General features: G+C 32.2%; 1 protein-coding gene across 1 annotated transcript; it reads right to left on the bottom strand.

Annotated features, from left to right (window-relative positions):
• Positions 1-901: 901 nt before the first annotated feature.
• Positions 902-45482, bottom strand: LOC134708365 (galanin receptor type 1-like). Its single transcript, XM_063568839.1, has 3 exons — positions 44915-45482; positions 4219-4336; positions 902-2161 (listed from the first exon to the last, which is right to left on the bottom strand). The coding sequence occupies exons 1-3, from the start codon at positions 45246-45248 to the stop codon at positions 1408-1410; spliced, it is 1206 nt and encodes a 401-aa protein (XP_063424909.1). The 5' UTR covers positions 45249-45482; the 3' UTR covers positions 902-1407.
• Between the last annotated feature and the right edge of the window lie 26607 nt (positions 45483-72089).

The following is a 72089-nucleotide window of genomic DNA, read 5'->3' on the forward strand; positions in this document are numbered from 1 at the left end:
GTGGGTTTTTTCTGACCGTGTTTTTTTTATTATTTAAATTGCCTGATTCTTACAAAGACTGGCACTTAATATAGGATTTCGCTATATTTTTTTTTAAAACTAACTTGATCTTATACTTGAAATGAAATAGAAAAAAATGGGATCATCGTTCATTTACGCTCACAATCTGCCTTCGAAAGAAGCATACATTTTTGTGCATGTCCTTTTATTCTGTTGAACCAATAGGCGAAATAGCGGTAATATCGAAATAAAAAAAGAACTAATTAAATTACAGAAATCGCTTAAATTTTTCAATTATTTAGTTTATATACAGGTTATTCGAAAACAGCAATAAAATATATAGGTCACCTATGAGTTAAAAAAGATATTTCAATTTTAATGCCAAAAATGGCATTTTTGCACCAAAGGGAGATAATTTGGAGCGTTTTTAATGACATCTACATTTTAAAAGTTACCTGGGGCCAACACGAATTGATTTTTTTGAATGAGTTTGTAACATATGATAAAGTAACAATTACTTATTAATAAGGTAATAAATAAAATTTGTAATGAAAAATAAATGTTTCATTTTTTTCTAAAAAAATTCTTTATATACCCGCGAGTCTCCTAAAAGTTACTGAATTGTAAAGCTTACATTAAATCTGTCTAACCGGAATCTCGTAACGGTTCAAGATAAAAAGTCAAAAACATGCATGTAAAAACTAAATGTATAATTTGATTGCTTTGAAAAGAGCACATGGGAATATTTATTTTCCTGTTAAAATTGCATTTTTACGACGTGAAACGTCATAGTTTTGTCTTGTATCTATAATTCTCAGAACCGCGACATCTTTCTTATCATTTTTATTGCATACGACTGTATCAGAAAACTTCAAACATGATATAACTACAATACAGAAAATTATATAAGCTAAAAATAAATTACAAAAATGGCATTTAATCAACACATTCATTATCACTATTTTCTTTATTGTCTTAACGTCTTCGTATTCATTTATCGTCATTATAATCATTAACATATAAATAAATATTAGTATGTCTAAAATAATCTTGTGTAACTAATTTAGTTAATTAGATATCTTATGTGAACGCTGAAAAGAAATAACGCTGTTACATTGAATGTAATTGTAACTTATTATATAGTAGCTATTTTAGGACAGCATTGGTTTAGTCCGTAATAGTTTTCAAGGTATATCTGAGAACATGTCTGAAAATATTTTCGAAAAACAAGGCCTCAAGAAATGTGGTTTAATGACATTTCCATTTTATTTGCACTCTTCATATTAGGTTATATAGAATATAATTATGCACTTTTAAGAATATTCAAGCGACAATCAAACACACCTTTTGCATTATTCTTTTGTTTATTACATCATCTTTAACTCTTTCACTGATATACATATATATTTACAACAAACTTTCCACAAGCGGTAATGTTACTGTCTCTTCTGGTGTGTCAACGGGTTTAGGAGCTGGTTTCCGTTCACGTTTCCAGGTTTTAGCTGATCGCGGTGTTTGTGTTGCTCTATTTCGAACTGATCTGAGCTCTAATCCTCGATGTCGTCTATCGTGTGTACTTACTACAGCGTCGGCGTCATCAACCAACAATGATGACGTTATATTTATTGATCTACATTTGAATGTAGCTTTGAAAAATTTTCTAAATGTTTTACTCATGAAAGAATATATAAAAGGGTTGACGACAGAATTAGCATAAGAAAAACATGGCGCAACGTTTTGTAAATGATAAATAAAAGCGGAGTTTGAATTGTCAGAACTAACTGATATAATTGCCGCCATATGTAACGGAAGCCAGGAAATGGCGAAGGCCAATGCTACTATAGCAACAAGTCTAACTAATCTACCTCTTCGTTTCATTGATACAATTGTAACAGGTGCAAGGCGTGACTTAGTCATTGTTTCCTTCATACGTCTAGCAATTTGTAAATAACAAAATCCCAGAATGCACTGCGGTATCACATAAAACAAAACCAACATTGCGATGGCATAAATTTTGCTGTCTGTTTCAGATAGCTCTTCTAAGCAAAAAGCCATGAATTGTGAAGCTTTAAATTCTCTGTTGATGAATATTACAGGCATAAATGAAGAAAGCGATAGAAACCATATACAGAGAATCACAAGAATACAACGTTTTTTTGTCCTGCAAAATACAAAAATATAAGATATTATTATTCATGTTAAAATCTAATGTCAAAACACATAATAAATCAACTCCCACCATACACCATTCATCATTAAACAAAGTGCGTGTGGTTTTTCACCAACTAAACACTTTTCCCATTATGTGGAAATTGAATCAACTAAAATATTGCCCAGGTATTACACAATTATACACAAAACGTATTTGTATATAGATTGATTGACTGGTTGTTGGTTGCTTAACGTCCATTGGCAATATACAATACATGTTATAAGATGTGGTATGATTGCAAATGAGACAACTATGTACGGGTTTTAGTTATGCATTGTCTGTCATATGCGTTCCTAGTGCAATGTTTATTAACGATATCTTTTGCTGACAAACGTTTGGGTTATGATTTTAATCGTGTTACTATATCAGACTACTGCGTTCTCTGCAAGTAACTACTTAATGTTGATCTTGTTCCTCCATATTTTCACAGATAAACGACTAGTATCTATGACAAACGTGATGATTTTAATTTCCAATTGTCAGCCTTCCGTTTCTCTGCAGTAAAATTGGATTTTTGGCTAATGACAAGCAATCAAGCACTCACACAATTACATGAGTAATTGTACTAAATCAGGCAGATTTGAAGATAGTACTAAATCAGGCAGATTTTGCGTGATTTTATGTTTTGCGTTCTTTTCAGGTATAGAATAATTGTAGTACTTATAAAATAATGACAAAAGGTAATTAAATGATGGATAAAATAAAAGTTTAAAAGCTTCAAACTTGCCAAAAATATATAAAGAGAAAAAAGACAGACAAATTGATGATATGTCTTTTTACAATTGCATAAATGTTTCGTAATCAATTCAAAAGCATTCTATTACTAGCATCCTCATAAATATGAACTCTCCAATTCTCTTCAATTCATATACTGCAGTGAATTATGTAATATATAATAAAATTTATATAAAAGAATATTCCAAAACCACGACCTTACTTAACTGATATAGGATATTAAACCAGAGTCTACTATTTTTAGCTTCATCATTCCAGTATAAGGGATGCAATATGACAGACTTGATCAAATACCAATGTCTGATAGAATTGGCTTGACGTAGCATGAAAATGTCTATTGATATTCATAATGGTCGGTATTTTCAATATTCAAATTCAAAGTATTTCGGTATTCTACCTTGAATGTGGGGTAATTGAGGTCAAACTTTTGTTAGATTTGTTTTAAATGCAGTAAATGTACTGAAACAAGACAGATCATAGTAGCTAACAGGGTAAGACGAGTACAAGATGAAAGACTTTATGTTAAAGAAGGATGGACAAAACCATTTACAACTACAGATAAACGAAAAATGTCGACAAAACACTTCAAGGAAAACGAATCTAAATGTTGAAACAATTTCCCGACAAAGTCTTTGTATGAACGCATGCGCTCATTGGGAAAAAGAGGGGGGTGACAGTACAGTAGATATTCTAGTTCATAAAATTTCACCTTAAGAGCGATAAACTTTGAAACATATATTTAATTTATTTATATTGTTTCTGTATTTAACAATGACTGTGTCAATCAAATTAAAACTTTTTTTTTAGATTTCTGTGTCCTTTGTAGGTTGTAGTTTGTTTACAATACTGTTTACAATGAAGTCGGTTTCATAAACAACTTACGACTAAGTTTTTATCGTTAGTATACATTGTAAGATCACATGTATTAAATAGTCAGATACTAAATGGTAACAAATACAACTCATGTTATATGTGCCTGTCACTAGTCAGTAGCATGTAGTTCAATGGTTATCTTTGGATCATGTTTGCATATATAAAAAAAAAATGTTCGTAAATTATGTTGTTACAAATTAGGCTGCTACATTTTAATTGTATTGTTTCATATTTTTCAAGTCGGGATTTTTGACAGCCGACTAAAAAAGGTATGTGTTTTTTTCTTTGTTTACAACTGCATATGATTGCTAGCATTCCCTTCATTCGAACTTTGGTAGGTAGAAGGTGTCTTTCGTATTCATACCACATCTCCTTCCTTTTATATTTAAAGTACGTACCTAATTGATAACGCTATTATAGGGTGAACAATAGCTAGGTACCTGTCTATTCCAACCGCTGCTAAAGTCAGGACATGTAGGGATAAACATACAGTCATCATATACTGTACAAATTTACCTGTAATAAAAAAAATTACATGAAGATACGAAGAGATAAACATACCGTCATCATATACTTGAAAGAATTTACCTGTAATTAAAAAAGTTACACCATGACATGTAAGAATAAAATAAACATACCGTCATCATATACTGTAAAAATTTACCTGTAATTAAAAAGTGACGTCAGAACATGTAGGAATAAACATACCGTCATCATAGTGTAATTAAAAAGTTACGCCAGAACATGTAGGAATAAACATACCGTCATCATATACTGTACAAATTTACCTGTAATCAAAAAGTTACGTCAGAACATGTAGGAATAAACATACCGTCATCATAGATACTGTACAAATTTACCTGTAATCAAAAAGTTACGTCAGAACATGTAGGAATAAACATACCGTCATCATAGATACTGTACAAATTTACTTACTTACTTATACCGTCTCCTGTACATGAAATAATAAAAAAGACTATATCTTACTCTGTTTTTTTTTGGTGCCTTTGATAACGAACTTTGCTCTGACTTTATTAAAGACCGTACGTTGATTTGTAGTTGGTTCTATCCCTGCACATGGCAATCATACTAAATCTTCATTTCAAATTGTTTGTTTACTTATATAGAAACCAAAAACGTTAGAGGCTGATACTTCAAAACGTGTAGTGAACCTTTCTGAACTATTACAAAGATCAAGATCATTAGGTGTTAGCGTAGTTCTTTTAAATGTTCAATAACCTCATATATTATTGGTACCTACCGATTATTTTTCGCAGAAAACAAATTTAAAAACTATTACAAAGTGTCAAAAAGTTCTGAAAATGTTTAGATTTTCTATTGTTTTCTACGGAAGCCGATAAGGGCCATTCAAAAAAAATATCTTATGTCGTAATTACGACATAACATGTCATTATAACGACATCGCTTTGTCGTAATTTCGACATAACATGTCGTAAAAACGACATCACTATGTCGTAATTTCGACAGAACATGTCGTAATAACGACATAGCTATGTCGTAATAACGACATCGCTATATATGTAAAAGAATATTTATTATGATTGCCAAGAGACTAAACTACACAGAAATTAACAACTATAGGTCATCATAATACCCTCAATAATGAGAAAAGCCCCCGCATAGTCAGCTTTAAAAGAGGGACGAAAGACATCAGAGGGAGAGTTCCTGAAATGCTTTGTGGCAGACAGTGTTATTAACTAATTATTAGCTCCCTTGGTTAAACTCCAAATTTCATATTTAATATATTTCATTGTTAAATAATTTATAGGAAGCTTAATGAGTATATATTTGTTAAATTGCATAGCTTTTACTATTTGAATTAATTGGTTGAATATATTCATTAATATTGTAAAGTTTAATATGTGCATCGTCGCAAAATCTGTGGTTACCTTCTGTGAGAATCTCAGTATAACCTTAAATGCTATGGGATAACTGTTTCACTTTTAACTGAAAAGCCAGTCAAGGACGTTAAACACTTCCATATATATTGAAATATGAAAAAAGTTGCCCTCATTTATTTTCTTTATTTAAAATTTTCCCTCTTCTTAATTTAACTGTCCTGTCACCTCCACGCTATAACTTATCCACATAGGCGTGTTATCACATTAAATATTTCAAAGACTGTACGACGGGTGCCACCTCTTGTGTAGGATCTGTCTACCCTCCGAAGCACATGAGGTGACCCATAGGTTTGGTTTAGGGTTGCTGCATAATCTTTATTTGTCTATGTTGTGTCATGTTTACTGTTGTTTGTCTGTTTGTCTTTTTCATTTTTAACCATGGTATTGTCAGTTTGTTTACGATTTATGAGTTTGACTGTCCCTCTGGTATCGTTCGTCCCTCTTTTATATATTTTATTATTTTAGATTATGATTTTGATTATTATATTGAATCCTCTGAAGTCCAACTAAGTCAAGCCAAGTTTTCCACCTCACCCCTTTTAGGTTAGCGCATCTGCTACATGCCTTCATAATAAGGTTTCATTGAAGCATTGAATGCTCCAGTTCTACTTACTTTTGGCATATCATGATAAAAGTTGTAATTTGTTGATTAAACTATATATATTGTTTACTGTTTTTGGTTTTCATTTACTTAGATATATTATAACGGTTCTACATCTTGCATAACGACAACCTTATAGTGTATCAACAGGAACCAACAATAGCAATGCAGTTATAATTTCCCTCAAGACTCAGTAGTACATTAAGATTCAAGTGTGTACGAATGAAGGTACAGTGATCCGTGTGTCAGATCACTATGAGTCCAATGTTTAACATAGTCTTTATTGGGAAAAGCTTAAAATTCATCTCATTCAGAACCTGCAAGGGAATGGAGGACTTCATAATTTACACAAATCTGTACATGTTAAACATAATAAGAGGCTATAAGGAGCTTGAATTGCTCCCCTATTCAACTGGGTCTCCCTTTATTTGATAATATATATAAAGTTCTAGTATGTGCAAGTCTGAGGTCAAAGTGTATAACTATAATTGAGTTTGATTGCACATAGTGTTCATTACTCTAAAAAATAAAAAGATGATTGTTTTACGCTACAAACTTTGCCTTCACTGACGAAAAAGTTAGATTGTCATTATTTATATCACAAAGCAATCAGGAGTCTGTAATTCAGTGGTTATCATTTGTTTCTGTGTTACATACTCGGTCTTTGTTTGCACATTATTAAAACCGTTATTTTTACTCGTTTGAATTAATTTGTTAAACAGCTGTCATTTCGGGGACTCTACCTCTGGTACATTTCGTCCCTCTTTTTAAGCTGACTATGCGGTGGCTTTTCACATTAGTCGTTGAAAAAGCGTTGAACGTGCGCACATTTTTAGAATGAAACAAAATGAACTTCGGTCAACGATTTTACACCCCAATAAAGTTACAAATAGGGGCATTCAATTCTTAAGTAAATTAATTTGGTCCTGGTATCTGTGATGAGTTTGTTTAAAACCAAAAACAGAAAACTATATATAATTTAATCACTAAAATACAACTTTTATCGTAATATGCCAACGTAATGAAGAAATGGAGCATTCAACTCTTTAATTCCACCTTAGTATGAAGGCATGCAGCATATGCGCTAACCTAATCGGGTTAGAGGGGGAACTTTTGAATTGTCTTAGTTGTACTGTATGTTAGTCCTCATTCCTCTCTATTTTATTTATTGTATTAATCATCAGTCATCAGTCTGTAGTCTTCAGTCACTTAAACAATCAGCAAAGCATGTCCACCTCAATTCATAAGAAAAAGATATATAAGTTTTTTTCACAAAAGGTAACCAACGAAGGTAACCAAAGATTTTGTGACGATGCAAATATTAAACTTACAATATAAATAAATATCTTTAACCAATGAGTTCAAATTGTAAAAGCTATGTAATTTATCAAATGTGTATGTATTAAGCTTCATATAAATTATTTAACAATGAAATACATTAAATATGACATTTTGAGTTTTACCAAGGGAGCTAATAATCAATTAATAACACTGTCTGCCACACAGCATTTCGGGAACTCTCCCTCTGGTATCTTTCGTCCATTTTTAAAGCTGACTATGCGGGGGCTTTTTTCATTATTAAGGGTATTATGATGACCTATAGTTGGTAATTTTCTGTGTAGATTAGTCTCTTGGCAATCATAATACATGTTCTTATACATATATAGCGATGTCGTTATTACGACATAGCTATGTCGTTATTACGACATCTTTTGTCGAAATTACGACATAGTGATGTCGTTTTCACGACATGCTATGTCAAAATTACGACATGTTATGTCGTAATTACGACATAATTTTTTTTTTAATGGCCCTTATCGGCTTCCGTAGTTTTCAAAGTTGAAATTTTTAACTTTGTCCCTGGAACCTACTCCTGATGTAGAAAATCTCGTTTTGAATGTGTGTTCTTTATAGTACTGTAGTTGACTTTTCACTATACCACACGTGGAGCAGGTTATCTAGCACTTAAGAACACCCCCGATTTTTGGTGGAATTCTTGTTGCTTTTATATGCTTGTATGCAAAATTTATATTTTTCGGAGGCGTTATTTTGCTGAACTTGTACACATTTTTGTTTAGGGGCCAGCTGAAATACACCTCCGAATGTTGGATTTTCCCGCCGTGTTGAAGACCTTCTCGTGACCTTGGCCGACTTTATATTGGATTTTTTCGCCGTGTTGAAGACCTTCTCGTGACCTTGGGCGGCTTTATGATGCTCTTTGTTAGGGTTGTTGTCTCTTTGACAAATTCCCCGTTTCCATTCTCAACTTTAGAAATACCATTCTCTTGATTTTTTCAGAGTGATATCTGTTTATATTAAAACTATTGAATCAAGTACATAATGTACCCAACCCATCCTTGATTTTAAGAAAACTGATACCTACGAAAATAAATGAATCCACAGTAGTATTAGTATAAAAGAAGAAAGAGCACTAAATTAAAATGTAAAAATCACTTTATTTCTAAAACAGTATCCTTGTTTTGTTATTTAATCATGCAATTGTTTAAACTTAAAGGATGTAATTTCGTGTTTACTTCAAAAATATTGATCGCTGATGTTCATTTAATGTTGATAAATGAAATATGAAATCCAAAATATTAAATAATTTACAGGTTCTATGTCATGCGATTATTAGTTGTACCGAGAACAGTACAAGTAGAACTTATTGAAAAGAAGCCTTAAGTCTTTTAATCTCCTGTTTCTAAGTCAAATGTCGGAAATACAGATCCATTACCGCATTTGTAATTATTTCAAAACGATTAAATACAAAATTGCTCAATATTGCGTGGGTGAAAACTTGACATCAAATTCTTCAGGGAGACTGGAAATTGCATTCAGGTCAACTTTCAATAGGTTTTAAACTGTTACGTGTACACACCTAAGTTTCATGTAGTTTGTAATAGTCACAGAGTACATTTCTAGCAGTTATTCTAAAACCAGTCTTATAATGTTGTTTTCTTTTCTATGGTCGGGTTGTTGTCTCTTTGACACATTCCCCATTTCATTCTCAATTTTATACAATTTGAACTTGAAGTGCCTAGCCTACTGAGCTACTCGTCGTTGGCCTGCTAAAACATCAACTTTTAAGTTTTATTTATAATAATTTGAAAGCTATAACATGGTGAATTCTTATATAAACCATTTAAATTTAGATCAGTTTTAAATGTCATACTAACTTGGTACATTTACACGAAACTACAAAATATTAAACTGATGCAATTACATGGAAGAAAATTGGATATCTAGGTTGGCTAGAATTTGAAAATAATGCAATATTCTTTGGCTTATCTTTATTACAAATGCACAGTGTAAAATCAAGCTTTTTAAGATGTCTGAGTGAGATAAACCAATAATAAAATGCATAGACATACATTTACCAATTCGAACAGGAGGAGATGTATAGAGTACATGTACGTCAAAGGCAGATATTATTACAAACAATGGAGATGTAGAGCATTCACATTATATCGGTGACGTATATAAATATAAATAGAAGGAGATGAATTGACATGTAAAACTATGAAACTATGGTGTATTAGTATGTACGTCAATGACATATAACAATATAAACAAGAGGAGATGAAGAGGACAGTTATCTTTACTTCAATGACAAATTACAAAAAGAAGAAATGTAGAGAATACATGTAAGTCGATGACAGAATAAAATACAAACAGAATGAGATGTAGTGCAAACATATATGTCATACTGAGTGACAGATATAGAAATGTAGAGCATGCATGTTGTTTAATGACAGATATAGATATGTAGAGCAGGCATGTCTGTCAATGACAGTTATAGATATGAAGAGCAGGCATGTCCGTCAATGACAATTATAGATATGTAGATCAGGCATGTCCGTCAATGACAATTATAGATATGTAGAACAGGCATGTCAGTCAATGACAATTATAGATATGTAGAGCAGACATGTCCGTCAATGACAATTATAGATATGTAGATCAGGCATGATGTCTGTCAATTACAGTTATAGATATGTAGAGCAGGCATGTCCGTCAATGACAGTTATAGATATGTAGAGCAGACATGTCCGTCAATGACAGTTATAGGTATAATGTAGAGTAGGCATGTCCGTTAAATACAGAAACAGATATGTAGAGCAGGCATGTTCGTTAAATACAGATATAGATATGTAGAGCAGGCATGTCTGTCAATGACGGATATAGATATGTACAGGAGGCATGTCCGTCAATGACAGTTATAGATATGTAGAGCAGTCATGTCCGTTAAATACAGATATAGATATGTAGAGCAGGCATGTCCGTCAATGACAATTATAGATATGTATAGCAGGCATGTCCGTTAAATACAGATATAGATATGTAGAGCAGGCATGTCTGTCAATGACAGTTATAGATATGTAGAGCAGGCATGTCCGTCAATGACGGATATAGATATGTAGAGCAGGCATGTCTGTCAATGACAGATATAGATATGTAGAGCAGGCATGTCTGTCAATGACAGTTATAGATATGTAGTGCAGGCATGTCCGTCAATGACAGTAATAGATATGTATAGCAGGCATGTCCGTTAAATACAGATATAGATATGTAGAGTAGGCATGTCTGTCAATGACAGTTATAAATATGTAGAGCAGGCATGTCCGTTAAATACAGATATAGATATGTAGAGCAGGCATGTCTGTCAATGACGGATATAGATATGTAGAGCAGGCATGTCCGTTAATGACAGTTATATATATGTAGAGCAGGCATGTCCGTTTAATACAGATATAGATATGTAGAGCAGGCCTGTCTGTCAATGACGGATATAGATATGTAGAGCAGGCATGTCTGTCAATGACAGTTATAGATATGTAGAGCAGGCATGTCCGTCAATGACGGTTATAGATATGTAGAGCAGTCATGTCCGTCAATGACAGTTATAGATATGTAGAGCAGGCATGTCTGTCAATGACAGTTATAAATATGTAGAGCAGGCATGTCCGTTAAATACAGATAAAGATATGTAGAGCAGGCATGTTCGTCAATGGCAGTTATAGATATGTAGAGCAGTCATGTCCGTTAAATACAGATATAGATATGTAGATAAGGCATGTCCGTCAATGACAGTTATAAATATGTAGAGCAGGCATATCCGTCAATGACAATTATAGATATCTAGAGCAGGCATGTCTGTCAATGACAGTTATAGATATGTAGAGCAGACATGTCCGTCAAAACGGATATAGATATGAAGAGCAGGCATGTCTGTCAATGACAGATATAGATATGTAGAGCAGGCATGTCTGTCAATGACAATTATAGATATGTAGAGCAGGCATGTCCGTCAATGACAGTTATAGATATGTAGAGCAGGCATGTCCGTCAATGACAGTTATAGATATGTAGAGCAGGCATGTCCGTCAATGACAATTATAGATATGTAGAGCAGGCATGTCTGTCAATGACAGTTATAGATATGTAGAGCAGACATGTCCGTCAATGACAGTTATAGATATGTGTGCAGTCATGTCCGTTAAATACAGATATAGATATGTAGATCAGGCATGTCCGTCAATGACAGATATAGATATGTAGAGCAGGCATGTCCGTTAAATACAGATATACATATGTAGAGCAGGCATTTCCGTTCAATACAGATATAGATATGTAGAGCAGGCATGTCCGTTAAATACAGTTATAGATATGTAGAGCAGTTATGTCCGTTAAATACAAATATAGATATGTAGAGCAGGCATGTCCGTCAATGACAGTTATAGATATGTAGAGCAGGCATGTCCGTCAATGACAGATATAGATATGTAAAGCAGGCATGTCCGTTAAATACAGATATAGATATGTAAAGCAGGCATGTCCGTCAATGACAGTTATAGATATGTAGAGCAGGCATGTCCGTCAATGACAATTATAGATATGTAGAGCAGGCATGTCTGTCAATTACAGTTATAGATATGTAGAGCAGACATGTCCGCCAATGACAGTTATAGATATGTAGAGCAGTCATGTCCGTTAAATACAGATATAGATATGTAGATCAGGCATGTCCGTCAATGACAGATATAGATATGTAGATCAGGCATGTCCGTCAATGACAGTTATAGATATGTAGATCAGGCATGTCCGTCAATGACAGTTATAGATATGTAGAGCAGGCATGTCTGTCAATGACAGTTATAGATTTGTAGAGCAGGCATGTCCGTCAATGACAGATATAGATATGTAGAGCAGGCATGTCCGTTAAATACAGATATAGATATGTAGAGCAGGCATGTCTGTCAATGACGGATATAGATATGTAGAGCAGGCATGTCCGTCAATGACAGTTATAGATATGTAGAGCAGTCATGTCCGTTAAATACAGTTATAGATATGTAGAGCAGGCATGTCCGTCAATGACAATTATAGATATGTAGAGCAGGCATGTCCGTCAATGACAGTTATAGATATGTAGAGCAGGCATGTCCGTCAATGACAATTATAGATATGTAGAGCAGACATGTCCGTCAATGACAATTATAGATATGTAGAGGAGGCATGTCCGTCAATGACAATTATAGATATGTAGAGCAGGCATGTTGTTTAATGACAGATATAGATATGTAGAGCAGGCATGTCTGTCAATGACAGTTATAGATATGTAGAGCAGGCATGTCCGTCAATGACAATTATAGATATGTAGATCAGGCATGTCCGTCAATGACAATTATAGATATGTAGAGCAGGCATGTCCGTCAATGACAATTATAGATATGTAGAGCAGACATGTCCGTCAATGACAATTATAGATATGTAGATCAGGCATGTCTGTCAATTACAGTTATAGATATGTAGAGCAGGCTTGTCCGTCAATGACAGTTATAGATATGTAGAGCAGTCATGTCCGTTAAATACAGATATAGATATGTAGATCAGGCATGTCCGTCAATGACAGATATAGATATGTAGATCAGGCATGTTCGTCAATGACAGTTATAGATATGTAGATCAGGCATGTCCGTCAATGACAGTTATAGATATGTAGAGCAGGCATGTCTGTCAATGACAGTTATAGATTTGTAGAGCAGGCATGTCCGTCAATGACAGATATAGATATGTAGAGCAGGCATGTCCGTTAAATACAGATATAGATATGTAGAGCAGGCATGTCTGTCAATGACGGATATAGATATGTAGAGCAGGCATGTCCGTCAATGACAGTTATAGATATGTAGAGCAGTCGTGTCCGTTAAATACAGTTATAGATATGTAGAGCAGGCATGTCCGTCAATGACAATTATAGATATGTAGAGCAGGCATGTCCGTCAATGACAGTTATAGATATGTAGAGCAGGCATGTCCGTCAATGACAATTATAGATATGTAGAGCAGACATGTCCGTCAATGACAATTATAGATATGTAGAGGAGGCATGTCCGTCAATGACAATTATAGATATGTAGAACAGGCATGTCCGTCAATGACAATTATAGATATGTAGAGCAGACATGTCCGTCAATGACAATTATAGATATGTAGAGCAGGCATGTCCGTCAATGACAATTATAGATATGTAGAGCAGACATGTCCGTCAATGACAATTATAGATATGTAGAGGAGGCATGTCCGTCAATGACAATTATAGATATGTAGAGCAGGCATGTTGTTTAATGACAGATATAGATATGTAGAGCAGGCATGTCTGTCAATGACAGTTATAGATATGTAGAGCAGGCATGTCCGTCAATGACAATTATAGATATGTAGATCAGGCATGTCCGTCAATAACAATTATAGATATGTAGAGCAGGCATGTCCGTCAATGACAATTATAGATATGTAGAGCAGACATGTCCGTCAATGACAATTATAGATATGTAGATCAGGCATGTCTGTCAATTACAGTTATAGATATGTAGAGCAGGCATGTCCGTCAATGACAGTTATAGATATGTAGAGCAGTCATGTCCGTTAAATACAGATATAGATATGTAGATCAGGCATGTCCGTCAATGACAGATATAGATATGTAGAGCAGGCATGTCCGTCAATGACAATTATAGATATGTAGATCAGGCATGTCCGTCAATGACAATTATAGATATGTAGAGCAGGCATGTCCGTCAATGACAATTATAGATATGTAGAGCAGACATGTCCGTCAATGACAATTATAGATATGTAGATCAGGCATGTCTGTCAATTAGAGTTATAGATATGTAGAGCAGGCTTGTCCGTCAATGACAGTTATAGATATGTAGAGCAGTCATGTCCGTTAAATACAGATATAGATATGTAGATCAGGCATGTCCGTCAATGACAGATATAGATATGTAGATCAGGCATGTTCGTCAATGACAGTTATAGATATGTAGATCAGGCATGTCCGTCAATGACAGTTATAGATATGTAGAGCAGGCATGTCTGTCAATGACAGTTATAGATTTGTAGAGCAGGCATGTCCGTCAATGACAGATATAGATATGTAGAGCAGGCATGTCCGTTAAATACAGATATAGATATGTAGAGCAGGCATGTCTGTCAATGACGGATATAGATATGTAGAGCAGGCATGTCCGTCAATGACAGTTATAGATATGTAGAGCAGTCATGTCCGTTAAATACAGTTATAGATATGTAGAGCAGGCATGTCCGTCAATGACAATTATAGATATGTAGAGCAGGCATGTCCGTCAATGACAGTTATAGATATGTAGAGCAGGCATGTCCGTCAATGACAATTATAGATATGTAGAGCAGACATGTCCGTCAATGACAATTATAGATATGTAGAGGAGGCATGTCCGTCAATGACAATTATAGATATGTAGAACAGGCATGTCCGTCAATGACAATTATAGATATGTAGAGCAGACATGTCCGTCAATGACAATTAAAGATATGTAGAGCAGGCATGTCCGTCAATGACAATTATAGATATGTAGAGCAGACATGTCCGTCAATGACAATTATAGATATGTAGAGGAGGCATGTCCGTCAATGACAATTATAGATATGTAGAGCAGGCATGTTGTTTAATGACAGATATAGATATGTAGAGCAGGCATGTCTGTCAATGACAGTTATAGATATGTAGAGCAGGCATGTCCGTCAATGACAATTATAGATATGTAGATCAGGCATGTCCGTCAATAACAATTATAGATATGTAGAGCAGGCATGTCCGTCAATGACAACTATAGATATGTAGAGCAGACATGTCCGTCAATGACAATTATAGATATGTAGATCAGGCATGTCTGTCAATTACAGTTATAGATATGTAAAGCAGGCATGTCCGTCAATGACAGTTATAGATATGTAGAGCAGTCATGTCCGTTAAATAAAGATATAGATATGTAGATCAGGCATGTCCGTCAATGACAGTTATAGATATGTAGATCAGGCATGTCCGTCAATGACAGTTATAGATATGTAGAGCAGGCATGTCTGTCAATGACAGTTATAGATTTGTAGAGCAGGCATGTCCGTCAATGACAGATATAGATATGTAGAGCAGGCATGTCCGTTAAATACAGATATAGATATGTAGAGCAGGCATGTCTGTCAATGACGGATATAGATATGTAGAGCAGGCATGTCCGTCAATGACAGTTATAGATATGTAGAGCAGTCATGTCCGTTAAATACAGTTATAGATATGTAGAGCAGGCATGTCCGTCAATGACAATTATAGATATGTAGAGCAGGCATGTCCGTCAATGACAGTTATAGATATGTAGAGCAGGCATGTCCGTCAATGACAATTATAGATATGTAGAGCAGACATGTCCGTCAATGACAATTATAGATATGTAGAGGAGGCATGTCCGTCACTGACAATTATAGATATGTAGAGCAGGCATGTTGTTTAATGACAGATATAGATATGTAGAGCAGGCATGTCTGTCAATGACAGTTATAGATATGTAGAGCAGGCATGTCCGTCAATGACAATTATAGATATGTAGATCAGGCATGTCCGTCAATGACAATTATAGATATGTAGAGCAGACATGTCCGTCAATGACAATTATAGATATGTAGATCAGGCATGTCTGTCAATTACAGTAATAGATATGTAGAGCAGGCATGTCCGTCAATGACAGTTATAGATATGTAGAGCAGTCATGTCCGTTAAATACAGTTATAGATATGTAGAGCAGGCATGTCCGTCAATGACAATTATAGATATGTAGAGCAGGCATGTCCGTCAATGACAGTTATAGATATGTAGAGCAGGCATGTCCGTCAATGACAATTATAGATATGTAGAGCAGACATGTCCGTCAATGACAATTATAGATATGTAGAGGAGGCATGTCCGTCAATGACAATTATAGATATGTAGAGCAGGCATGTTGTTTAATGACAGATATAGATATGTAGAGCAGGCATGTCTGTCAATGACAGTTATAGATATGTAGAGCAGGCATGTCCGTCAATGACAATTATAGATATGTAGATCAGGCATGTCCGTCAATGACAATTATAGATATGTAGAGCAGGCATGTCCGTCAATGACAATTATAGATATGTAGAGCAGACATGTCCGTCAATGACAATTATAGATATGTAGATCAGGCATGTCTGTCAATTACAGTTATAGATATGTAGAGCAGGCATGTCCGTCAATGACAGTTATAGATATGTAGAGCAGATATGTCCGTCAATGACAGTTATAGGTATAATGTAGAGTAGGCATGTCCGTTAAATACAGATACAGATATGTAAAGCATGCATGTTCGTTAAATACAGATATAGATATGTAGAGCAGGCATGTCTGTCAATGACGGATATAGATATGTAGAGCAGGCATGTCCGTCAATGACAGTTATAGATATGTAGAGCAGATATGTCCGTTAAATACAGATATATATATGTAGAGCAGGCATGTCCGTCAATGACAATTATAGATATGTATAGCAGGCATGTCCGTTAAATACAGATATAGATATGTAGAGCAGGCATGTCTGTCAATGACAGTTATAGATATGTAGAGCAGGCATGTCCGTCAATGACGGATATAGATATGTAGAGCAGGCATGTCTGTCAATGACAGATATAGATATGTAGAGCAGGCATGTCTGTCAATGACAGTTATAGATATGTAGAGCAGGCATGTCCGTCAATGACAGTAATAGATATGTAAAGCAGGCATGTCCGTTAAATACAGATATAGATATGTAGAGTAAGCATGTCTGTCAATGACAGTTATAAATATGTAGAGCAGGCATGTCCGTTAAATACAGATATAGATATGTAGAGCAGGCATGTCTGTCAATGACGGATATAGATATGTAGAGCAGGCATGTCCGTTAATGACAGTTATAGATATGTAGAGCAGACATGTCCGTCAATGACAGTTATAGATATGTAGAGCAGTCATGTCCGTCAATGACAGTTATAGATATGTAGAGCAGGCATGTCTGTCAATGACAGTTATAAATATGTAGAGCAGGCATGTCCGTTAAATACAGATATAGATATGTAGAGCAGGCATGTTCGTCAATGGCAGTCATAGATATGTAGAGCAGTCATGTCCGTTAATACAGATATAGATATGTAGATCAGGCATGTCCGTCAATGACAGTTATAAATATGTAGAGCAGGCATGTCCGTCAATGACAAATATAGATATGTAGAGCAGGCATGTCTGTCAATGACAGTTATAGATATGTAGAGCAGACATGTCCGTCAAAACGGATATAGATATGAAGAGCAGGCATGTCTGTCAATGACAGATATAGATATGTAGAGCAGGCATGTCTGTCAATGACAGTTATAGATATGTAGAGCAGGCATGTCCGTCAATGACAGATATAGATATGTAGAGCAGGCATGTCCGTCAATGACAGTTATAGATATGTAGAGCAGGCATGTCCATCAATGACAATTATAGATATGTAGAGCAGGCATGTCTGTCAATGACAGTTATAGATATGTAGAGCAGACATGTCCGTCAATGACAGTTATAGATATGTGTGCAGTCATGTCCGTTAAATACAGATATAGATATGTAGATCAGGCATGTCCGTCAATGACAGATATAGATATGTAGAGCAGACATGTCCGTTAAATACAGATATACATATGTAGAGCAGGCATTTCCGTTCAATACAGATATAGATATGTAGAGCAGGCATGTCCGTTAAATACAGTTATAGATATGTAGAGCAGTCATGTCCGTTAAATACAGATATAGATATGTAGAGCAGGCATGTCCGTCAATGACAGTTATAGATATGTAGAGCAGGCATGTCCGTCAATGACAGATATAGATATGTAGAGCAGGCATGTCCGTTAAATACAGATATAGATATGTAGAGTAGGCATGTCCGTCAATGACAGTTATAGATATGTAGAGCAGGCATGTCCGTCAATGACAATTATAGATATGTAGAGCAGGCATGTCTGTCAATTACAGTTATAAATATGTAGAGCAGACATGTCCGTCAATGACAGTTATAGATATGTAGAGCAGTCATGTCCGTTAAATACAGATATATATATGTAGATCAGGCATGTCCGTCAATGACAGATATAGATATGTAGAGCAGGCATGTCCGTCAATGACAATTACAGATATGTAGAGCAGGCATGTCCGTCAATGACAATTATAGATATGTAGAGCAGGTATGTCCGTCAATGACAGATATAGATATGAAGAGCAGGCATGTCCGTCAATGACAATTATAGATATGTAGATCAGGCATGTCCGTCAATGACAGTTATAGATATGTAGATCAGGCATGTCCGTCAATGACAGTTATAGATATGTAGAGCAGGCATGTCTATCAATGACAGTTATAGATTTGTAGAGCAGGCATGTCTGTTAAATACAGTTATAGATATGTAGAGCAGGCATGTCCGTCAATGACAATTATAGATATGTAGAGCAGGCATGTCCGTCAATGACAGTTATAGATATGTAGAGCAGGCATGTCCGTCAATGACAATTCTAGATATGTAGAGCAGACATGTCCGTCAATGACAATTATAGATATGTAGAGGAGGCATGTCCGTCAATGACAATTATAGATATGTAGATCAGGCATGTCCGTCAATGACAGTTATAGATATGTAGAGCAGGCATGTTCGTCAATGACAGTTATAGATATGTAGACCAGACATGTCCGTGATTGACAGTTATAGGTATAATGTAGAGTAGGCATGTCCGTTAAATACAGATACAGATATGTAGAGCAGGCATGTTCGTCAATGATAGTTATAGATATGTAGATAATGCGTGTCCGTCAATGACATATACCATACGAACAGGAGACGAAGATCATGCGTGTCCGTCTATGGCAGATATCCTTACGAACAGGAGACGTAGAGCATGCGTGTCCGTCAATGACATACTAGTATACCATACGAACTGGAGACGTAGAGCATGCGTGTCCGTGTATGACATATACTATATGAATATAATTATTTTCTGTGACTGTATATTAATTTGTAGGACCCTTTACTATAGATAATTTTGCTGATCTGTAACAATAACATCTTCATGCCTTATATATCATGTACTATAGTACGCCCCTAGATTAAAACTGACGTGGAAAGGTAACACATGCCCACCGAAAGCTCTTTTTTTGAGAGCCCAGGTGGTCGTGTGGTCTAGCGGGATGGCTGCAGTGCAGGCGATTTGGTATCACAGTAGCATGGGTTCGAATCCCGGCGAGGGAAGAACCAAAAATTTGCGAAAGCAAATTTACAGATCCAACATTGTTGGGTTGATGTTTAGACGAGTTGTATATACATTATGTACACAGCCATGTATCACCATCGTTGATGGCGATCCGATGGATACATCTGTTGTAGAGTTGTCACTGACTCAGACGTACTTATGACATATACTATATATATATACGAACAGGAGACAAAGAGCATGCGTGTCCGTTTATGACAGATACCCTACGAACAGGAGACGTAGAGCATGCGTGTCCGTCAATGACATATACCATACGAACTGGAGACGTAGATTATGCGTGTCCGTCAATGACATATAGCATGCCTATCCGTATATGACAGATTCCAATATGAACAAAAGGAAATGTAGAGCATGCATGTACGTGAATTGCATATGCCACTATGAACAGAAGATGCAAAGAATACATGTATGTCATTGACATAGAATATATACCAATACAAAAGAAGATGAAGAGATATATGTACGTGAATGACATGTATACCAATACGAACAGAAGGAGATGTTGTCAATGAGCATTCATGTAAGCCAATGACAAATACAATTTATTCGTTCATAGTGTGTTAATTTACGTTTTTTGATTGAGTTAAGCCTTCCAATTATATTTTATCGTGTTGTTTTCTATGATGTGATGTTATGCTATTGTTTCAGAAAAAAGGGAGAAGGTTTGGTACCATTAAAACGTTTAATCCCGCTGCAAATGTTTGCACCTGTCCTAAGTCAAACACACCAAACGAATTAAAAACAACTATCAAATTTATGACATGTAGAATAGACGTAAAGATACGTACGTGCTTTTATGACGTGAGCTATCAGGAAATGAGATGAAGAGAAACATGTACGTCAATAACATATAGCAATACGAATCGTAGATGTAGAGGTGTACATGTATATACATCAATACTAAAAAAAAAAACATAACACATTCTCACTGTGGTTCGCGGTTGATATTTTACGATATCAATTCACAGAAAACCCGATGATATATATACCTGACTGTCGTCAACATTTCTACAACTGATTTTCTATTGTAATTCTTTTTTCAGAGCAACTATTTGTCTAAAACTACTTGGTTATTTCAATACTTATGAGAAGAGTAATTATCGTCATAAATATATAATATATGACACAAGGAAAAATAGCTATGACTGCAACATTTAAAAATGTTCTCGCCGTGTTTCCGTCAATACCACTGTCCCTTGGGCAGTCGATAAATCACAATAATTCCCTTTTCATAAAGAACTTTTATGCAATCAATTTGTCCATCATGACTTTTATTCTCTTCCTGACGTAATTTCAAAAAGTTTAATCACTGAAGCTTTGGTTTCTTGCATCTGAAACTTTTACAATCTATGCACAATAAATTGATATCAATAAAATAAAAGAGCAAAACACTTAAGAATAACTATTTGTGTCATTGACTTATGTGGGTGAAATGCGTACGTATACTTAAATCCATTATTTTGCACCTTAAATTACATTTTTTTTAATTATTCTCTCTCTATATAAAATTCAAGTCATACGATCTTTCGAAATATATCAAAAGATAAATATGTTTTTTTTTATGCTAGACAGCTCATTTTACTATCAAACACTTTTTCATAGACTTTCTGTTTAAAGATAATCAAATATATACTGTTGACTATAACACCGTACGTAATTTAGAGACAGATTTTAAAGATGATGTGACCTTTATACAAGTATCTTGTCTTAGGGAGGGATAAATCCTACTTTGTAAAGAATCACTCTGATTCAAACAAAAAATTCTCTGAAACTGATATTATCAAGATGCTTGATTTCTTGATTGACAACATATTTGTTACGTTCGGAGGACGTGTTTTTCAACAGACTGTCGGCATTCCAATGGGAACAAACTGTGCCCCTCTACTTGCCGACTTGTTTCTTTATTATTATGAGGCTGACTTCATGCAGGAACTTTTTAGGAAGAAAGATAAGAAGTTAGCAATATCCTTTAACTCTACGTTTCGCTATATAGATGATGTTCTTTCACTAAACAATTCAAAATTTGGTGACTAGGTTGAACGCATCTATTCCATCGAACTGGAGAAAAAGGATACTACATATACAGTTAAGTCGACTTCATATCTTGACTTACATCTAGAAATTGACAATGAGGGTCGGTTGAAAACAAAACTTTACGGCAAAAGAGATGATTTCAGCTTTCCTATTGTAAACTTTCCATTTCTAAGTAGCAACATTCCAGCAGCACCTGGGGTATATATCTTCCAATTGATACGATATTCCCGTGCTTGCATTTCCTGTCAAGATTTTCTTAATAGAGGGTTACTGCTCACAAGGAAGCTATTAAACCAAGAGTTCCAAATGGTGAAGTTGAAATCATCCCTTCGTAAATTTTACGAACGCCATCACGAGTTGGTTGACCGTTATGGAATAACCGTTTCACAAATGATATCGGATATGTTCCTTACGTCGTAACTACAATCCCCTTCGCTTTCATGAATGTGACTACCGGATTTGTAATCACATAAGCAACACGACGGGTGCCACATGTGGAGCAGGATATGCTTACCCTTCCGGAGCACCTGAGATCACTCCCAGTTTTTGGTGGGGTTCGTGTTGTTTATTCTTTAGTTTTCTATGTTTTGTCATGTGTACTATTGTTTTTCTGTTTGTCTTTTTCATTTTTAGCCATGGCGTTGTCAGTTTGTTTTAGATTTATGAGTTTGACTATCCCTTTGGTATCTTTCGTCCCTCTTTTAGGTAGATACCTCTTATTGAAAAAGTGGATTTTGCACAGGGAAAGCGAGAAGGAAACCCGTGTTGAGCGACAAATGAACAAACATGGAAAGAAGACAGTTTTAACCGATTCTGAAAATAAAAAAATACAAATTTTCAAACATCAAATTGTAACTTTTAATGATATGACTAAGTGTGATCCGATTCCAAAATATATACATGAGATATAAATATATAAAAATAATCTTGCTCCATCTTCTCGCTTATTATACACAACCAAATACGCAACAAAAGAAAACCTTGATACAGTCGTAGGTTAATTGATTGATTGATTGTTGGTTGCTTAACGCAGCATAAGTCCAAAAAGTTTTAAATATAATAGATGTAGGAAGATGTGGTATGAGTGCCAATTAGACAACTATTCATCAAAGTAACAATTTATAAAAGTAAACCATTAACTGTCAAGGTACGGCCTTCAACACGCAGCCCTGGCTTACACAGAACCGCTAGCTATAAAGGGCTCCAAAAATTACAAGTGTAAAACCATTCAAACTGGAAACCCAACGGTCTTATCTATATAAGACAATTTAAAAACGAATACTGCTTACTGCTTCTCTTAATTTTTATTCACGAGTATTCAATTAAATTGAACAATTTCTATATTTTGTTTTTATATATTATATGGTATATGACTTGACAAAAGGGATCAATCATTTCCAAGATTAGATAAAAAAAAAAAATTACGACTACATTGTATCATTTTGTGACATATAAAAGAACAACCTTCAGCCTGTCGTTTTGTAGCGTTTTGTGGCATGTTGACACGGCAACAACATTTCAGTCATTTTTAAAAAAAAATTCAATTATTTTCAAATATATTTAAAATGTCAAAGAATATATATATTTCCTCAATTCTGTCAGTACTTGATTTCCTAACTTTCTCAAAATCACATGTTTTACTCTTACAAAGACGAAGAAATCAATTCCCCGGTGGTATTTCCAGCCCATAAGCGAGTACTTTAGCACCGTCATGATATTACGGATACTCTTTTTTTTTTTTAATATACAGAAAAAAATGAAATTCTCTAATTTTTGTGCTATTTTCACATTTCCTGACCGGTGTGAGAAAAATATTTCTCCTCACTAGTGAAAAATCTGTTCTCGGCAAATGATTTGTCGAAATTTGATTATGACGTCAAAATGTTTTGTTTTCTTCTCAATTTTCCTGTTGTGACGTCATGAAAAAGGCGACCTTGCCTGATGACGTCGCATATAAAGAGCACAATTTTCTGAAAATCTTTGAAAAAGAACGATAAAAAGCATTAGAGAAACAGATTCCGACACTATAACTATAATACCTGGTTAAACATTACATCGTTTATTATTAGACCATGAAACTATTCCAGAACTGACCAAAAGCACCACTGACCAATTAATTGATGAACACCGAAAAATAATATAATCTAGGCAAGCCTCGCTCTTTAAATAATAAAATTTAACTGTCTCGAGTGGAGAAATATCGTAATACACTTGTTGCAGTGTAAGAATCTATATTTCCCTTGTCCATTGCTCTTATTTCAAGTCTGTATTTGACCTTTCAATTGATTTTTGGTTTCATTTTCAACAATTGATTTGGACTTAAGTGTGGTATTGAACATCACTTGCGAGACATAATTGTCCAAAGGAGTGATCGTGTGCTGTAACATTGGAGCCGTTAATGTTATTTCATACGAATACACATTAAGGTAGCAAAACAATTAGTATTCCATTACAAGGTTAGTTATGACTTTTTATATAATACTATTTTTTCAAAGATTTTAAATCAAATGGTCCTGCTTTTTTGATACCAGACATATAAAATATTAAAGACAAAATTGAAGGACAATCTATCTCTTGAAACTACTTCAATTGATAGAAATTTAGTATCTGATATAACTGAACGCGCAAACTAAAAGATAATGGAATTTCTTCGAATTTATTTGCATTTATGGATGAGTTTGTTTTTTCAGGTTATTTTTGTTTGATACTTTTGAAGAAAAAAAACACGTATTTAGCTACTAGAAATACGAATATAGCAACGCCAAAAATGAAATATGAAATCCAACCCGGGGGTCACAATTCCTTGTTATTACCATATTTGTACTTTTATCTACAACTGTTATCTTATATGAAGATTTTAATTTAAAACAAAACAACAGTAAACTAGCTCAAAGGGGAAAACTTAGAGTATAATTCAAGATTGAGGAAGTCTTTCTAATTCATCTTATAACTGTAACACTGATTATAAAGCTATTTATAAAAGTTAATGAACTGGTCGTCAAAACGGTCTGCTGTTGCAGTTCAGTCAAAATGGGATAAACTCATCAGATCGATACAAAGCAAAGAAACAAAGACCGGATGTAGCAGACAAAAGTACATCCGCACAACAAAACAAAAGTACAGAATCAGAACCTGAATCGCAGTTACTGACAGCTATTTCAAATACAAATAAAAATATTAAAACATTTATAAAGCTGAGATGTATGCAGAGGAATGGTTGAGATTTCATAAGGCCATAAACCTTGTCAGCATCAACATTAGCCTTTATGTTATAAATATTTTTAATTGAGTTATTTTTTTCAGTATGAGATGGTTATGGCAGATTTCCCAGTTATTTAATATACTATACTTGCAACAATTTAGAGCTTGATGTTTTGTATTGACATTTGTCAATAGTTATATACTGTATATATTTTCCTGTAAAATTATTCCACATAATCTATATTTCTAGCCTGTCAGCACTGGGATGCGTATTCGACCCCGCACGTGACAGGTATGTGCAGCTCCAAATCTTAATTGATTACTAGGACACACCCGTTATATCGCGGGTCCGTGACTGAATTAAAGTATATAACTATGCGTAAGCCTTATTTTAGTATTGATATTGTCATCTGATAAAGTCATGGCGATTATAAGATGCACAGTTTTCTCTGCTTTCAAAATCTTTCTGTTTGAACCCGTCGACCTTGAACTTATCAATTATTGGTTATATTAATTATTTGGAAAAACAAAAGGGCATGGAATGGCCTTTATTAGTTATAAATAAAGTTGAATTCTTGGATTCGATGTTTTACGTCATGCTGGCTAATAAATTGAAATCTGTAACCATACGCCTTATTTTAAGTCCAGATTTTTTATATTAGTATCGCCATCTTAGGAAGTTATACTGATTGAAATACTGCAATATGAAACAATGTGACAATGCTTTAATTTAGTAGTGTCAACCCTGCGACTATGACCCGTGTTTATGGCAAAATCTTGGTGGTGCTCCGGTCAGATGCGGAACGTACAGATAAAGTAATAGCTAGGTACCAGGGGCCTGTTTATCGAAGCTCTCTTAGGATTAGGACGTGTCCTAAGACCAACTTAGGACACATCTAAGTCCTAAATGGGTTTATCGAACATGTCGCAACTTAGGAAAATCCTAGGAATTGTCCTAACTTTAGGATACCAATTTAGGTGTCTTAAGATGGTCTTAGGATGGTCCTTACTTTAGGATACATTCGCATTTCGTCTTTTGTTCATTTTCACGCGTATTAATTTTAAAGCAGTAGTAAATATAGTTGAATTTCTCCGTAATGATATGAATAATGTTCGAGATTTACATTTGCACTGTTAAAGAATAAAAATGTGACACTTCGAATTCAACTCACTCACTCAAAAACATGTTATGATTTTTACGTATTATATATCTTGTTTACAGTTAGTTTGTTATTTTTTTATTTTTGTGTCATGTTTTGTTTCATAGTTTAAATGTACAATTATTTTAGAAAAAAATATTTATTATTACCTTTAATTTAAAACTACATATTAGTTATTAGTTTCTAATTAACCTTATTTGAAATACAATTATTGATAAAATATGATATCATAATTTTTTTTTCATATTCGGTTTGTATTTTTCTTTTCCGCTAATACTTAGGACATCAGTTAGAACGTCCTAGCTAAGATATTCCTAAGATAGCTTCGATGTGCATGTTGAGACGTGTCGTAAGTCGGTCCTAACTTTATCCTAACTTCTGTCCTAAGAAATTCTTAGGACCGATCTTAGGGCAGTTTCGATAAACAGGCCCCAGGTGAATATACTATTGGTATCGGTATCGGATTCACCTCAGAACTTGTTAATTATTGGCATTATTAATTAAATAGAAAACAAAAGTTTATTTTTTTAATTTTTAATCAACACCATTGTCCTATATTATTTATCGTTTTTACGTGATGACGGCTAACAAATTGGACGTCGTTATTTTAATATTATAGATCATAATAGTAAGTTTTCTCTCCGGTCACTTGTGCTTTCTCCACAAATTAAATCTGACCGCCATGAAGTAGTCAATAGAACTAAAAGGAGTGTTTAACTCAAAAAGTTAACCTTTCAACCAATTCACTAAAACTAACATGCACTACATGTATTTATTGTTATTGATAAAGGTTTAGTTCTGTTTCTTGAATGGCACTAGTATGGTTCTTGTGTCTAATAAAAGGGTATCAAAATCAAGTTTTACATCTTATGTTTACTGTTGATTTTCTTAAAGAATATATTTTTCTTATCTACTTTCTGAAAATGTTCAAAGTAAGCATGCGATCAACAAAATTGTAAACTGGTTGCCTGTTCGGTATTCCGTTTTATGTATTTTCATGCATATGGCAATGTTAAACAAAAAAGTACACAGACAAAAGTACTGTAAACTTTAATAACGATTAAAACAAATTAAAATCATGGCTCTCGTGTGAATTAAGTTTGATAAAAAGGCTCCATCTTCCGGACAAATTTTTGCACGATAATATAACTTATTCCGTTTAAAGTGTTATTTAATGTAAGAAACCCAGACATGTATTTGTAAATAAATAATGATATAACGAATTATAAACCTGTTTTGTTTCTTGTATCTTCGATAACGTTAAGAAACCTTTCTTAATGTTTTATGGATTACTGTAGTGTATACATGTACCAATTTGTATACCTCCTTGCAGTAATATTTAAGTGCATCATGTCTTGTAATCATGTTATAGTTACGTGTTACTAAAATATTCTCCGTTTTGAGTTATAAACAATAATTATGTCATGGAATATAAATGTTATTTAGAATAAAATCTTTAATAGATATAGGAAGATGTGGTGTGAGTGCCAATGAGACAACTCTCCATCCAAATAACAATTTAAAAATTAAACCATTATAGGTTAAAGTACGGCCTTCAACACGGAGCCTTGGCTCACACCGAACAACAAGCTATAAAGGGCCCAAAAATTACTAGTGTAAAACCATTCAAACGGGAAAACCAACGGTCTAATCTATATAAACAAAACGAGAAACGAGAAACACGTATATATTACATAAACAAACGACAACTATTGTACATCAGATTCCTGACTTAGGACAGGTGCAAACATTTGCAGCGGGATTAAACGTTTTAATGGGCCCAAACCTTCTCCCTTTTTCTGAAACAATAGCATAACATCACAACATATAAAAACATACGATAAAATATTAATTAGCAGACTTAACTCAATCAAAAAACGTATGATTACACAAAGAACGAATAAATTTGATCTGCGATATCTGAATACAAATGCACAGTTAATTAAATATTAGAGACAAACAGTCATGACCAAAAGGCTATCAAACAAATTCAAACACACTGAGAAATATTTAACCAATCAATGTTCACTTTAGAAAAAAACCGGTTTTTTATAATCTTGAAGTTTATACAAATGTTGTAAGAATAAGTGAAAAATAGAAGATATTACAAATAATCAAAGCTGGTATACAGCCAAGATCCATATAAATAAAAAATGACAAAAAAGCATTATAAACAGTATCAACAGGTCGAATTAACAAGAAAATACGATTTGAGAGTACTCGCAGTTACTGACAGCTAGTTAAAAGCCAAAACCAATTAATAGTAAAAAATCATGCATCAGAGACTAAAATCGACTAAAACACATCACAGGGATTTAGTATTTTAACGTCATTAATAGTCAAAGAAGACATGACTTGTGCAATGCCAAAAATAAGTGTATCGACAGGTAGTAGTATAGTGAAGAGCGACTTCTATAGAAATAAAAGTTAACGTGGCTGTGTCCCCTAGACATCTCGCCTCAAAAGATAATGAAATTTAGTTATGTTTTAATTTGCTAATGACAAAATCAATATTAGTGCCAATGTGAACTATATTCAGAGATCTAATTACAATATTGGTACGATAACCCTTACTTATAAGTTTGTTTAAAGGTTCGATGAGTTTACAAGGATCACATAGTGATTTCCTCGTTTTAAGTACAATATTACCATAAAATTTAGGATGAGAAATACCATTTTTAATAAGCTTTCTACAGGTATAGCCAAATTTACTAATCAAATCTTTGTATCTATGAAAGAATTTAGTAAAAGTTTTAAGTAATTTATGGTATCGAAATCCCTGACACAACAATTTACCAGTGATGCATTGATTACGTTCGTTAAAATCTATGACATCAGAACACACACGGGCAAACCGAACGAGTTGCGATATATAAACACCGTATGATGGAGCCAAAGGCACATCGCCGTCTAAAAAAGGAAAATTAACAATAGGAAATGAAAAATCGTCTCTTTTGTCGTAAATTTTAGTGTAAAGTTTCCCGTTTGAAATTGAAATGTCTAAATCTAGAAAAGGACAACTGCTGATGTTTATGTTAGATTTAGTTAAAGTAAGTTCGTTTGGGTAAATTTCTGAAGTATATTTAGAGAACTCTGGATTATTCAACGAAAAAATATCATCCAGATAACGGTATCTATTAAAGATCTGCATTGCGTTGTAACAGCAACTTGTCATCTAATTTTTACAGACTGTGTATGTGCTTATGAAAACCAATGCATCTTTATTTAATAGAACAAATAGACTGAGTAACTGAAGTTTAGCAACATAGTTTTAAATAAAACAATGTTTCAATTTTGATAGAGGAATACAATACTCTAGCTGGCTCTACAGTTGGATCCAAGTTTTCAAATTACCGACAAAATAAAGCAGCTGGCGATATTTCTGGCTTTAAACTTTTGAAGCCAGAGCAAGCCTGGTATCTGTTATATATAAAAAAAATATTTAGCTGCTATATGTATAAAAGTGTATGTTCTATGTGACAAAAAATGACAATGGGTGGTACTAATATATTTGAATTATGGGTTTCGTGCTATTCAGAATGCAGTATAACGTCATCATTTCCTTCGAAAAAGCATGCATAGTACGAAAAGATACACTGCCCTTTCCTCGATCTTGATATCTATATCACTAACGGAAAGCTGAATACTAAAATTTATGATAAAAGAGATGATTTTTCATTTCCTATCGTTAATTATCCATTTTTAGATGGTGACGCTACCATGCCACCATCTTACGGTGTTTATATATCTCAACTTGTAAGATTCGCTCGTGTATGTAACAATGTTTTAGATTTTAACGAGAGAAATTTATGTATTGCTGAAAAATTATTACACTAGGGTTTTCGATATCACAAACTAGTCAAAACATTTACTAAATTTTATCATCGGTATAAGGACATCATTCGTAAATATAGCTCAACATGCAGACTTCTTAAACGTTCAGGTATTTCACACCCAATTTTTATGGAAATATTCTTTATAGAGCAAAAAGGTGTCAGTATTCACCTCAGAAACTAACAAAACCTTTGAATAGACTTATTTTAAAGAAGGGATATAGTTACGATACTGTAGTCAGGTCCTTAACGATTGCATATTTTGGCGTTAATATTGATTCACTTATAGGGTCTTTGCATCGGAACTAAACACATTTATTAAAAAAACAGTTGTTGGCATGACACGGGTTATGTTCTTTTTATATATGTTATGATGGTATGATACTAAACCCCTAACGGGAAGGATTGTGCCTGATGTTCATATGATGAAATCATAATCTTTCAGTCAGTTTTATTGAAGTCTGGAGCTGGCATGTCATTTAACTGCTAGAAGTCTGTTGTTATTTATGTATTATTGTCATTTTGTTTATTTTCTTTGGTTAAATCATCTGACATCAGACTCGGACTTCTCTTGAACTGTCACAAGTCAGGAACCTCTGGCCTTTGTTAGTCTTGTATTATTTTAATTTTGGTTTCTTATGTACAATTTGGAAATAAGTAAGGGGCCAGCTGAAGGACGCCTCCGGGTGCGGGAATTTCTCGCTACATTGAAGACCTGTTGCTGACCTTCTGCTGTTGTTTTTTCCTTTGGTCTGGTTGTTGTCTCTTTGACACATTCCCCATTTCCATTCTCAATTTTATGTATGATCTGATGATACAGATGGGTGCTATAAGTATACAAGTATTTGTTACATTTGACATAAAATTTCCTTGTAACAGGTATATTTTTAAAATAGTATAAGAATGCCAGTATCTCTTTTATAAACAGTTGCCATTAAGTATTCTGGTGTATTCTTGAAGTAGTACAAGATACAATCTTTAAATATAAATAAATAACCCTTTCCCCCTCCCGACTGTACTCATGCGTCTATGATTACAGCGAAATTATCACTAATAGTATACTGTATGGCTGTTTCAATAACAATTTTTTAGCATGCAAAATCATCATTATGACTACTACGTCACTGTTCTATGTATTTAGTTTTGAGATATATATTGTCACATTATATACCTCTCATTATGGGAGAAACAAATAGAAAATGCCTTAAATTTTCACGGGTCAACCGCTTTAATAAATTAAGTTTTCAAATTTACACCCGTCATGAGTCAGTAAATATTACTTTTGTTATGAGAGTGCTTTATAAGAAGATGTGGTATGTTTGCCAATGAGACATTTTCCGCAATAGACCAAATGACACATAAATGTCAGCTATAAAAGACACCAAAATGACATAAAAAATATGTAAAACAATTCAAGGAAACAACTATTAAATCAAAATATCAAAATTTCTAAATAACTTTTTATAAATGACAGTTTTTGTCGAGTAATTTGCTGCAATGATGTAAATGGTGTTATATTTAGAAGCGTCGTTTATGTTTTGAAATACAAAATTAAAGATATGTATTGCTAACTTTATTTACTCAGTATACATAACTTAGATATTTATGGTACATGCATAAAATCGTTACTGATTATTAATGTTGTATTTATTATAATGTATCATTATTTTACAACCATTGATTTATATGGCTTAAATTGTAATTTTGAGATTGCCTAGAAGAATGAATTTTCAGTTTCGATAAAACATATTTATTTACACACCTACAAACCAAGTGTTAAGATATAAGTCGCCTTTAGATCGAACAAATACATCATTCTCATTTGTGTAGCGTTTTAAGTATTGGGACAACGTACGTACGCTCTTGAAGGTATCATACGCAAAACTGCACAAATCGTATAAATTAACTCATCATAGATACCAGGACTTAATTTAGTTTATACGACAGACTCGCGTTTCGTCTATAAAAGACTCATCAGTGACGCTCGAATCCAAAAAAGTTAAAAAGAATAAATAAAGTACGAAGTTGAAGAGCATTGAGGACAAAATTCCTAAAAATTTTGCCAAATACAGCTAAGGTAATCTAAAAAGACCAACAATTACATCGGTTTTCATCTATGTTTGTAAGATGGATGGTCCTTAAATAAGAGCGTTTGTTTTAATGGATATATTAAATGATGTATAATATGTATAATGCAGTATCAGCTCTATTGTGCTATTCCGTTGCGGTTAGATTATATTGGTGGAAGAAGCTGGCGTGCTGAAGAAAACCGTCGATCATCGATAGGAAAACTGCAAAGCCTAGTAATTAAAGATTGGAGTCGCTCCCACCTGCCTTAAAAAAATGAATACGAGGTTAATTCAATGCTTTTCTGAACTGATCATGTCTGTAGATATTGTTTACTTTTACACTACCGTTATTTTTTCTATAAGGCAAAAGGAACAAGTGGTTTTATTGAATTGCCTCATTTGACCAAAATTTGTTTTATTTTTAAGATTTGCAAAGTCTAATAAATTATTATTGTGTTTATTAGCAGCTTTATTTGAAATAACTATGTCTCAGAACATATTGAACAATATTCATATTACTAAATAAACTCATCAGGGATACCAGGACTAATTTTTCTACAAAATACTCATCAGTGACGCTGAATCCAACAAAGTTAAAAAAAACCAAATAAAGTACGAAGTTGAAGAGCATTGAGATAAAAAAAATCCTTAAAGTGTTTCCAACTACAGCCAAGGTAATCTATACCTGAGGTACAAAAGCCTTAGTATTTAAAAAAAATGTAAATTTTGTAAACAGTTCATTTATAAATATAACAATATCAATGATAATTCATGTTTAAGCGATACTACTGAAAGAACAAAAACTATTTTGAAAGAATTTCCATATCTACTGACGATTTATTTTCCAATTATCATTAAGATACTGCCTTGAAACAAACGCGACGCGTTGTGGAAACATAGAAATTCCGGGCGATCTGCCATCACTTCATCCGTCCGTGTGTCCGTCTGTTCGTGTTTCCGTCTGTCCGTGTGTCTGTCTGTTTGTGTGTCCATTTGTTTGTGTGTCCGTATGTTCGTGCGCTCGTCTTTCCGTTCGTCCATATGATACTCACCAAATTCTAAGCAAATTTTGAATTTTGATTCATAGGTTTATATCAGGAATGTCCCGGACAAGTAAAGAAATCGCTGCCGACCAACTTTTTTCGAAAGAGTTATACAATTGAATATATTAATTATATGAACCATCGCCTTGTACGTGATTAAACATGTACAAAGATGGCATATTTTGTTTTATGAAAAGCGTATTAGTGATTTATATTAGTAATGTCCACAACAAGTTCCAAATTTTGCCAATTAACAGTTTTAGAAAAAGTTATAACCCTTAGACATATTATTTATATGGACAAGGACAGATATTTATAAATTGTATGCATACTTATATTTCATGTACGTATAAAATATGTGCAGCATTGGACACATTGGAACTTAAGCTGTTCTTTTGTTTCAACAGCACAAAATATCTGCTTACTCTTCCGGAGCACCTGAGATCACCCCTAGTTTTTGGTGGGGTTCGTGTTGTTTATTCTTTAGTTTTCTATGTTGTGTCATGTGTACTATTGTTTTTCTGTTTGTCTTTTTTATTTTTAGCCATGGCGTTGTGAGTTTGTTTTAGATTTACGAGTTTGACTGTCCCTTTGGTATCTTTCGTCGCTCTTCTATTCAAGAGATACGACATAGAGTAAAAAAATTAAGATTCCTATTTATAAAGGAATTGAACCCTGAGGAGACCCAAGATTTATCACTAATTTTGTTTCTTCTGATACACCTTTACACAGTAATCAACTATCACAGTCAAGACACAAAGCTCTGCAGAACATTTTACAAATTAAATAATACAAATAATTTTGTCTTTTTATGTTTCTTTTTTGTTCTTGTTTGTTCACGTATCTATCTTTTTATTTGCTGTGTTATTTCATATGATTTATTACTATATCATTATAATTTGACAATGATTAAACTATACACCATATGTGCCCATAATTTGCTTACACGGATATGACAACCGTTTTACTTTCTGTTCCGGTTATCATTATGCAAGCTGATAAAATTCACGTGCACGACAAAGCAGAGGATCGTGAAATGTCTTCTTCAAGATTGGAATTGTTTGCAGGTTTTTAAATTGTACGCGTCGTCTTTAACATAGGCATCAGCTGTTTCTTTGTAAATAATATAATTGAGCTGTGAAACAGAATTGGAAAGATTTAACCGATTCTCTTCTTTCAAATAGGCAGTTGTGACTGTGTTGAAGCGATTAAATGGAATTGTTCTTAAATTGCAAGAAATCTAAATTATGGAATCATAGAGTTTCTTCAAATGCTAGCAGAAAAATATTAGTGCAATGAAACGAATTTATGACTAAATGTATCGATGTGTTTGTGCTTCGTAAGATTGATTGACTATGTTCACAAAATAACATGTCACCATCTTCTCTAATCCTCCGTGTTTCTCCGAGGGTATTAACAGCCCAGTAGTCTAAAGTAGCCCAGCACTTATGTGTTGACAAGAGTTATCATTGATATGTTCATAATATTAAATTTACTGTTAACAAACCTTTACATTTTTGAAATACTAAGGTTGTTCTACTTCAGGAATAGATTACCTTCGCTGTATTTGGCAAAACTTTTAGGAATTTTTGGTCTTCAATGCTCAACAACTTCGTACTTTATTTGGGTTTTTAAACATTTTTGATCCGAGCGTCACTGATGAGTCTTTTGTAGACAAAACGCGCGTCTGACGTAAATGTAAAATTTTATTCCTGGTATCTATGAGGAGTTTATCTAAGAAAATGAAATCGTATTCTTTAGTATATATTTTTGTTATCAATATTGAGGTGATTGACACATCGAATGAAATATCTGCTACGTTCACAAACAAATGTTAGGTCAAAAGACATAACACCTACTTATCAACAGGGAACTTTTAGGTTAAAGTACATAAAAACCAGATTTGAGTTATTTTACCCTGATGTAAGTCACTGTGGACCAATCAACTTGTGATCTGTTCACCTGAGTATCTGTTTCCTGTATCTAATTAACTTGTCTCCTGTTGTCAGGATGCCCTGTATTGTAAGTATAATAATTACTTAGGTTTGTACGGAATTTGCTTTTAAGATGCCGTGGTTATTTGCATCTGAACAAATATGATAAAAAATCTATAGCTATAACCACTTTTTGTCAATGATGAAAATGACACAAAGTAATTGTGGGGGCGTCTTTAGCGGTTTTCATTCGTAACCTTCGTCAGTAACACAATCACTTAAAAGACAGGGGTTTATTGATACGTGAATACGTGAAGAACCATGTGACTAGTCCGACTAAAATAGAAAACTGAGTCTGGCTCAATATCAATTGTTGCTAAAAGGTAGATTTTGCACGAGTTAATAGGAACACAAGTTGTTATAATTGAACATATCAACGGTAATTTTTGGAAATGTATATTATAAATCATGGAAGCACTGAGGAACTGATTACTGTTGCATTGTCATTTTGGTTTTTTGTTGCACTTCAGTGTTTCTGTTGTCTCGTTGTTTTCCTCATATAGTTGATGTGTTTACCTCAGTTTTGGTTTGTAACCCGGATTTGTTTTTTCTGAATAGATTTATGACATTCGAACAGCGATAAACCACTGGTGCCTTTATTTACTAAAAATTCACCAGAAGTGTATCGTACTGAAAAAAAACCAACAAAAACAAAAACCTAAAAAATCCCAACCTTTACATTTGGTGCGTCTGAAGCGTAGTGCTTGACTAACCCTCATCAAGAAAGTTCAAACACAGTTCAACATGTGTTGTCAAAAATGGAAAAATACCCAATGTACGAAAAACCAAAAGAAGTAGTCCTTTTTGGAAATGACAATTTGAAGTCTTCTCCAATTTGAGTATTTGATTTATCACTCATATATAAAGCTACAAACACGATACCACGTTGATTATATGATTTCATTAATTCAAGATAAATGAAGTTTGTTTCTTTACATTATAATTTCTATTTCCTAATGGATTTGTCAAGACATAAAACGCACGCATATTTTTCTGAACTTTTAAGAAACATGAAGTTCATTCAACCTGTCAAAGCAGAGTTTACATACCTGAAGGTGTATCTATTACTATGACGAACATAAGATCAATATGAAAATCAAATGTTCTAAGACAATATTAAAAAAAATTCAAGAAAATCGTTAACGTCTCATTACCTTCAAGGCTAATGAATCGAAAATCAAATATTTCAAAGTATGTTCATTGTAATTAACATCGTCACAAACTTAAAGGTCACTAGTATCATCGTTGGACTTATTTATGTTATTACGCAATTAATCAGCGATGCGTCAAAACTGAAACTTTTATGTAAAACATAAAATTGTGAGAGAGACAATGGATCGATCATTTATTGTTTTAGTAGGCATGTTTATTTGCTTTGCAGTTATCTCGAGTTTAAAGGCTGTTTATATTTAGAATATGAAATAAATATTAAATATACATTTTCAATTATCCTTATATAATGCTTCTTGATCAGATTTCTCTTGCATGTACTGCATAAGTTGCACATTTCGACAGTTAATTTACCTTCAGTGATGTTCGATGCGAATGTATTTGAAAATACAAAATTTTATACAAGTTATTAAAACGAAACAAATTGTATTTGATAATTTGGTTTAAAAAAACGTTTAAATCGTAACTTCAATGTAATAATAAAAAAAGTAAAAATAATAATAAGTAACGATTGAGTCATCAATAATTAGTTTTAGCCTTCAAGTTAAATTGTTTATGAACGTAACTTCAAACGAAAACAAATTAATAATACATCAAATTAACACAACTCTACACAAAGACAGACAGAATAAATTCGAAGAAAGTCTATCATCAAGAAAGGATAACTATTCAAACTGCATTACTAACTGTCTTAAAAGACAATATGAGTTTTTTTTTCTTTTTTACCTCAGTAATAGTTAACCATAGCTGTATTTGGCAAAACTGATAAGAATGTTGGTCCTAAATGCGGTTCACCTTCGTACTTTATTCAGCATTTTTAACATTTTTATTTTCGAGCGACACTGGTGATTCTCTTGTAGTCGAAACGCCCTTCTGGCGTAAATACAAAATTTTAAACACTAGAAGATTTAAAAGTGTCATTTACCGTTTGGAACCGCGATCATGTGCGCTCAATAGCTTCAACAAAGAATAACCAAATGAGGTTGAAGTATAACCGATAGTTTATCTGTGATGTTTATTTTTATAACAGATTTTGATAAAATTGAACCAAAACTGACTGCTAATAGTAAAAGACTATCTGAATATTGCGCATTAAAAATCATTGAAAAAAATACAAAAAACTACAGTCTAAAAATGGAAGACAGCCTGCTGGACATATTCATATTTATTATTTCGCTCCTACATAAGTTTTGTAATAATACATTGAGGATTCCGTTTATGACATATATAGTTAGGTAAAATTAATGCACTTACAAATGTTTCCTCTTTATTATTTAAAGTGAATACGAGTATGGATATTTGCATTGGATGCAAGGAAAAAATATAATAAAATGAACAATTGTATTCTAGCTTAAAGGTTATGTCAAATAACAATGCTCCTCTGTTTGAAATGATAACATAAGAACAAACATTTCAATTTGGTTTGTCATTATTCGATATGCTTGACTTGATTCAATTGAGCATTTGCCATCTTATCACCAATATCATAATTGGATGTGACGAGATTATATTCATGCTTATTAATTCTACATAATTATATTTGTCAGCCATTTGATTTAGGTATTAAAACGCTCGTTATAGTACAAAATGTAATCGGCGTGGACTATATCGGAAATCAATTTATTGTTTCATTCAAATCTTGTTAAAGTGTTTGAAGAGAATGATGTTCGTTAATGAAATATATATTTTAAATACATCATAACTTTCAGAATGATTTTCACCACTGTATCTGAAGGAATAAACTTAACTTATGGATATCATGATTAAACAGGTATACTTCAGACGCGCGTTTTGTCTACACAAGATTATTCAGTGACGCGCGAATTAAAAAAGTAAAAATGACTGAGTATACTACAATGTTGAAGATCACGTGATCAAAATTACTTACAATTGTATAATGATTATCTATAATTATGAACATATCAATGATAATTTGCATTTATTGTAAATATTTATAAAATAAGCATTAATCCCCAAGTAATAAGATTTTGTAATGAAATTAGACGAGTGATAATACATGTGTACATGTGATAATCACAGCAAGTGTTAACATATTGTCCGAATCATTATCTCTAAGAAATTTAAGAAATTAAATCCGTTTACTTTCTTCATTTAATTATTTTACGTAAGCGGGAACATTTAGGTAATTTTGTTGTCTTATGTGTTATGTTTCATCTTTTGTTTATCTAAGTTTCGAAAACTTCAGCAGTTTTTTCTTACTGCTTGAAGATATTCCGAAGACTAAGTAGTGTTTTCATTTCACTTGTAAATGTTTCGAAAACTCATACGTCCTAATAATATTTTAAATATTAAGTTACATCCTATTTATTTGTATCGAAGTCCTGTAATATTATGTTGTCATTTTAATGTTATATTTAACATTGCCATTAAAGTGCGAGGTTTGGCATGACACAAAACCAGGTTCAACCAACCATTTGTTTTTTATTTTAAAAATGTCCTGTACCAAGTCAGGAAAATATCCATAATAATTTGTTATATGATAGTTCGAGTCTGTGTGTGTAACATTGTAACGTTGTGTTTCCGTTGTGTCATTTGTTTCTCTTATATTTGAGTGTGAATTCACATTTCTATAAGACGTGTCACGGTACTTTTTTTTTTTATCCCAAATTCATGTATTTGGTTTGATGTAATGTTTGTTATTCTAATCGAATTTGGTCTATTGCTTAGTCTATTTCTGTGTACGTGTGTTACATTTGAATGTTGTGTCGATGATCTTCTCTTATATTTAATGCGTTTCCCTCAGTTTTAGTTTGTTGCCCCGATTTTGTTTTTTGTTCATAGATTTACAATCAATAATGTATATAGTATACCTATGGCCATTTCAAAACATTTGCAAGTAGTATAAAACCACTAATTAAAGATGTTGTCAAAACATAAACATTAAAAATATAAACATTACAAATAAAGGCAACAGTAGTATACCGCTGTTCAAAACTCATAAATCCATGGACAAAATCAAAATCGGGATAACACTGAAATGTAACACTCATAGACAAAATCCCACGAAAATAACAAATATAACATTCATAACTTCAAAACCAAATACATGAATTTGGGATAGACGAGTACCGTAACATTTGCAAGTAGTATAAAACCACTAATTAAAGATGTTGTCAAAACACGTCTTATCGCTATGTGAATTTACACTCAAAAGAGAAAATAAACGACGCAACGTTATAATGTAAACACACATAAACGAACTATAATATAACATTGGCTATATTCCTGACTTGGTACAGGGCATTTTAAAAGGAAAAAAACGTACCTTGTCGGAAAACCGGACTAGATTTTTTGGAGTTACAATTCCGTTAGCTTTATCTGTAATCTGATTTGTATCTTTATAATCAATTTATGAGATTGTTAAACTACTGCTGCCGATATTTAATAATAGTAAATATAATAGTTTTATGAGTTTTCTTATACCTATTCATCAAGTAATTTGAGTACTTCGAGCAATTATAACGACCAATTTATCTAAAATTAGAAAAGTCAACGTCTGAATTTATAACTGAAGGTACAACCTATTAGTATTGCAAATTCTTTTCTATTTTTAATAATTCGTGATGAGATTGTCATTTTCTCCAATGAGTTATGTCCTAACTTCATTGATAATGTGGCAAATTACTATTTTCTATAATAGATTTAGATGAAGAACATGTTTGCTGTAAGTATGAGAGAACATATAAGAGTTTTTTGAAAATACAATGATAACACATGTTTGTAGAAGAAGAAAAAAATTGAAAGCAATACGTTTAATAATTTCTTACGTCTGAAGCGCTTTTCCGGATTTACCTTCATCATGAACGCTCAAAGTCAATCATTTGAAACCCGAAAATGTATAAGTACCAAAACTGTTGAAGAGCTATATGTCAAAAATACTTAAAATGAATAGCCAAATCCATCTAAAGCAACTTTGCCTGAGGGAGTTAAAACCTCAGTTTCTTAATAATTTCAAAATTTATAAACAGACAATTTTAGTAAAGTTTGTCAGTACCAAAATACTAACTACTGAGCTGATAATACCCTCGGGGACTGATAGTCCACCAGCAGAGGTATCGACCCAGTTGTGAAAAAATTGAAAACAACACGTTTAATAATTTCTTGCGTCCGAAGCGATTTTCTGAATTTATCTTCATCAGGAACACTCAAAGCCAAACATTTAAAAGTTTAAATTACCTAAACCGTTGAAGAGCTACATGTCAAAAACACCTAAACAAAATAGCTAAATCCATATCAAGCCAAATTTGCCTGAGGCAGTTGAAACTATTTTATTTACCTGTTTCAGCTTTTAATTGTTATTTTGGTACTCAATTTCATCAATAAATGAAAATATTTGAATAATTCGCGTCGTTTGGTACAACAAGACTATCTGATGCATTCCGTAACCTAGATTGTATTATCTTATCATCCGGAATATCAAAATTTTCTAAAGCTTCGTCACCGTGAAGTGACAATAATGATATTAATAATCATACTTATAAAGTGGTCGACTTTTCCTTGTTGACAGACACCATCTTTGATCTGTCTTTGACAGAACAATATTCCCAATATCCCTTTTCTGCGCCTTAAATTCAAAACCAATATTGTAAACAAAAGTGGGCTTATAGTAAAAAATACCATGATTCATATAGAACTTTATTACATTAGTCGTATATTGTTCTGACATCTGACGCTCTGATTTTGGAATTGGTTCATGCCATGATAGCAACGGTAACAACGAGTCTCCAAATCAGTTGCTCAGACCAGTTTGAATGTAATCTCATAACTCTAGGGCACAATTCGTAAAGGTCACATGACTTAATGGAACCACTTTGAAATACTGTCATTCCATCTCATTTTGAAAACCCCGGACACACTTGGAAATTGCATCAGATTTAACAAAAACAAAAAAAACCAACAAAATATCTACAGTTTAAATCACATTTTAAAAGAAACATAAACTTATTGTACAAGACATATCGTTTGTAGGTTAGTTAATCCAATAATCACATTAAACATTTACTTTTCGGAAACATCTCGTAGACTAGTATTTTGTTCAACTACCATATCAGTAATCACATTTAGATGGTGCTACATTAAGTAATTTTGTAGACTAAACAGTAAATGATAGATGTATATACATATACTATATTTGTAAACGTTACTATGCACGTGACACTTTCAATGAATTTAAGATCATACAAATCGAGATTGAGTTCATTTTAATGAGTGTGATCATCTTGACATGACCGTTTCGTTTAATTGTTGCCATGATCTGGACGTGACTTTTCATTTGTCTGCGTTATCTATTTGGATGATGAAAATATCAGATTTAGGAAAATTTAGAATAATGTTTAAAGTAGTTTTAATGTAATGTATTGAGTATTATGTAAAGGTTTTATTTCTATGTTTTAAAAGGATTTTTCATGACCCTTTTTTATTTTTTCGATATGACTCGAATATTTTTAATAAAAGCAACAACAAAACATTCAACCTTTAATACTTACTTTTATTTTTTTTAACATTTATCATATAGAGCATAAAAATCTCGTTACATTACTGTGATTTCCTTAAGGTTTGGACATGAAAAATTTATTACAAAAAAATATATAATATAAAAAAAATCCAGAAAATATCTTCATCCTGTCAAATTTTAAATTAAGATATTCCACAAACAATGCAAGAATTTTTTCCAGACCTTTATATAACGTTTTAGACACATGTATACAAAATGTATTGGATACAATTAACTAATGCCAACAATGAATTGCCAAAAAAATATTCAATTTGGTTGAATATGTATAATTGATTTGTAATGAGGACATTTTGACCAATAATCTCTTCGTTTTGTCGTTTTTATGGGGCTTCCCCGTAATATCAAAATGAGGACATAGACAAAAAATGGACAATTGAACACAGAGATGGAATTAAAGCATACAACAGCATGCAAGGCGAAAATTAGAATTGCCGAAAAAGATAAATTGTTCGCGTGAACATTCAGATGATGAACGGCAGCAAAAGCCCTTTCACTATTTGTTTTAGTGGGTGTGAATATTGTTAGTCCTTATCGAATACTAATAAACCATAATTATTCCTATACAGGAATTCTTTAACGACACATTATCATTACGACCCTATATAGGATATGTATGATAAATATTGTTTCAATGTAGACTTGTGTTTAAATATAAAAACACCGTTCAAACCTATGATTGCGTGGAATAAAAACTGCAATTCTTAAACGTGTTTTAGGCATACAAATTTCTTTGTAGAAGGATTTAGAATCAGCACAAACAACATTTAAAAAAAAATTATATTTATATTATATAACACTGCAGTATATGCTGTAACGTTATATCAAACAGTTTTGCGCTTTTCATAATGTGACTTTTACATGATGAATATCAATTGATTCGTTTCTCCCCTTCTGAACTTTAGTCAAGTATGTGTACAACGTAGGAATTTTATGTCTTGAAGTATTAAACATATTTACACCAAATTAGTATTCTTATGCAACAGTTAGAATTGGCGCTCCTTACACACTAGTTTTTCCAGTATATCATCATTTCGATATCTAAAAGCATCAATTTAAATTATGTGGATTAGTCATAGTTTACACAACTACTCAATTAAGGGACATTTCTTTTCAGGAAAAGTATACAGTGATACCTTTTGCAAAGTATTTTAATCACCGTAAACACGCAAGCACTTATATAATAAACACTTGTGCTTATTATCCTTAAAGAGTTCTGTTTTGCGTTGCCACATCAGGTGAAATGTATTACATAATACACAAAACTATAAAGATAATTCGATAGCATATTTTACTGAATATTGAGACCTAAGTCATTTCAATTGTTTAACAGTATCGTGACTTTTTTGGGTAAATGCCACATTTGTAAATGATTTTGTATACACAATTTAGACCGACCTATTGTTTACAATGTATTGACACAGTCATTTAACCTCGTGCGTTGGCGCATATTAATACCACACTGTTCTACGATAAAATATGCCAACAATTTAGTATTTATTTTATGTGACTAAAGTAGAGATGTCAGCTTTTGAGTTTACAAAACAGAACTGAATATAAGCAGTCGGACAAAGAAGTGTCTTTAGTTAGTAATAATACAATACCATAATTTTTTGGACTGTTGAAAAACAATTCAATTTAAGAATAAGTGTCTAGCAGAAGTAATGAAAAAATCGGGAAAATTATAGACTTTTTCACTTTTATAGCAATTGTAGTGCAATCTTTGCAATCTGTTATAATCTGTCAAGCTTAAAAGTAATAGTTTGCAATCTTTAGCCCTTCATGAAAATAGCTTTTTATGAGTTACAATTAAATTAATTCTTCATTTATATACTGTATTGAATTTGTAAAATGGTGGAGACCACTTTTAAAAAAAAAATATCCTCTTTTCTTAGTTTTGATGCACTGTCGACGAACCTGATCAAGTTCTTCTTGTATGTTTAATGCCAATCATCTTTTTTATTTATTTTTTTTGCTTTTTTTTTTTTGTGTTTAACTTTGGCTTCTTAATCGAACCATAAGTTTTGAACATTGAAAAACTACTGTTTCGAATATTCACACTGTTAAAATGCTAAACAACTTTGTCCTACTTTTAACCACTTTTCTACTTTTATAAAACAATAAATGAAGGTTGAGTCATACAGTCTCACTATTTCATTTTTTATTTCATTGTTTGGTAGTTAACGTTCAAACAAAAGATAGAGGAAACCCCTGTTTATTGAAAAATTGCAAATATAAATTGATGTCTACTTGTATTCCTAAGATTTATAAAATATATATATTTTATCCTTTTCGTATGGAGTAAATACTTCACAATTAGTCGTAACACAGCTGTGTTTCTTTTAATAATATAAAAAAAATGATCAGTTTTAAAGAAATATATAGGCTATACATTGATTATTGGAAATGTTAACTTTTAAATGTTAACAAGGTAGACTGTATCTAGGAAAAGAAAAACAAGAAAACGTATTTTAAGATAATAGCAATACCATATACATACTACGGATATTAAATATATTTGGAAGGGTTCAATTGAAAGCTTGTTGATAAATACCCTTATTTTCCTGAGGCAGTCGACATTCCCGTCTTTCAATCCGGACGACGCATATTTCAGATGTTACATATTGAATTCACGTTAATTTTGTTCTTGTCCTGAATATATGAAAAAAGAATATGTGGTATGAGAAAAATATGTACAAGAAAACCTGATGACACAGAAATTAAAAACTATTAGCTGATTTTATATGCATGAAATATGTTTGCTGCTGCGCGATTATAAAATGTTCAAAAAAAAATGATTAGATATGATATTAATATATTTTATATCGACAAAAATAATAAATAATAAACTATACTCACATAATGCGTTCCCAAATATCCAGTACCCTTTATAATATCGCGTTGCACCAAATGGAACACAGAACGATAAGTACATTAGATCGGTCACCGCTAAATTTAGCAGGAACATATTGGTTATAGTTCGAAAAGTTTTATTTTTTATAAAAACTAGAACCACAAGTCCGTTGCCTAACATTCCTGTAATCATAAAAATCAGGAAAATAGCTGGAACTGCAAATCTGTATTCCCATTCTGGAGTTTCAACCAATTCTTCTGCAATACTTATGTTTAAATCTTCTACATATAAAAGAATATATTCAGAACTTGAATTATTGTCATCAGTATTTATTTCCATGATTGTCTAATTGTGACTGTATCATTATCTAAGTTTGATCTTCTTATTCCATTGACTAGTCTAATCACGTGAAGATTTTATGGTACACTTTTATTCGATGCTAAATTTGTCACATTAATCGCATTTGGGTATTTAGTGTTATTATATAAATCGGTCGTTGGTCGACATGTGCACCACAATCTATACTGCTGTGAACAACTGAAATCCTTCGTACATAGTGGAAATAATTATGAATTTAAATTAAGTCAATCATTTGTATTATGGCGAATTTATAAAACGTTATTGTATTGATAATATTTATATTTTTTTACGGTTCATGAAAATGGCCATATTCCAAAATAAACATGTTAATGACCGTTGAATAGAAATGTCGTAAAAAGCATGGTTTGTAATTTAAGACTTGAATGATATACAGTGGTCTGATTTATATCCGTTTAAGATGTCTTTTTTACACATGCATATTCAAATAGACGTGTCGATTAATTCTACAATGTAGAGATTTTGACATTATTTGCTGGGTTTTCTTACTTACGTCGGAAAGGCTACGTCTATATTTTACTATACTTTACGAACTAAGGCAATTTATAATTCATGTAATATACACACACACCCAATAATCAATTTTAATTGCATACTTACAAAATATACCTTTCTATTCGATTTTTCTCTGACGTAATGATTTGAAGAGAAATACAATGTCGATTGATGTAATGATATTTATCCCACTTACCATAAATAAAAATAAACAGTTATGATTAACGATTTATAAGGCGGGGTAATAGTGCTTGCTTTCAGTGCCTGCAAGGCCTTCTTTTATACGATTTTATTTGATATTGGTATGCGTGTATTTGTAGGTTTGTTGTCTGTTATACCGTTATTAAATGGTAATTAAAGTGCGTTTTCTGTGCCGAATTTTGTTGATAATATTATAATATTTGTGTACCTTATAAACTCGTTGATGGAGATTAAGATAGAAGAAATCTAAAAACTTAGACATTTAACGCCAAATTCAGAAGGATTTTGTCAAATAATGCTAAGGTTATCTATTCCTGGGGGTAGAAACAATCCGTACTAATATATAGTGTATGTTTTCACTGTAAAATAGGAAGTTTGAAGAATTATTCTATGTAGAGAAGTCCGTATTTTGTGGAAACGTGAAAACGACATGTAGACCTATATAAGCCTTTTGAGAGTCACAAGTAAAACCAATTGCATTCATTGGCTGGTATCACGTAATTTCCGTCATTTTCATTATTCATTTATTGTGAAAGTAAAAAAAAAAGAATTTGGTTTTCTTTTTTTAAATTGTTTGAACTTATAATAAACTGTTTGATTTCCAAGTAATATTAAAGCTAGGTATATTTATGCATTTGTGCGTCTGGCCCAAGTAAGCCTTTGACCTTTGTTAGTCTTGTATGATTTTTTAGAATAGTTCATGTTTATGTTTTAAAGTTTAGTATGGCCTTCATTACCACTGAAGTGGTACACATTTTTGTTAAGAGATCAGTTGAAGCACGCCTAAGAGCGCGGGAGTTCCGCGATGAATTAAAGAGCAATTAGTAGTCTTCGGTTGTACTTTGCTCTTGCTATTGTCACGTTAACACATTCCCTATTTCCATTCTAAATTATATATATTGCCACCGAAAGCTTTATTTTTGAAGCCAAGGTGGTCGTGTGGTTACCGCACCGGGATACAGTGCAGGCGAATTGGTGTCACGATATCTCAGTAGCAGTTCGAATCCCGGCGAGGAAAGAACAAAACAGTTGCGAAAGTAAATGTACAGATCTAACATTGTTAGGTTGATGTTAAGACGAGTTGTATTTACATAATGTACACAGCCATGTATCACCATCAGTGCTGGTGATCCGATGGATACATCTGTTGTAGAGTTGTCACTGGTTTCAGACGTACTGATAAACATAATTATTCCTGTGACTGTTTCTTATTTTAATTTGTAGGATCCTTTACTATAGATAATTTAGCTGATCTGCAAAAATAACATCTTCATGCCTTACATATCATGTACTGTAATACGACGCTAGATTGAAACTGACGTGGACAGGTAACACCCGGTCACCGAAAGCTCCATTTTGAAGTCTAGGTGGTCATGTGGTCTAGCGCGCCGGTTACAGTGCAGACGAATTGGTGTCACGAAACTGTTGAAGAGCTATATGTAAAAATACCTTAAATAAATAGCCAAATTCATCTAAAGCCTGCTTTGCCTGAGGGTATAATCTACCCCAGAATTTTTACTCGAACTCGTTCATAAATACAGATAAAAACACAGCATCAAGTAATCGCATGAACTTCTTAGGGAGCTAAAACGGATGCAGAATCAACTAAAATTATGCGTTTCCTGCTGTACATGGTTTATTATCCATGCATGGAAATATCGTGTCAAAATATCACATTATGGAATAGAAAACAATCAAGAAATGGACCGATTTGATGCCTAATTTGGTATTAAAATATATAAGATCTCGAAACAGGCTTATTGTTAGATGAAACAAAGACACAACACGATCGTTTTGGTCAACCACTTTATGATGGGTACATTATAAAAGTTGTGTAGCATTGATTTCAGTATTTTTTTTAATTTTTTAAAGGAAGCTTTTGCATCAGAATCACAACCCTGGTCATGAAGTCCGCACAGTATGAAAGAGGGACAAAAGATACCAAAGGGACAGCAAAAATCATTAATCTAAAATAAACTGACAACGCCATGGCTAAAAATGAAAAAAGACAAACAGACAAACAATAGTACACATGATTCAACATAGAAAACTAAAGAATAAACAACACGAACCCCACAAAAAACTAGGGTTGGTCGCAGGTGCTCCGGAAGGGTAAGCATATCCTGCTCAACATGTGGCACCCGTCGTGTTGCTTATTTGATAACAAATCAGGTAAATAGTCTAATTCTGTAGGTCACATTCATGAAAGGGAAGGGGATTGTAGTTACGACGTAAGGAACATATCCGATATATATTTATATATCATTTGTGAAACGGTTATTCCATAACGGTCAACCAACTCTTGATGGCGTCCGTAAAATTTAGGAAGGGATGATTTCAACTTCACCATTTGGAACTCTAAACTTCCTTGTGGGCAGCATCCCTCTATCAAGAAAATCATGATAGGAAATGCAAGCACGGGAATATCGTATTAATTGGGAGATATGTACCTCGTATGCTGGTGCTGCTAGAATGTTGCTACTTAGAAATGGAAAGTTCACAATTGGAAATCTGAAATCATCTCTTTTGTCGTAATATTTTGTTTTCAACCGACCCTTATTGTCAATTTCTAGATGTAAGTCAAGCTATCAGGCCGACTTAATTGTATCTGTAGTATCCTTTATCTCTAGTTCGATGGGATAGAAGCTTTCCACATAGTCACCAAATTTTGAATTATTTAGTGATAGAACATCATCTATATAGCGGAAAGTAGAATTACAGGATATTGTTAACTTCTTATCTTTCTTCCTAAGAAGTTCCTGCATGAAGTCAGCCTCATAATGATAAAGAAACAATAATTCGGCAAGTAGAGGGGCACAGTTTGTTCCCATTGGACATAAACCTGCAATCGTGAAAAGAATAAAGTGAGATATTGAAACGTCATACGGTTGTTCCGCGTGTTTAGTACCATTGAGAAATGAGAAGTAATTAATAGGTTATTATGACATTTGTCATAGATTTTAGTTTGCATGTGTTTCAGATCAGGAAAATGGTAATAAATTGAAACAAACAGCAGTATCTTGATTTTTTAAGCTAAAACACAATCATTTTAATCATTTTCATAAAATGTCATCAGTGTACATGACAATACATAAAAATTTATGATGACTATCTCATTATGAATACATGTTAATGGTTCGGAAACATTTTACCTGAAATTTTTTAGATGCACATTGATGCAAGCATTAGTCAATTAAACCAATTTATGTATTGATGAAGTGTTTTTTCATGTTTTCAAAAAATGAATGACAAAGAAAAAACATAAATAATTTGTGTAGCAGCATACCAATGAAAATTAAAAATAGTTATCGAACAACATTGCATGATTTAAATAAATTGATAAGATTAACTGATGCCTAAAACATACAGAATAAGTATTTTCATAATTGGAAATATGAATTTTAATTCATGAGATAATATTCCATTGAATGTCTAGCTCCATCATATTTATATTGGCTATTTAAAGGTTTCAATACTATATGTTTTATTGTGCTTATAATAATATAAGCATTGAAAGATCTGCTGTTGGCTTGAAAAAAATCTAAAACACGGCGCACATAGGGATAATACTTATTTGATAAGTTTTCTCCTTTAGATCATATCAGTTAGTGCAATGAATATTAAAAAATAAAATCTATATTTTCTCTTTTAAAGATCAATGTAACCGTATTTGTTGTGTGAGAACCCAACCCTCAACAAGAAGGCCTACACTGGGTCTCTAACACAGCGAGAAAATACCGCAACTGGAGGTGGGTTTTAGCTGTCGCCTTAACAAAAAAGTGTATAAAATTTAATGGTTTAGTGAAAAAAGAAATTGGAAACATATAAATGAACTTAAATAAAAAAAAAAAACTTAATACACAAGATTGGGCAATAGTCTCCTGCCTTGGAACAGGCGCAAAATGCGATGGGGTTAACGTGTTTTGTGAGATCTCAACCCTTAACCTATACATCGAGCCAATGTCGACAAACAAACAAACAGCAATACATACAGTGGTTTACTTTTACGAATTGTGACTTTGATGGCTAGTTGTCTCAATGACACTCATACCACATCTTCTAATATCTACTATGACACTGTCATCACCATAAACAAAGAAAAGACAAACAGTCACAAAACCAACAAAGAAAAATAAGGAATACGGCCCAATTTAACAATTTCACTTTAACGGTCCCAATGCTAATAAGAGTTATTCAAAAGATTTTTTTTACTTCCCGTTGAAACCATGTTTTTTTATTTTTGTTTATTTAAAATGAATTTAATTTTTACCTTAATTACAAATGTTTACAAGGATAGACATGAATCTTTAGTTTTTCTGAAATCTTTATCTGTCAATAACATTGGTGCTGCGTACATGCGCCTGTTCTCATGGTACTTTCTGTAACTTTTTTTTAAATACAATATCATATATTACACAGTTTATTTCCTGGCAAGCAAATATCTAGTGAGATATCAGTATGTATCACTCGTTAACTGAAACATCAATAATGTTGATTTTTATTTTACAATTATCTATTATATTTTTGCTGTGAACATACAATAATTAAAACATGCTTAAACAATATCATGCTTTAGATAATATTAAAACCATTAAAGAAAATAATCCCACTGTATATATCAAATGTGGTGTTTCACCATGTTAAGATATTTCTTTTAAACATCAACATGTTAATTCAAAACCATATGTTGAACCGAGTTTTATGTCCAGCCAAACCTCCCGCTTTTATTAAAATGTTTCAAATACCTCTAAAATTATATCATTACATTACAACTTTTTGAAAGGTTTGGTCCGCAATGCTCTTCAACTAGGTACTTGTTTTGCTTTATAACATAACTATTTTGATCTGATAGTCACTGATGAGTCTTACGTAGACAAAACGCGCGTCTGGCGAATTAAACTATAATCCTGGTACCTTTGAAAACTATTTACAACACTGGGGCGTTTCGTCCCCGATGGTATCACCAGCCCAGTCGACAGCACTTCGGTGTTGACATGAATATCAATTAAATGGTCTAATTAATAAATCTCCTGTTACAAAACTATAATTTTTTCGAAAAAAAAAGGTATTTTCTTATCCCAGAAATAGATTACCTTGAAGTTAGCAATATTTAGCGCTCAATTTTTTTGGAATTTTGGGTACTCAATGCTCTTCATTTTTGTACTTGTTTGGCTTTATAACTAATTTGATCTGAGCGTCACTGACAGGGATGGGGTAATTAAAAATGCAATGGTAATTAAGTGTAATGCATTACAATTTTCCATGTAATTGAATGTAATGTGTAATTGAGCATTTTTTTAATTACATGTAATGGTAATTTAATTAATTACATTGAAAAAAGCATGTAATGCTCAATTACCTTTGAATTACATTTCAATTACATATACTTTAATGGTGTTAAAGATAAGGATTTGTGTTTAATAATATAAATTGTTAAATAATACTTGTTTTTCAAATATTGATATCACAAACTTCTTTTAATATATGAAGTCTATAATTTATACTCAAGTTACAATGTATATTAATATTTATTTGAACTACAGATGATTTTATTAATAATTAGTATTTAAAATAATTTTAAATTAAAAAAAATGTGAGAATCATATATTAGTGTTCAGTTTTTAAGAAAGATCTTTTAACTAAATAGATTGATAAGTAATTAATCACCTTGTTAAACAAAAAACAAAAAAAAGTGTCCCTGTGAAAAATCTTTCTTAGACAGTTTATTTAGAATTTAAAATCACTGCACACAATCATTTTGTCAAATTAGTATACACAAAAGGATTATAGAAATAAAAATTAACAGCTGTAAAAACAAACAGCAATAAATCAGATTTAAATATCCAGGGGCAATGCCACTGTTACATGTATTTTTATCTAATTAGCAAAAAATTGCTAATATTTAGACATTATACATACATTATTTGTACTAAAAAATATTTTCAATATTGTGACAAGCACACTTTTTGATATTTTTAATGTAAAAAAAATATTTTTGATTTATGTATAATATCTTTATTTATATTATATTTAATTAAAATTACTTCATTTCTGAGATGTCAAAATACCCCTTGATGTATTGGCAAGTTAATAGGAAACAATTCCCCCTCCTTTCAATATGATGATCTTCTGATCATAGAACTTCCATGTTCTGACCCAAGAAATATCTGCCGCATTAGCTCCTGTCGAAAAGCTATTTAGAATTGCTGTCAAAGTGTTCAGACCAAAGAAATTCAGACTAAATGACAAAACATTAAAATAGCTAATGATTATGAAATGCAACGCTTAAACTATGCTTACATGAATATTTTACACATGCATTATTTATACATGTATAATATTGTTAAAAAATACCATGACGGAATGTAATGTGTAATTTAATTAATTACTTTAGTAAAGTAATTGTAATTTAATTAATTACATTTCAAAAACAGTGTAATGTGTAATTGATGTAATTGATCATTTTTGCAATGTAATGTGTAATTTAATTAATTACATTCCAATGTAATTGACCCCAAGTCTGGTCACTGATAAGCCTTATGTTGTCGAAACGGGCGTTTGTCGTATTAAATTATAATCCTGGTACCTCTGATAATAGTTAACAGTACAAACAATCACAGGAACACACAGAACAGAGAAATACAAAAAATGAAAACCAAAAAGTGATTAAAGCTACTGTCTCTCTGGTATCTTTCGTCCCTTTTTTTAAACAGAGGGAGTACTCTATGTCAAATATGTAAAAAACGAAATGACAAATATTTAGATAGTTTAACGCATAAAGAGCATCACCAACTAAGTGATTCGTGATTATATGTTTCGCAAATATACTTTAATTATTTGTTACTTTATTATATGATACAAAAATCGTTCAAAAAATCAATTCCTGTTGGCCCCAGATGACTTTTAAAATATATATATCATTGAAAAAGCTCCAAATTATCTCCCTTTGATGCAAAAATGTCATTTTTTGGCTTTAAAATTGAATTATATTTTTTGACTCATCGATGACCTATAATATTTTTTATTGTAATGTTCAATTAAGCTATACTTAAACTACACTTTTGTAAAATTTGAGCGATTTCTGAAATTAAGTTCTTTTTTATTTCGATATTACTCGTATTTCTCCGACTAGTTCAACAGAAAAAAATCTACTTTTACAAAAATGAATGTTTCTTTCAAAGCAAGATTGTGAGCGTAAATGAACTGGGACCCCACTTTTTATTTTATTTTTCTATTCAGTTTAAGTCAAAGTTCATTTATAGAAAAATAAAAGAAAGTCTAATATTAAAAACATATAATTTTTAGACCAGCAAGCCCCCTTAAGTAGCTATACAGCAATCGTTTGCTAATAGATATTGTTACTGGGATTTTCAGTGAAATATAATGTTTTAAAAAGCCTGTAACGCATTTTGTTCATTTGTCTGAGCTCGTATGACGTTTTAGTATTTCTTAAGACATTCATTGAAATGCCACTTAAGAAGGTTTCCAAAAGGCAGTACATCAACTGGTAACATTGAATTGTGTTTTTGTTATTGAATTAGCTCCCATTTTGTCAAAGTTGTTTCGCTCAGGAGAATAAAATACGACGCATAGCAGCACATTAAACAGAAAATTAGTTCAGAAATGTACTTATTTGTATAAAACAAGCATAGAAGATTATAAGAGCACAATATTAATAACAATGCATTACAATATAGCAAATAGTGCTCTTCAGGATGTTTGCTTGTCATGTTCTGGAATTTTTGTCAAATTTTCGAAATCCTCTGGTTTTATCCATTTGAATGCTTTAAAAAAAATGCCCATGAACCCCAAATTTTCATTCTATAAATTTTTTACATGTATAATTATAAACCATTTGTAAAAGTCTTGTACAATCTTATTTATTTTTTGATAGATTTTGAGAACTTTATCTGGTCAATGACAAAGCTATGAAAAGTCAATGGCTAATAATTCGAAAACGAGCACATTGACCCCAATATTATTTTTGTTTTTATGATTCCTCAATTAATCCCCTATTAATATATACTAGTTTTATGGAAAGCTATTTATTTTGAAACTGAGCAGCAAACATCCTTAATTAAAAAGAAAAGTAAACCAGAAAAATTTACAAATTCAGGCCACCATGAATTGGACATAAAAGTATATTCATTATTACAACAATGAAGAAAGACATTATAGTGTACCTAGAGATAATCTGAATAGAAGTTGCCTATTTGCTATAATGAAAGAGGTTTTCGTCCATGTTAGTCTAGCTTTATTTTAAACTCAACTTAAAAACTCTCGCTCAAACTAAAATAAGGAAATGTGGAAAAATGTCAACGAGACAGCTTATTTACAGACACCAAATGACACGGTATTTAAGAATAGGCAACATTCATGTCGTTACGTACACTTTACAAGACCCGGAAAAAAAACCTGTAACACATTTGATTAAAAAACCATACAAAATATAAAGACCTGCATTATGAGAAACAATAGATAACAGATAATAGAAACATATTTGACAGCCTGAAATTAACGATAACCACTGAATTTCAATCTAATGATGGACAAAAATAGATTATGGCGCGTCAACCCGTTTTACATACATTGGATAGTGGTGATACAGGATGTTGACAAATGAATCGTAAATCAAACAGAAATCATTTCCTTGACACTAATGGATGTTGTTAATATTTATTATTCTGATTCTTTAGTTTTTACTATAAATATCTTGAATTCATTTATAGAATTTTTAATTCAAATATTATTGTTAATTATAAAATTAATTACTTTTGACTTAATTTCGTCACTTTATGTAATGGACGATATATTCCTTCTTTATTATTTTATAAAATGAAAGTTTTCAGTCTGCTGTGAATAATCTATCAAACCAAACAAAAAAATGAAATGATACGGAAACCAAAACGGGTCATTCATATATTAGAATTCTAAATTCCAAATTCAAACTAGCTATTCAAGCGAGATAATCCATGTTTCCTGTGGTATTACAGTTATGTTCATGATGAATCATAAATACACGAAAAATGATTACACAATTTATATGGGTGATTCCATGTTTAGCACCAACGCCTTTGTAGCTGTTTAAATTGTCATAGTAATCTGAAACCTATCACTTTGTTACATTAAGTATATAATCAAATTTAAACCGAGTAAATTCATTTTATTTATTCGATATCACTTGTACTCCGGGAGTGGAGGAGATAAGTGTTACTTTAGACTTTTTCAAATGTGTCATATTTAAACAGTTTGTAATTTAAAAAAAAATGGTTTTGTCTCCTCTTTAATAACTAGTATGGAATTAAATGCCCGTCACACTAAATTATTTTTTTCACATATTGTACTATAATTTGTTCTTTTGAGATATGTCATTTTAGAGTTATGGGACTTTGACTTTCAGATTTGTAGCAGACATTATTTTGCATGTCATAAATATCTAAAATGAATGGGGTGACATAAAAGAGTTATAACCGGATAAGCAAAATCATTCATAGATCAGACACGAAATACCCCGTTGAAAACATCTAAGTACGGAACACATACCGTTATGCATTACACCCACAATACCGCTTGACCCACAAGTCGTATACACCAGCGCACAATTCATAATTATTTTCATTATTAACCAATTTATAAAACAAAGTGGACATAATGGTTACTTTCGGCTGTTATTTGCTCTTTTGTCTCTTTGACGAATTTTCCATTTCCGTTCTCAATGTTATTAACAGATCAACCAAATGGTCAGATAGCATGATGGCAATTATCCTCATTTTATTTGTATCTACTCGTAAAGTATATAAAAAACGTTACATAGATGAGGGTTTACAAAGCGCATTAGCGACCCGTTCATATCGTTTTGTATCCTCAAAATTATGAAAACAGAAAATATGGTTCATTTTGAAATTAAAAACCGTTACTTATTTTCTTTTAAAATTGATCCGACTTGTCCTTGATATACATAAAAGACAGTTGTAAAACTAAATTCCTTCCTCTTATGAAGGTAACATTAATAAAGTATTCCAAGTAAGAGGTAATATTCTTTCATCATATATACATCCAATAAGACGTTTTCGTCGTTTTTAATAATATTATTGCATAACCAGATTATTAGTTTTTTATCAACAGTATTTTATAATAATTATTATTGAATTTTTAGGAAGAAAAAAAATAATTCAATTTATTAAAGTTCGATAATTGAAGGTATTGTTTGACGCCATAGTACCGTGAGGACACAATTATATTGTTGAAAGTGTCCTTGAAATTTCTGTTCACACTATATAATAATTTTATTATTGCCATACTTCAAACATCTCACTTTGAAGGTCTTTGGAAACAATCATATGAATACGAAATTAACATTTGAAAAGTTTATTATCGTGATATCTCTTTTGATTTGGTGGGTACAGAACCCCATTCCGTTTAAACTTCAACAGGAACATTCAAAGCCAATAATGGTAAATCAACGGATTTTTGAGTACTTGAATTTTCGCGGAAATATAAGACCTATTACTAGTAACACTGCAATGGATCTTACCTTTGACAGTCTGCAGGTATTGATATCGTCATTTTCACTTTGACCGTTTCAAAGGAGAATTAAGAAATATATGAAACCAATCATGTCAACTTTTATAATCTTATGATACGTTTTGTACTAGCAACCTCTCAACTGCGGCATTGAGCCGTTACTGCAAATTGAAAATAAAATTTAACCAAAAAAGTGTATCAGACGCGCTTTCTACTTTATTTTCATCCGGAGCCCTACACCATACTTATTTGAAGCCAAGAAGGTAGAAAAGATTGAATACTAGTACCTGCGTTGATGCAAAAAAACAAAACAACTCGTAACGAGTTGCTTATACATCAACATATAGTCTGAAAGATTTAAACCTTTCGTTCTAATAGAATAACCGATGCACAGCACATTGTATTGCACCAGATAGGCATTAATGTCTCATCTGTAAATTTATTTAAACTTTTTCAAAGACCAAACATTATACAAACGTTTCTATGTGTGTTACTTTTTAGTGTTGTGTTTCGGTTGTGTTGTAGTTCTCCTCTATATTTGATGTGTTTCCATCAGTTTTAGTTTGTAACCCGGATTTGTTTTTTTCACAATCAATTTATGAATTACGAACAGCGGTAAACTACTGTTGCCTTTATTTATGAACTGATAAAACAAAACTAAAAAAAGACGAAAAGTCACGTTAAACTCAAATTGAAAATTCAAATTATACAATGTCAGTACGTATGTGAATGCCCGTACTGCACATTAACACCGAGGTAATAGATAATAGTCTTCTAGGACCGTGATATCCACATGAAATTGCAGTCAACGAGGAGAGGTACATGTGTCATCTCAGTGATATAAATTATATTCTAATGCAATTTGAATGTAACAACTTTTTTCATTGGCTAAAAGTTGCCGTCAAATCCACAGTTGACCAGGAGTAACTAAGGAGGGACCAGCCATTTTGAATTGATGAATCAACAGATGTTCGATTACTACTATATAATCGAAAATAAAACAACACCTACCTCAAATTCGCCGTTTTAATGTAATTTTATCCGAATTTGAAGCGTAAAGGTAACGTAATAACGTCCAGTTTGTAAGTTTTCATTTGTATGACGTCACGTTTAGCCATGACGTCTTTGTACCAAAATCATTCATAAAATTTCGCGGATTTTTTTTATTTGACATATTTAGACATTTTTATCAAGTTTTAACGTATTTTTTCATTTTGTAATGCATTAGAATCGGAATAACAGTACTGTAGTTGAATAGTTGCCACCGTCAATTTTGATTTGACGGTCGCAAATCTAAGTTTTACTGTCTTCGCTACGCGTCGCCAGTAAAACTGCATTTGCGACCGTCAAATCTACAATTGACGGTGGCAACTCTTCGTCTACAGTTCTGTTATTCCTTAATTATTTTTTACCCATGTTTTGGTCACATAGGTCTACAGAAGTCAATCTTGCCTTAGGCTTTCGCGTTACTGATGAAGGTAAACATGACACTCATTTCAGACGCACTAAATATATGACGTGTTTATTTTCCATTCGTAGCACTGGATCATAGCCGTGGTTGGTGGGTTGCTAGTTCATTAAACGGTATTGACATACTTTTCGTAAACTATTCATTGTAAATATCAAAATCAGTAATATTAAAAATGTCAGTAAGAATACCAGATTGACATATTTCTGTTCGAATACTGAATTGAAGTTTGACTAGTGATTGGTCATATGAATGCTCTCTTATGTGGGTACTCGCATATCCTATACTTTCACACTATTTGGGTTAAGCGATCATGTTGAAGGTTAATCCAAAAATAGAGCCCTAGAAGCGTACAACTAAACAGCCTATATTCATTTGTACTAACTAATGAAACGATTATTTCGTACTGTTACAATAAATGTTTTTAAAACTAGCATATAGCATATTTTTTTTTCACTTTATACCATAAAAAGGCAAATACTTAAATTGAACAGAATTTAAAAGTACGCTTTAAAAAAATTTGTGTCCTAGGGGTGCGAAAGACGTCAATCAATGCTTTCAATTATCGAACTTAAATACATTGGATCATTTTTCCTTCATTTTATGACTCTGACGTCAATTTTAACTTTTCAACCGTTTTTGTCTGACACATAATATTTACAAATGCGATGGATGAAAATATTTATATAGCTATATATATATATATATATATTTACATAACGAATGACTCATACATCTTTGAAGGTGCCATAAAATACAAACCAAAAAAATGAAAGAACTTACCTTCTTTGGTTATCATATTGACATACATACATTATGCAATGACATTAGAAGCGTAACATATAATGATTTTGTTGATCATAATTTTTATAATAAAGATTATAAATCTATTTTTTATCAAAAAGACGAAGAACTCTTCTTACTATGTTGTTCTGTGTTTTTTTGCAATAAAATACTGCTTAAGGTGGTACCTAACACTTTCACTAAAATCAATTTGGCTTGTTTAATTATCATAAAATTTTGGCAAAGTATTAACTTTACCCCTTAGACAAAAATATAAAAAAATTCAAAAAAATTGAACCAACCAAATTATCAGAAAAATTACACTCGTTATATAGAAGTTTGACAAACACTAACTTTGATCATTGAGAAGCCTTATATTCCCTTAACAACGCAACGTAATTAAAACGTTTAGATGAGTTTACAGAGTTATCTCCCTGTAGTCTTAGGTACCACCTTAATTGGAATACAGCAGGATTATTGCTTTTATAAAAGGAAGAGATATAGATTCAAGACTAGTTTATATCATTTCAAATAAATCATCACATTGTAATATAATAAATCATCACATTGTAATATAATAAATCATCCCATTGTAATATAATAAATCATCACATTGTAATATAATAAATCATCACATTGTAATATAATAAATCATCACATTGTAATATAATAAATCATCACATTGTAATATAATAAATCATCACATTGTAATATTATAAATCATCACATTGTAATATAATAAATCATCACATTGTAATATAATATATCATCACATTGTAATATAATAAATTTGAAAAAATATCAATGATCCTACAAAGAGCAGCAAAGTTGCTTTGGAAAAGCTGTCTCTCAGTATAGAAATAAAGAAGATGTGGAAGGACTGCCAATACGACAACTCTTCACAAATTACACAGACATTGCCAACTATGGGTGTACATACGTCCTTCAACAATAAGCTCATACCGCATAGTCAACTTTAAAAGGCCTCGCAATGACAAATGTAAAACAATTTAAACGAGAAAACCAACGGCCTTATTCATTTTACAAAATTCAATGAAAAAAAACATATCACACAGCAACAAATGACAACCACTAAATTACATTCTCCTGTCTTTGGACAGGCCCATCCCTTGGAATATCTAAAACCTGTCGATAAACCTTGTGGCCAAACGTACATAAATACTGTCAAGGAGAAAACAATCAGCTCCAATTATCTCATTACACCTCAAATAATTATATCTAGCATACTTACCTTTCTAAGTCTGTCAAATACTTGGAAGTTTGATATTAAAAATTTTATGAAAAAGAATAAATTTTTGGTTGCATTGACCATGAGTTTTTTCCCCATTGAGTTTCAGCTTATAACTTTGAAATGCTGGTTACTGTTGGTACCCTATGCGACAGTATGAACAGTACTCAGCTTGACATTGTCAGTTTTATATGTCTACCTTTGATTCTTAGCATTCAGAACGACTTCTCCATATTCAAGACTCGGTTGGAAATGTGAATTTTTCAAGAGTAATCTTCTTTTTGTATATCATTTTTACTTTCGTAAAATTTAGAAAATATGAATCAGATATTTGCATTCCAGAATTCTATTGTGGGGTAAACATAAATGACCTTAAGAGATGCTTTGTTGGAGTAAATATACAATGACATGGCCTTTAAAGATTCGTTGTTGTGGTTCATTTAAACATAAACGATCTTTACAATAAAGACCACAGGAGGATTTATAACAAGCCATTAAACAGTTACCGAACGATATAAAAATAAGTAAAGATAATTTCAAACCATACATACACCTCTATATAATCGAGGAAACAAACACATTTTACGTTTAGATTTGATATGACAGTAGGATTTCGACAAGTAAGTTCAATGGTTTTCACTTCAACACTATGTACTCTCAATCAATAGAACTAATGTTATCTAAAAGAACAAAGATATACTAGTCAACGAAAGAAACGATACAAGACTTTGAAATAAAATTTATCAAAAAGTATTAAATATGAAACAAAATGAGATACACTATTTTAAAAAGCTTTCATTTGCAATGTATGCACATATAATAATGAAAATCAAAACCACTCGGATACTATCTAAATTCCGTGTAAACGATCATAGGCGACAAATTTGTTTTGTGGAAATTTGAATAAAAAATTGACACATAATTTTCTAAGTACCAAATAAAATTTAAAATGTGATTTAAAATATTCAATATGCTCATCAAGTTATGTTCATGTTGTAACTAATTGGTTGAAATATTGTTTTTTTAAATTTTTGTGAAAAAAGTCTTATTTGAAATCTCAAAAAAACGCAAACTTTTATTTTTTAAATTTTCGTCTCAAATCAATGCTTTAGATATGAAAACAACACACAGTAAATTTGGAACCTTTCGGAATAGTTTTAAGATTGTTACCACTTTTTGAATATCACTTTACACGTACTGTCTATGTTAAATGAGTTGATAATGTGTACGTTTATATAATTTTACGTGGGCCGAACTTTGTTTAACAAATTAACGAAGAAACGTAATTGTCTCACAATATAAACAAGAAAGTAACATTTTGAGCCTCAACATCTTCTTTATGTGAACAATGACATTATTCTGAAGCATATGAAAGGTATAAATACGTCTTGTGATTATGTTTGACATCGTGAGTTTACACAATAAACTGTTTAGTTGTGTATGACGGTGCAACAATTTCGCGGACATTTTCATCTGTGTCATTTCAAGCAAACATATATATTTAATGGAATGAGTTTCAAAATGCTACGTTAGAATGGAGATAACTTTATAAAAAAGAAGATGCGGTATGATTGCCAATGAAACAACTATCAACAAAAGACTAAAATGACACAAACATTAACAATTATAGGTCACCGTACGGCCTTATGTCGTATTTTAAACTTGGCCTTTGTAAAATTTAATTTTACTGTCGCAAATATATACACTACCAAGAATTAACACACGTCTTTTTGGTACATTTCTACCTTCGTATATATAGTCTGAAAGATTTAAACCTTTCTTTCTAATAGAATAACCGGAGCACATTTAATCACACCAGCTAGGCATTAATGTCTCGTCTGTAAATTTATTTAAACTATTTCAAAGACCAAGCATTATACAAACATTCTTATGTGTGTTACTTTTTAGTGTTGTGTTTCGGTTGTGTTGTAGTTCACCTCTATATTCGATGTGTTTCCATCAGTTTTAGTTTGTAACCCAGATTTGTTTTTTTCACAATCGATTTTATGAGTTTCGAACAGCGGTATACTACTATTGCCTTTATTTATGAACTGATAAAACAAAACAAAACAGGACGAAAAGTATCGTTAAACCATGACAATGAAATTCAAATTATACAATATCAGTACATATGTGAATGCCCGTACTGCACAATAACACCGAGGTAATATATAATAGTCTTCTAGGACCGTGATATCCACATGGACTTATAGTTAACGAGGAGAGGTACCTGTGTCATCTCAGTGATATAAATACCATTACTTTTTACTCAAGTTTTGGTCACATAGGTCTACATAAGTCAATAATGCCTTAGGCTTTCGCGTTACTGATGAAGGTCAACTTGACACGCATTTCAGACGCACTAAATATATAACGTGTTTATTTTCCATTCGTAGCACTGGATCATAGCCGTGGTTTGTGAGTGGCTGGTTCATTAAACGGTATTGACATACTTTTCGTAAACTATTCAATGTAAATATCAAAATCAGTAACATTAAAAATGTCAGTAAGAATACCAGATTGACATATTTCTGTTCGAATACTGGATTGAAGTTTGACTAGTGATTGGTCATATAAATGCTTTCTTATGTAAGTACTCACATCTCCTAGACTTTCACACTATTTGGGTTAAGCGATCATGTTGAAGGTTAATCCTAAAATAGAGCCACAGAAGCGTACAACTAAACATCCTATATTCATTTGTACTTACTAATGAAACGATTATTTCGTACTGATACAATAAATGTTTTTAAAACTAGCATATAGCATATTTTCAATTTATACCATAAAAAGGCAAATACTTAAATTGAACAGAATTTAAAAGTACGCTTTAAAATAATGTTGTGTCCTAGGGGTGAGAAAGACGTCAATCAATGCTTTCAATTATCGAACTTAAATAAATTGGATCATTTTTCGTCTATGTTATGACTCTGACGTCAATTTTAACTTTTCAACCGTTACTGTCTGACACATAATATTTACAAATGCGATGGATGAAAATATTTATATAGCTATATATATATACATATTTACATAACGAATGACTCATACATCTTTGAAGGTGCCATAAAATACAAACCAAAAAAATGAAAGAATTTACCTTCTTTGGTTATCATATAGACATACATACATTATGCAATAAAATTAGACGCGTAAAATATAATGATGTTGATCATAATTTTGATAATAAAGATTATAGATCTACTTTTCATCAAAAAGACAAAAAACTCTTCTTACTATGTTGTTCTGTGGTTTTTGCAATAAAATACTGCTTTAGGTGGTACCCAACACTTTCACCAAAATCAATTTGGCTTGTTTCATTTTCATAAAATTTTGGCAAAGTATTTTCTTTACCCCTTTGATAAAAATATCCAAAAATCCAAAAATTTGAACCAACCAAATTATCAGAAAAATTACACTCGTTATATAAAAGTTTGACACACACTATTTTTTATCATTGAGAAGCCTAATATTCCCTTAACAACGCAACGTAATTAAAACGTTTAGATGATTTTACAGAGTTATCTTCCTGTAGTCTTAGGTACCACCTTAATTGGAATACAGCAGCAATATTGCTTTTATAAAAGGAAGAGATATAGATTCAAGACTAGTTTATATCATTTCAAATAAATCATCACATTGCAATACAATAAATTTGAAAAAATATCAATGATTTTACAAAGTGCAGCAAAGTTGGTTTGGAAAAGCTGTCTCTTAGTATAGAAATAAAGAAGATATGGAAGGACTGCCAATGCGACAACTCTTCACAAGAGATCAAATTACACAGAAATTGCCAACTATAGGTGACCTTACAGTCTTCAACTATAAGCAAAGCTTATACCGTATAGTCAGCTATAAAAAGCCCCGAAATGACAAATTTAAAACAATTTCAAGCGAGAAAACCAAAGGCCTCATTCATTTTACAAAATTGAATGAAACAAAACATATAACACAGCAACAAATGACAACCACTAAATTACATGCTCCTGTCTTTGGACAGGCGATGGAATATCTAAAACCTGTCGATAAACCTTGTGGCCAAACGTACATAAATACTGTCAAGGAGAAAACAATCAGCTCCAATTATCTCATCACACCTACAATAATTATATCTAGCATACCTACCTTTCTAAGTCTGTTAAATACTTGGAAGTTTGATATTAAAATTTTATGAAAAAGAATAAATTTTTGGTTGCATTGACAATGAGATTTTTTTTCCCATTGAGTTTCAGCTTATAACTTTGAAATGCTGGTTACTGATGGTACCTTATGCGACAATATGAACAGTACTCAGCTTGAAATTGTCAGTTTTATATGTCGACCTTTGATTCTTAGCAATTAGAACAACTTCTCTATATTCAAGACTCAGTTGGAAATGTGAATTTCTCAAGAGTAATCTTCTTTTTGTATATCATTTTTACTTTCGTAAAATTTAGAAAATATGAATCAGATATTTCCATTCTAGAATTCGATGGTGGGGTAAACAAAAAGGACCTTAAGAGATACTTTGTTGGGGTAAATATACAATGACATGGCCTTTAAAGATTCGTTGTTGTGGTTCATATAAACACCAACGATCTTTACAATAAAGACCACATGAGGATTTATAACACGCCATTAAACAGTTACTGAACGATATAAAAATAAGTAAAGATAATTTCAAACCATACATCCACCTCTATATAATCGAGGAAACAAACACAGTTTACGTTTAGATTTGATATGAAAGTATCATTTTTACAAGTACGTTCAATGGTTTTCACTTCAACACTTTGTACTCTCAGTCAAAAGAACTAATGTTATCTAAAAGAACAAAGATATACTCGTCAAGAAAAGAAACGATACACGACTTCGAAATAAAATTTATCAACAAGTATTAAATATGAAACAAAACGAGATACACTATTTTAAAAAGCTTTCATTTGCAATGTATGCAACAATAATAATGAAAATCAGAACCACTCGGAAAATATCTGAATTCCGTGTAAACGATCAAAGGCTGCAAATTTGTTTTGCGGAAATTTGAATAAAAAATTGACACATAATTTTCTAAGTACCAAATAAAATTTTAAATTTGTTTTAAAATATTCAACATGCTCATCAAGTTATGTTCATGTTGTAACTAATTGGTTGAAATATTGTTTCTATCGATTTTTGAGTTTCGAACAGCGGTATACTACTATCGCCTTTATTTATGAACTGATAAAACAAAACAAAAAGGACGAGAAGTATCGTTATGAAATTCAAATAATACAATATCAGTACATAGGTGAATGCCCGTACTGCACAATAACACCGAGGTAATAGCGAAAAGTCTACTAGGACCGTAATTTTCACATGAACCTACAGTTAACGAGGAGAGGTACATGTATCAACTCAGTGATATAAATTATATTACTTTTTACTCATGTTTGTGTTACGTATGTCTACATAGGTCAATCATGCCTTAGGCTTTCGCGTTACTGATGAAGGTAAACTTGACACTCATTTCAGACGCACTAAATATATGACGTATTTATTTTCCGTTCGTAGCATTGGGTCATAGACGTGGTTGGTGGGTGGGTATTGACATACTTTTCGTCAACTATTCATTGTAAAGATCAAAATCAGTAACATTAAAAATGTCAGTAAGAATACAAGATTGAAATACTTCTGTTCGAACACTGGATTGAATATAAAAAAGAAGATGTGGGATGATTGCCAATGAGACAACTATCCACAGAAGACCAAAATGACACAAACATTCACAACTATAGGTCACCGTACGCCCTTCAACAATGAGCAAAGCCCTTACCGCATAGTCAGCAGTTTTGAAGTTTGACTATTGATTGGTCATATGAGTCCTATCTTATGTAAGTACTCACATATCCTAGACTGTCACACTATTTGGGTTAAGCGATCATGTTGAAGGTTAATCCAAAAACAGAGCCCTAGAAGCGTACAATTAAACATTCTATATTCATTTGTACTAACTAATTAAACGATTATTTCGTACTGATACAATAAATGTTTTCAAAACTAGCATATAGCATATTTTTTTTCAATTTATACCAAAAAAAGGCAAATTTTTAAATTGAACAGAATTTAAAAGTACGCTTTAAAATAATTTTGTGTCCTGAGGGTGCGAAAGACGTCAATCAATGCTTTCAATTATCGAACTTAAATAAATTGGATCATTTTTCCTTTGTTTTATGACTCTGACGTCAATTTTAACTTTTCAACCGTTTCTGTCTGACACATAATATTTACAAATACGATGGATGAAAATATTTATATAGCTATATATATATATATATATGTTTACATAACGAATGACTCATACATCTTTGAAGGTGCCATAAGAAACAACCCAAAAAAATGAAAGAACTTACCTTCTTTGGTTATCATATAGACATACATACATTATGCAATGAAATTAGAAGCTTAACATATAATGATGTTGATCATAATTTTGATAATAACGATTATAAATCTATTTTTTTATCAAAAAGACAAAAAAATACTATGTTGTTCTGTGATTTTTGCAAAAAATTCCGCTTTAGATAGTACCCAACACTTTCACTAAAATCAATTTGGCTTGTTTAATTTTGCAAAGTATTTACTTTACCCCATTGACAAAAATATCAAAAAATCAAAACATTTAAACCAACCAAATTATCAGAAAAATTGCACTCGTTATATAAAAGTTTGACACACACTAACTTTGATCATTAAGAAGCCTAATATTCCCTTAACAACGCAACGTAATTAAAACGTTTAGATGATTTTACAGAGTTATCTCCCTGTAGTTTTAGATACCACCTTAATTGGAATACAGCAGCAATATTGCTTTTATAAAAAGAAGAGACATAGATTCAAGACTAGTTTATATCATTTCAAATAAATCATCACATTGTAATACAATAAATTTGAAAAAAATATCAATGATTTTACAAAGTGCAGCAGAGTTGCTTTGGAAAAGCTGTCTCTCATTATAGAAATAAAGAAGATATGGAAGGACTGCCAATGAGACAACTCTTCACGAGAGATCAAATTACACAGAAATTGCCAACTATAGGTGACCCTACGGTCTTCAACAATAAGCAAAGCTCATACCGCATAGTCAGCTATAAAAAGCCCCGAAATGACAAAGGAGTAGGTCCGGTAAGGACCGATTTTGGCCTCAAATTTCAGGTTCATCTTACGAAGGATTTTGACCACTTTTTAAACACTTAAGTGTCTATTTCATTTGAATCAATAAGTTTATGTGACAGATTTTAACTGATTTTGTCATTTGAAACGACCCGATTCAAGCTCAAATATGAAAAATCTACCAAATATGCCCAAAAATGTCACTTTTCAGATGGTTTTCGTCAAAAATGAAAGTGACCGCATCCGTGTTCATCCTCAATCTTTATATATGTTATGTATTATCATAAAATACGACTTACATTTTAATATTAAGAATGAACACGAATGCGGCCTCTTTCGTTTCACACGAAAACCGCCAAAAATTTAACAAAAATGCTAGAATTGTGAAGATTTCTGTAATTTAGCCTGACTTAATGGTGCTAGTACCTGATATATGTGCATTGCATTGTCAAAAACAGGCCATTTTTATGTAGCAGGACCATTCTACTGTACAATAAATATCTAAAAGTTTACATTTTAACAATTATGTAAAACTGCTATATTTTGGGGCCAAAAAGGGGTCTTACTGGACCTACTCCTTTAAAACAATTTCGAACGAGAAAACCAACGGCCTTATTCATGTAATAAACACATAACACAGCAACAAATGACAACCACTAAATTACATGCTCCTGTTTTTGGACAGGCACATCCCTTGGAATATCTAAAACCTGTCGATAAACCTTGTGGCCAAACGTACATAAATACTGTCAAGGAGAAAACAATCAGCTCCAATTATCTCATCACACCTCCAATAATCAGATCTAGCATACTTACTTTTCTGTTAAATACTTGGAAGTTTGATATTAAAATGTTATGAAAAAGAATAAATTTTTGGTTGCATTGACAATGAGTTATTTTTTCCCATTGAGTTTCAGCTTATAACTTTGAAATGCTGGTTACTGTTGGTACCCTATGCGACAATATGAACAGTACTCAGCTTGACATTGTCACTTTTATATGTCTACCTTTGATTCTTAGCAATCAGAACGACTTCTCCATATTTAAGACTCGGTTGGAAATGTGAATTTCTCAAGAGTAATCTTCTTTTTGTATATCATTTTTACTTTCGTAAAATTTAGAAAATATGAATCAGATATTTCCATTCCAGAATTCGATGGCGGGGTAAACAAAATTGACCTTAAGAGATGCTTTATTGGGGTAAATATACAATGACATGGCCTTAAAGATTCGTTGCTGTGGTTCATATAAATATAAACAATCTTTACAATAAAGACCACAGGAGGATGTATAACACGCCATTAAACAGCTACCGAACGATATAAAATAAGTAATGATAATTTCAAACCATACATACACCTCTATATAATCGAGGAAACAAACACAGTTTACGTTTAGATTTGATATGAAAGTAGCATTTTGACAAGTACGTTCAATGGTTTTCACTTCAACACTATGTACTCTCAATCAATAGAACTAATGTTATCTAAAAGAACAAAGATATACTAGTCAACAAAGGAAACGATACACGACTTTGAAATAAAATTTATCAAAAAGTATTAAATATGAAATAAAATGAGATACACTATTTTAAAAAGCTTTCATTTGCAATGTATGCACATATAATAATGAAAATCAAAACCACTCGGAAAATATCTAAATTCCGTGTAAACGATCATAGGCTGCAAATTTGTTTTGTGGAAATTAGAATAAAAAATTGACACATAATTTTCTAAGTACCAAATACAATCTAAAATGTGTTTTAAAAATATTCAATATGCTCATCAAGTTATGTTCATTTTGTAACTAATTGGTTGAAATATTGTTTTTTTCAAATTTTTGTGAAAAAGGCTCTTTTGAAATCTAAAAAAAACCGCAGATTTTTATTTTTTTTAATTTTCGTCTCAAATCAATGCTTTAGATACGAAAAAACACACAGTTAATTTGGAACCTTTCGGATTAGTTTTAAGATTGTTCCCACTTTTTGAATATCACTTTACACGTACTGTCTATGTTAAATCAGTTGATAATGTGTACGTTTAAACAATTTCTCGTGGGGCCGAAATTTGTTTAACAAATAAACGAACAAACTCTTTGATTTTTAAAAACAAATTGATTGCAACTACTGTCTTAACCCTTGAAAGAGAGGTTGGCATAATTAGTTGGAACTTCTGTTTTTAAAATTGTCGTTTTATGTAAATTTTTGTAAAGAAAAAATCGGGAAAAAACGTCACGAAGGCAAAAAACGGATTTATATTTCCATAATGATTAAGTATTACTACCTTCAATATTAGTCCAATGAACGGAAAACATTATTTTTAATTTTAAATTATAATCCTAGTACTTTAGATGAATATTTACGAAAGCCCAGCTTGAAATAAGCAATTAACAGTTATCTCCAAAATAGGAGTTTGAGGTTAACGAATTTTTCATCGACCATACTTTGATTATTTTCTAAATTGGCGGAATTTTGGATATAACCATCAATAACAATGATGATAATTTGCATACTGTATTTTTATGTCAACAGGATAATGATTATTGCTGTATATTGCAATCGAAATTAAATCTAATCTGCATTTAAATTGGTCCGAATTTTTTCTTCGCTTTTTTTGTATTGTCTTTAAACGTATATGAACTTGATAATTATTTAAGTATTGATTGGAATTCATTTTTTTTTTATTTGATTTAAAACTGAAGACGATTTGATACTATATGTATTCTAAGAAATCAGCAAGCATTAATCACAATAGAAGTCAAAACAGAGAAACATTATAAATCAAATATAAAAAAAAATATAACAATAGAATCGAAACTAAACTATTTAGTATGTACCCTGATAATGATGTTTGCTCATTTTGCGTAATTTATTTTATTATTTTATGTATTAATCTTGTTTATGTTAGATTACCTAAAGTTCGATAACAATTTATGCAAAAATAATCATCTATACCATTAAACGAGAAGACCTCATTTTGGGTGTTGCTTCTCTTCTTTCCACAATAAATTAATTATCATGCCTCTGTGTCCTATGGGTACAGTGCATACTCGCATTTGTCATTCATTCATATGATTATTCAGATTCAGTTATTTTAGGTGAAAAACGAGAAAAAAGACGTCCGGATATGTTTCCTTCATTGTGCGAAATTTTAAGTCAGATTAGACTTCCGGTTTGCGTTTTTCTGTATACTTTGAACATACATTAATACTACGAATACAGTGTATTTTCTGTCTTATATCCGTCATTGGACGAAATTTAAGTCAGATTAGACCTCCGGTTTGCGTTTTTCTTTTTACTTTGATCAAATACATATACTACGAATAAAGTGTATTTTCTGTCTGATATCATATTCAAGTTTACTATCCACGGCAGTCACGGGGTTCATTTAATAGAGAGGGTCTGAATAATATATCAATGACCGCTGTGGATCAATTATTAAACAGAGAATTGACTATAAAAAGAAAATACACTTTCGGGACGTCTGGAACAAGTGTTTTGAAGATCAAAATTTCAGGATTGACCATTTCGGGATCCGGGATTTCTTTTTTTTCGAATTTCGGGATGTCGAGATACTTAAAAGAGGGGCCCGCTCCGGTCATGCTTCAGTGATTCCCTATATAAGCAACCATTTTTTTCCAGAAAAGGGGGCCACCTCTGCCTCATTCATTCATTAAAGGGGGGGGCCGCCTCTGCACCGACCCCCCTTTAATAAATGTTCATAATATACAGATAAGCGCTAAAATTATTCATGTGTCATTAAAATTAATAGAGAACAAACAAAAAAAAAAAATTTTTTTTGTGGAAAAAGGAGAAGCCGGGCTAGAAAAACAGTTTTCCTGTCCCAAATTACCTATGACTTTTGACCTTTTCTGATATTCACAAGTCACTAAATGTTTTACAAAAAAAAGAAGATGTGATATGAATACCAATGAGACAGCTCTCCACAAGAGACCAACATGACACCGAAATTAACATTCAAAGGTCACCTTACGGCCTTCAACAACAAGCTAAAGCCGATACTGCATAGTCTGATATAAAAGGCCCCGCAATTACAATGTAAAACAATTCAAATGAGAAAACTAACAGCCTTATTTATGTACAAAAAATAAACGAAAAACAAATATCACTGAACCACTGAATTACAGGCTTCTGACTGGAAAGTTCATACTACATGTACACTAAATGTATGTTCATAATGAAATTAATAGAAAACAAAAAATGGGAATTTTGGAAATAAAGGAGTAGGGTTAAAAAAAAAACATTTTCCTGTCCCCAAGTACCTATGACTTTTGATACTTTTCCTGAAATTCCCAAGTCATTAAATCTTTTACAAAATTCTTCCTACAACACTTTACATCCTTTCAAATACGCTCTGAATGCCCGCGATTTTGCGGGTGTGTTCTAGTATTTTTTAACATAAAAATAGATGCAAAATGTCACCCCAAATGTTAACAAGTTTGCCAATTTATTAAAAAGGCATACCATAATTTATTTACATGATTTAGAATTTAATGCGACTAAAGTCAGGAATATGACACTTTTTCATATATCCATTCGTTTGATGTTTAAGCTTTTCATTTTGCCATTTGATTATAAAGGACTTTCCGTTTGGAATTTTCCTTGGAATGCAGCATTTTGAGATAATACCTTTTGATATATGCCTTATTCTAGCTTCAGAAACAATAGAGGATAATAAATCGGTATTTTTTGCCTCATGTTTGTTGCTTTATTTTCCTTTGCTTCTTGCCTATGTAATAAGTCAATCCCGACCGTGCAAGGGCTATAAAGCCAGTTAAGTTCGTTAAAAACTTTCATCTGTTTGTATGTCTTTTCTGATTGGTTTTTACAATGGGTTTACTTAAGATATTGTAATGTTGCAACACTGTCTCAAATTTAGGGAAGATAAGAAGCTCACAAACAATAGTTTGACATGTTTTGCATTATTTCATA

Source organism: Mytilus trossulus, chromosome 2 (genome assembly GCF_036588685.1).
Source record: "Mytilus trossulus isolate FHL-02 chromosome 2, PNRI_Mtr1.1.1.hap1, whole genome shotgun sequence".
Taxonomy (NCBI): Eukaryota; Metazoa; Mollusca; class Bivalvia; order Mytilida; family Mytilidae; genus Mytilus; species Mytilus trossulus.

Bases quoted from the DNA above. Each gene is read 5' to 3' on its own strand.
- LOC134708365 (XM_063568839.1), bottom strand. From the start codon at position 45,248: ATGGAAATAAATACTGATGACAATAATTCAAGTTCTGAATATATTCTT. The intron at 4,337-44,914 runs GTGAGTATAGTT...TTTTTATTACAG, and splicing joins GATATTTGGGAACGCATTAT to GTAAATTTGTACAGTATATG. The intron at 2,162-4,218 runs GTACGTACTTTA...TGTATTTTGCAG, and splicing joins ATAATAGCGTTATCAATTAG to GACAAAAAAACGTTGTATTC.